At 42.7% G+C, this 72,089-nt stretch overlaps 1 protein-coding gene and 1 long non-coding RNA gene across 2 annotated transcripts; one reads left to right on the forward strand and one right to left on the reverse strand.

The window, feature by feature from the left end:
- Window positions 1–9,893: 9,893 nt before the first annotated feature.
- LOC114107946 (uncharacterized) lies at window positions 9,894–29,417 on the forward strand. Its single transcript, XR_003585387.2, has 3 exons — window positions 9,894–9,996; window positions 25,972–26,062; window positions 28,835–29,417. It is a non-coding gene; the product is annotated as an uncharacterized lncRNA (long non-coding RNA).
- On the reverse strand, window positions 19,074–47,099 carry Diras2 (DIRAS family GTPase 2). Its single transcript, XM_027955439.3, has 2 exons — window positions 47,038–47,099; window positions 19,074–20,460 (listed from the first exon to the last, which is right to left on the reverse strand). Exon 2 carries the CDS (start codon window positions 20,422–20,424, stop codon window positions 19,825–19,827), a length of 600 nt encoding a protein of 199 aa, XP_027811240.1. The 5' UTR covers window positions 20,425–20,460; window positions 47,038–47,099; the 3' UTR covers window positions 19,074–19,824.
- Window positions 47,100–72,089: the final 24,990 nt, after the last annotated feature.

The following is a 72,089-nucleotide window of genomic DNA, read 5'->3' on the forward strand; positions in this document are numbered from 1 at the left end:
CTCTTCTTTCCCTCTTTTCTGTTTCTTTTCTAGAATCTTAGTGTATCCATGGACTCTTCTTGTACCAAATGAGACTCACCAACTCTCCACTACAGATCGTGTGTAGATTGAAATCGTTTAAATGACCTATTCTGGGAATATTTGTCTTAGGTCCCATTTTTAAATCCAGTGGACGGAGGGTCTTTTCTGCCACCCTTCAGGACATTCCATGTGGAATCTAACTCCATCAACCAGAACCAACATAATAAGCAAGACAAAATGTTCTCTGAATTATAGACGTAAGTCACAGACCTGTCTTTCCAAGGCTAATAATTTTATACTCTTCAATAAGGCTGTGAAACACAAAGAGATATTTTTGCAGTTGTATTATTTTCCACGCTGTGAAAATACCATCGTACCCAAGTAAGACTTCCCTTTTCAGACAGGGAAAAAGGACTATTGTTTGGAGAAAATGCACATAAGCTAAAAACGAATTTATTGATGGTAGAATCTGCGATCAGTTAACAATTAGCCAGTATTTGGTTATCTATTGCTGCATAACCAAGAACTACAAAATCAAGAAGATCAAAACAACATGTATCATCTCACAGTTTCTGTGGATCAGGAACTCAGCCATGATTCAGCTTTGGGTCAAGGTTGTTCACAAAGCTCTGATTGAGGTCGCCTCAAGTTCGGCTTCTGTGCTGACCGTCAGGGTTGTGGGTTGGATTATTTCTCACAGGCTGTTGGACTGAGGGCCTACATTGCTCACCTACTCTTGGGGTGAGACGGCCCTCAGTTCCTTACATTTGTGTCTCCATAGAGCAGTCACACGTGGCAGCCTGGGTGCATCAGGATGAGCAAGTAAAGAGCCGTAGAGAGAGTATGAGCAAGATGGAATTGGAATCTTCTGTAACTCTTCTCAGAGGTGACACACATCACTTTTCCCATACTGTGTGCAAGTCACTGGGTCCAAGTCTCACTCACAGGGAAAGGAATACGTAAGGTGCAAATACCAGGAGGTTGAGATCATCGGGAGCCATTTTAGAAGCTGCCAGCTATTGCTTAGCAGAAAGGAAAAAATGCACATTAAGAGGAAATGAAATTCTCAAATTGAATGTCTTAGTCTGTTTGTGCTGCTATAACAAAATGCCTGAGACTTGGTAACTTATAATGAATAGAAATGTATTGGCTCACAGTTCTGGAGACTGGGAGGTCCACCTGAGTTTAGCATCTGGTAAGGGCTATCTGGTCATATAATCACATGAGGAAAGACAGAAAGGCAAGAGAGAGCTAAATCTGAGCTTTTAAAATAGCACAGACCTTGCCTATGAGGGTGGATCCTCCAGGGTTGAATCACCTCTTCAGTGTCTATACTTCTTATTTTTATGCTGGCAATAAAATTTCAACATGAGTTTGGACAGGGAAAAAAATGTTCAAATCATAGCCTTATGAGTAAACACTCCTGTGAGCTCTTTCCGTCAATATCTTCCTTCCATACCATCATTATCTTCAGACTTGAGAGCAATCATGGCAAAATCAACATTTCCTGCTTTTTGTATTGCTACTGGGTGCTAACATTAAAGTGTTTTTTTTTTAAAGTCATTCAATAACCAAAAGCAGTCGTAGAGCCAAATAAAGCATCTTAGTAATATAGCACAAATTAATAACATATGATTGATAAAAATACTAGCTGGCCAAAGATCTCTTCTTTGGTCCTGAGCTTGGTGTACTTCGCGCAATGAGCACTGTTCAGCACTTACCTAAAATGGGTCTCGACAGGATGTGAGCGTCAAATGTAAGAAGTCTTATGGCCACACATTTGGTCATCAGTGACGAGCAGAGTTCACCGGTGGCCATCAGAGAGCCCTAGGAGCAGGGTGCTGAGCAGCACTGTATCTCTCCAGAACAGGCATATCCTGTCTCCTCTGAGGGCGAATGTCATGCTCCAAAACGGTCATGCAACTGTAGTCGATGTCATCGGTGATTCATGCAAAAGATTGTCTCAATTCTTCTCACACTTTCTATTTCTGATGCCCACGAATTTTTTCTTTTTTATTCTAAGCAGGAAGTCCCCACTGTGATGTGCTTTCACTCAAAGTTTTTTACAAAGCCACAAAAAACAGCCTCATAAAAACAGCCAAGTAAAAGCACAGATGGGCAAGGGCTGAGAGGACTCTGAAGCTCAGTCGCCCTGCTTGACGCAGCACCGGTTCCTGACAGATGCGCGTGTGTAATCCCGGCAGGGCAGCAGAACACCACAGTGCCCTGTCCCTCTCGGACCTTGGCTGCCTACAGAGGCCCAGGCCTGCCCCCTACTAATGAAGGATGCAAGGAGTTGCTTGCTACTCATAAAAGCAACCGCTTACCTGTTCTGGTCCTCAGACACTTTCAGGTCAAAGCTATTTTCTTGTCCTTATGCTAAACACATATAGCACAAAGACATTTCCCACTTTTGAGCTAAACAATACTGAAACCAGGCAAAAGCCATTAGTAAAATAGCTTCTCAAGACCAACACCTTAGACCGTCAGTGCTTTCTTTAGGACCCTGACCTCACTATACACACCCACCTAGGTCATTGGCAGAGCCTGCCCTCAGCCCCCACCAGTTCTGCTTTTGAAATGCTACCTTTAATCCACCCATCCCGGTTCCTAAGACCCTGTAGGTCCCTTCTTTCTGACCCTGTCACCATTTTGGTGGCTTACCCCTGTGCTACAATGCAGTTCACAAAGTCAGCCTTGCTTGGTCAACAGGAATGGTATTAGTGATCTCTTTTGGGGGAACTGACAGATGACGCTTGGGGTCTGTGAACCTACAGCAAAGCCCTACCATTAACATGACATTACAAAAACGTGGTGGGGCACTTTGGTTTAATTAATTAGTATGCTAAAATGATCTTGAAATTGGTCAGCCATATGACCTTAGAAATATATTCCCTAGGTCTTTCAAGGCCTTTCTGAGATTGACTTTTATCACGTAGCACCATTTCTTTAAGGTGCATCCCATTTACCGTGTGGAATGATCACCTGTCCCTTTTTACTGCTGAGTCATATTCCATGAGATGAGGGCGCGATGGTTCGAATAACCAGTAGCCCACTGAAGAACATTCGGGTGAGTTTTAGTTTGGAGCTGTAACGGTTATTTTGTATGTTTATGGACAAGTTTCTTCATGAAAATAACTTCATTTGTCTGGGATAAGTGCCAAAAAGTGCAATTTCTAGGTCTAGGTCTTTCGAATCTAAAACATGTTCCTTATTTAATTGCTGACGTCAAGTCTTCATGGAGTAATTTCTTTGTGAAGCCATTGAAAGTCCGATAGATGTCAATGAAAGGATGTATTTGGTTGGCGCCCATGCAGGAAGCATGGGGTCTCCAACTCTGTCCACCATCTCTCCTGAAGGGTCTTTCCCTCCTTTTTAACGGGGTCTCTGCCGTATCAGGGAGGTAGGAAAGATTACAAAGAGAAAAAAGACTTTTCTCCTTCCACAACAGGGATGGTTCAGAAATGAGGCTGAGAGGCCACCAGTCCCAGACCAACTTGGCACAAATAAGACCCCATGTTGCTGAGGCCAACCATGTTTCCCTCTGTAGGTGGCCACCCACCTGGGGAAGGCCCCATTACTTCACGGATCCTGGGTCCAAGGACAAGTCCAACCTGGCGGGGGTTCTTCTTGGGAAGTGAAGGAGAATCGCCATTGGCTCCTGTTTTTTAGATGGTTGAACACAAGACCTTAATTTAAGACACCTGTCATTTTGATATAGGGGTTGTTTGGGAATTCTTGTTCCTGGATGTGTGTTTGGGAATTCTTGTTCCTGGTCGTTCCCCGGGGCCACAGTCCCTCCCGAAGACTCTCTCCACCCTCTGATCATGGGATCACAGACTCCCTCTTCTGGTGTTTCCGTCATAACACACACATCATGTGCTGTGAACCTCGAGGGTCCTCCACCAAACCCAGTGTCCAGTGGCATAGAGGTCCGTGGGTTCCCCATCTCTCACCTAGAGCCAGATCATTTGGTCCACATTCCTTATTATTTACTATTAACTGTGAAATACAAAGCATGAGCCAGTTACAGTGCCGCACATCATACACACCTGTAATCCCAGCCTCTTTGAATGACAGAGGCAGGAGGACTGCAGGTTCAAAGCCAGCCTCAGCAACTTGGTGAGGCCCTAGTTGACTTAGTGACACCCTGTCTCAAAATAAAAAAATAAAATAAAAAAACAAGGAAAAAAGCTCACTACTACTCCTCCTCCTCCTCCTCCTCCTCCTCCTCCTCCTCCTCCTCCTCCTCCTCCCCCCTTCTTCCTTCTTCCTGAGTGGGGTATGTTTCTCTTGAACATCAGAATCGAGATTCTTCAGCTCTTTGGACTCTGGTTTTATACCCATAGACCCACGGAGAGACTAAATAGTTCAATCAGGACATACTGAAGGTTGTATTTTTGGTCACCCTGATCCCAAGGTGACTCTTTTCAACCTCTGTGACAGGGATTGGACCCAGCAGCACTAAACCATTGACCCACATCCTGAGGTTTCTTTTTAATATTTTATTTTGAGGCTGGCTTTGAACTCGTGATCCTCCTGCCTCAGCCTCCCTAACTGCTGGGATTACAGGTGTGCATCACTGCACCCAGCTTGAGTCAATTTCTTAATCAATCTCTTTCTCTCTCTCCCTGTCTGTCTGTCTATCTATCTATCTATCTCAGAATCCAGTGGTTCTGTTCTCGGGAGAAAGCTGACTCACTGACTTCACAAGTGCTGTGTAGTTTTTGCAGCCTGCTGGTCCCTCGCTCCAGCTAGAATGCTGGATTTATGAACTATTTTTAGCACATTCCTTCCTCACTATCTTTCTCCCTCTGGGAATATGTTAGACCTATATTTCTTGACTCCTTTGAGCTTGAGGGAACACCGATGACTAATTCTAGCCAACGTGTTGTAGGCAGAAATAATGTGTCCCTTTCGTTCCAGAGGGAAATAGCTATATTAATGTCCTTACTCCTGCTGGACAGAGAACCCTAACTTGGGCACAGAGGACTAGTAGCAGGATGGGAAATAAAATTTTGCTGTTTTAGGTTACTTAGATCCGGGTGCTATTTGTTATCACCACATAATATAGCCGATCCTCACTAATACAAGTGAGAAGTGTGCTTCTGCAGAACAATTTTCTGCCTTATTTCCAGGATTATTTCTGATGCTAAGCCAAGAGCTGACTTGGTTCAATGAACAGAGGAGTAGCCAGAAGAGGAAATTCATCCAAGAGCAACTCTACACCACAGGTAAACGAGATGAATGTGGACAATCAATGTCTTATGGCCAGGGGTACTCAGGGATGCAGTAAGTGTCCCTTAGCCAGGGGCCTGTTTCTTTATGGTGGGTGAGAGAAGGTCCTATCAGAATCAGTGCAGTAAATATGCAATTTTTCCAAAACACAAGCAAATACAAGTGATTTCAAAATACCCCCGTAACATTTCTTTGTCTTTCCTCTCTTACTTTTTAGCAGAAACCCTCAGCACATACAGGATGCTGGGATGATGTGTGACAATAAGTTTCTCAGGAAATTTGAGTTGAGAGATTCTGGGGTCAGATTATATGGCAAAATAATAAGAATGTACTAAGAGACCTTTCAATTCATTGCTACCTGATGTAACAAGGTCAGGTACTCAGGTGAGCTATGCTCTCCTAAACTGTCCTTAGACTTGGCTCTAGAGAAGAGAGAATCAGATTTTTTCCTTTCTCCTTTCCTTTATTTGAATGCTCTGCAAATACTTTCTACTCAGTAAAGGTGATCAACCAATGCTCAAGGCCAAACACAGGGTCACAGCCCGATTGAGCTGTTCTGTTACCTTAATAGCATGAGAGACATTTTTATGCTACCGAAAGGACTCACCTCCCACTCTCACCTGCCCTTTGCTGATTATAGGGTGTCCCTGAGATTCTTAAACCAACGCAGGCAAAAGTTGTGTTTCTAAGTTTCCAGGAACTTTGGAAGTTTCTTATTTCAGGTGGCACCTAAAAGTAAAATTTGGTGGGAATGTAGAGGGGAAACAGAGGAGTTAAGCATTATGGGGAACAACGGGAAGGTCACCTGACATGGATGACATCTTGCCTTGAAGCTGCCCTTGTATCTATGTTACCACTGGTACCAAAATCAACTTTATTTCTCATTAGGGGAGAAAGAAATGGAGGCCAAGTGGCATCCGCTGTACTGTGAAATAATGAGAGAGATGGAATGACAGATTGAGCCGGCGCATAGCATCATCTTCCACAGACACCACACAATTGCAGACTCTGAGCCATCAGGGTTGCATTCAACTGAGAGCAGCTATAGAGGAAAAAAAAATACCTGCTTCCCATTAAACTTATTATGCTAATTTGATATTAATGGATAGCGCAATGGCTTTTTTAAAATTACTGTGGAATTTGGCTTTTAAGTTGCAGAAAAGTCATGAGCTTACGAAGTCAAGCAAGCTCTGTACGAGTATACAGTAGGCAACATTAAATTGTAAACAGGACCAAACTCCAATCAGTGTTCCCAGTCTCTTTCTTTTCAAAGTTATGCATTCATTGCTTGTGGTAGAGAAGTACTGTTTGGAGGGAGTTGTGGAGTTTTGGGTAACTGCTATGGGTAAGAGAAGAAGGGGGTAGAGTTCAGAAGTAAAGCCCCTTTTGTGCGTAGGGGTGGGGCTTCTTGAAGAATTGATGGGACCATTTAAACAGCTAGCAACGGGGCAGTGTAAGAGGTGAGACATCTTCTATGATGCCATCTTCTTTAGTTGCCCCAGCTCTTCAGTTTTATTTGGTAAGTAATTAAAAGACAGTTATCCTTTGGTATCTGTGGGCTCCAGGACCCCGGCAGGCACCAAGCTCCATGGATATTCCAGTCTCTTCTATGAAATGGTACGGTATTTGCTTGTAACCTACACCTGCCCCTATACTTTAAATCATCTCTGGATAATTTATACCTAATACAACACAAATGCTAGGTAAATGGTTCTTATACTGTATTCTTAAGGGAATCATGATGAAAAATAGTCTGTTCATGTTGGGTACAGATGTAATTTTTTTTTTTAACAAGTTTGATCCCGAAATGCAGAGCCTGTGGGTATGGAGAATGCACATTTTGCATCAGGACAATGTGGATAACAAAGAGACCACGCCCATGTCCCCTTTTTCCTGTCCTTCCAGAATACTGGTTCATTGAGGACAGCAGTGTTTCCAGTTCTGTAAGAGCTGTTCCCACTTCTCTGCATTTGCTGTAGAGGGGATGTCCTGTCTCGTGGAGCCAGGGAGTGAAACATAAATGCAAGTTCTTAGGCAGGGCATCTAGAAGGCTTCTGTAAAGGACTAATGGAGCTGGGATGCTCTTTCTCCCCCTGCTGCGGCTCAGCTGCCAGTGCTACAGCAACCATCTTTGCAAGTAACCAAGGTGGAAAAGTCCAGAGAAATCCCCCAAATCCCTGGCATGTTTCCCAAAGACTTCCTAATAACCCCTGTGGGAGACCAACCTAACACGTGACTGAGTCACACTCCCCGGCTGGGTGCTGAGGCGCTCAGTCGCAGAAATGTGGCAGAGCTTTCCCCACCCTTCTGGGTTCGAGGGTCCATGTCTCAGGCATGGGTGTGTCTTGGTACAGCCCATGGGTGAAGCTATGCTCACCTGTTCCTTTGTATAGGATAGAATCTTCCATGGAAGTGCCTTGTGTGTGTCCCCTTCTCTTACTGTTCCCTTGGGTGTGGCCTACCCAGGTGGCAGTCAACCTGCTGACAGTGGACATCATGAAGATACTCAGCCCCTGAAACCTGACCCTTTGCCTCTCTTGCGCTCTCTCTCTTCCTGCGGACCCTTAAGTTCAGAGGAGCCGTCACAGCGACCCCAAAGAAAAAGGTATTTGTGTCTCTTGTGTGGTTATTTTGTGCAGCCCAGTTAGCCCAGTTTAACTGGAGCGACCCCTGAGCCTTTTAGTTGCGAGAACAGAAACCCGGCACCCCCATAGAAAACCTTGCTGAAGCCCTTGGCATGCGGGTTTCTGTCATAGGCCGATGAGCACAGGTTTCAGGAGGTGGGTGCCCAATGCCCATCACTGTCATGATGCTTCTTGGAGGGGGTCCTACCTTTCATGGAGACCCTGGCCCCCAGCAAGATGGCCAATAGCCCCAGCCAGCCTGGCAGTCCTCCTGATTTCATAAGGAGTCACGAGATCTGCCTCAGGAAGAGGGAGCAGGAGCCCACTGCAAACCCCCTCACAAAGAACTCAGAATGTAAAAAAAAAAAAAAAATCTTTAAAAGGAAGGGTAAAAATGGCTATTTTGAACTGCCTATATTTAGCAGTTCCTGAAAGCAGCTATTCTGAGTTGTGCGTGAATGAAAGCGACAGTGGATTTTGAAAGAGTGTGGAAGGAAACAGTGAAAAATGTAACCGAAAAAAGAATGTTTATAGCACAGCAATCCTAAACTCCATATTTTACTTCAATCCTCCTTAATTAGTAGAAAGCGTGGCCTTACAATTAGAAAAGAAAGAAAGAGTGGGGGTTTGCAGGCGGTAGGGTAGTAAAGGCGCTCTCCCATGTCCTGCCTGGGCCCCCGCTCTCCTTGAATGGATATAATCACTGCTACAGAACAGTGTTTACTACAAGCCAACACCGTGCCAGATCTGTTACCTATCTGCAGTCTCATTTAATCCTAGTGACATGATCATCACTCCCAGTTAAGCAGGGAAACTGGCATTGCAATCTGCTGTCAATCATAGCTCTTGATGGCTTTGACATCACTCTCTCTACCTACAGCAGAGGCCAACAGCCCTAAAGACACTACAAAGCTTTCTGTTTTAAATGTGATTGAAAAAAAAAATCTCAATTAAGAGGAGTCTTCAATTAATGGAGTGTTCCAGGTAATTTAATTTCCTGACTTCATTTGAGCTCTACCCAGAAAAACTTTTCCATTAAAATGCATCCTCTATAGAACACACTTTCTTGACTTTGTGAACCCAATTTAAGTTTGCTTTGATAATTAAGTCACTGACAGAGCCTCGGGATGGCTCTTGCAAAAATCACTTATGGTTCAGTGGCACACAGTGCTCTGTGCTGTGTCAGACTTTTAAATTTTTACCAATCTTCTACTAATTAAGGCTGCAAAGGGTACCTCTAGGCATGAGATTGTTTCTCTTGTATTCCACGTTCGTTTTCTATGTTGAAAGGGCAATATTGGGCCATCTGGGTTAAACAATATTTTATGTGTCTTTTAAATACTTCTAAGAATATTTCCAAAATGCCCATGAATATTCATCATGTGGTTACTGGCTCTCAAAATTACAGTCCTGTGTCCTTTAAAAAAAAAAAAAAAAGGATAACTTCTGGGAAGGGCTTTGCTAAATGATCTCGTCATCCTTCTTTGCACATCACCGCGCATGCTTAAACAAGCCCAAAGCCTGTAGTCCTCATATAAAGTATGCACCGTCTGTAATCACGTGCTGTACTTAATATAACTGGCTTCTCAGTAAGACTGGTTACACCAGAATCACCACAAGCAATGAGAAATGTGTTGTGCTATGATGTTATGACAGCTACCCTGTCACTGTGAAATAGGAAGTTTTCAGTTCTGTTTTACCATCTAGGGGTGCTGGGTTTATTGCATCTGTTCAGCAAAAAGTTAAAGAATAGGACCCAGAGTGTTAGGGTTTGGGTGTGAGGTGCCCCCAAAAGCTCACATGTGAGACTATGCAAGAAGGTTCAGAAGAGAAATGACTGGGTTGTGAGAGCCTGGACCCAATCAGTGGATTAATCCCCGATAGATAGGGATTAACTGAGTGGCAACTGAAGTGGGGGGTGTGGCTGCAGGGGGTGGGAATTGGGGCGTGGCTTGTAGGTATATATTTTTGTATCTGGAGAGTGGAGTCTCTCTACTTTCTGATCATCATGTGAGCTGCTTCCCTCTGCCATACTCTCTGGCCTTGAAGTTCAGCCTCACCTGGAACCCTGAGGAATGGAGCCTGCCTTCTATGAACTAAGACCTCTGAAACTGTGAGTCCTCAGATAAACTTTTCCTCCTCTGCAATTGTGCTGGGCAGGTCTTTTAATCACAGCAGCAAAAAAAAAAAAAAAAAAAAAAAAAGGCTGACTGAAACACAGAGTCAGCAAGCAAGCAGCGGGGTTTCTGCAAAAGCAACAGAGACAGACTTCTCCAAAGAGACGGGGCCCTAGAGCTGGGAATCCAGTGGGGGAGTTTGGCCTGTTCTTTTTATGGTTTCTGGAATTTCCTCCTTTCCTTATGTCCTCCATGCTTGATCAGTGTCCCCTGTGTCCGTGAGCCTGTTTTAGTTTTTCTTCTGAATTCCCCACTTTCGAGCACCGACGTGTCTGTCTGATTGGATCCCCTGCTTGTGTCCATGAGCAATTTCACCAAGCAGGAAGTTGACCTCATCAGAAGACTCTCTCCATGCTCCTTTGTTCTGGTCCCACCCCAGTATCCCCACTGGCCATTTTTCCCTGACTGCCCCAGCCCTTCTATATCTCCCTATCATAATCATGAGATAATGATCATACGTGTGGTCTGCTACTGACTAGGATGTCATTATATGGCTTGCAAATGCATAATTTCCTAATGATGAGTTTAACACCACGGTGGTGACAGATGCCTGGGGAGACCAGGGAAGAAGATTCTGGGTGACAGGAGAATGAAGGTGGATCACGATGAACCAGAAAAGGAAGGATGCAGAGAAGGACACAGAGAGAAGGAGAAATAACACTCTGCACCCACTGCGAGCAGTAGTGTGTGATGCATGTTTACAAAATACAGCTCCCAGAATGAGAGAGAAGACCCAGGTGTAGAGTCTTTTTCAAGATGGAAATATTCTGGCCAAGGCCCATTTCAAGTTACTGATTGAGAACTTGGGAAACAAATCAGTTCTTATGACCCAGTGGGAACTGGCCCCTGACCGCAAGGGACCAAGGGAGTGAGTAGAAGTGAGGATGAGCATCTCTGGGTTTGGGAATGCCTCCACCCTCCTTCACACTGGACAGCCAATAGTCTGCACACTTAAAGACCCCCTGCACGGAGGACTGGGACCCCTGGATGCACTGTGATCAAGAAAAGCATGGTCCAACTGTCCTGTGTGTGGAGGACACAGTGTATTCTAGGAACCATGGATTCTCCTGATCAGTCTCGAGGGTACTGGATTTCATTGCATGGTCAGGGTCTCTTACTGGTCCTCCATTTCTACCAATCAGAAAACTCTAACTCAGAGGAATAAGCGCCAACTGTGAACAACTGTCAGAGGTTGATTATTCTGGCGCAGTTCAGGACACTAAGATGGTGGATGGGGCTTCTCAGTGGACTCTGTTTTCATGTTTCCGGTGATGCTGGCCAAAGAGCCTGAGACTCAAAAGGGACTCAAGACATAGTCATTTATTTCATTCAAATTTATGTATTTATTTTGATGCCAGGAATTAAACCCAGGGGTTCTTAACCCTGAGCCACATCCCCAGCATTTTTTTTTATATTTTATTTAGAAACAGGGTCTCGCTGAGTTGCTTAGGGCCTCACTAAGTTGCTGAGGCTGGTTTTGAACTCCCGATCCTCCTGCCTCAGCCTTCCAAGCAGCTGGGATTACAGACATGTGCCACTGTGTGCAGCTTCGTTCAACTTTAGAAGGTGTTTCCCAGCCCCTGTGTTTATCAGCGTTTGCCTGCAATTTTGCATTATTTATGCTATGACCTTCCTTTATTTCTCCAACAAGTTTGGGAAATTGTAACATGTTGGGGAAATGATGATTGAGCCACTCCACCCTCTCATGACACATTGCCATCCTGGGCATGGGAGAGATCCACAGTCTATAAATTATGCCTTTCTATTTCCTGCATTTCAGGAGTCTTGACACCTGGGATTTTGCTAATTTGGAGGGATGCCCCTCTCAGGATTAGCCAGTTACTAGGAACAGTTAAGGACATCCCTAAAAGCACACCTTTCATATGCAAACTGAGCAGTCCAAAACCTACCCATCTCCCGTCTAGCCCACCCACCTCCTCCACCAGACTCTCCCTGCCCCCATCATCTGAGGGCCAGCTGACAGACAACAGTAGGGACAGCCCTCAAATCTCAGAGCCCACTGGAATTACCCCAAACTGTCTGCCCCGCCCTGCCTTGTTCCATCACAATAAAAGAAAAAGAGAATGTTGCTCAGTGGTAGGACGTTTGCCTATCATGTGCAAGGCTGTGGATCCCTAGCATTGCGAATAAAGAAATAAAGTTGAATTAAAATGGAAAATATTTTTTAAAAATATGTCTGTCAAACAGGAGTAAAAAAAAAAAACACTACAAGTGTTTGATAAGTTCATCCTTTACAATACTTCATTTATTTATATTGTAAAGATTTTCTTTATTCATTTCTTATTCGAATTTTAAAAGGTGAAAGTTGACAAGAAGAGAAATACCAGTCTTTGAGAATATGAACCAGAGGTGTGGAGGCCCATCTCCCAGCCCGCTCTGAGTTCCTGATGTGTATCCTAACATTGTAATGGGAGTGAAGAGGGTATTCTGTAGTACCCGACTTTGGGGCTGTTTTCTTGTTGTGCTGGAGCATGTGTGCACAGTGAGAACACACTAAGTCATGAAGAGCACTTTGAAAGGAACTTCTTAAATGCCAATGTGTATTTGTTATTAACAAGACTGCAGGGGCTGGGGATATAGCTCAATTGGAAGTGTCCTTGCCTTGCATGCACAAGGCTGTCTAGAACTTTTGCTAGAATTAAGAAGAGATTTCACTTCTACTTTATTTCTCTTTTATCTTAAAATCATTAAGAATGGTGCTGCTGGGCACAGTGGCCCATGCCTATAATCCTAGCAGGTTGGGAGGCTGAGACAGGAGGATCGCAGGAGTTCAAAGCTAGCCTCAGCTATGGCGAAGCACTAAGCAACTCAAAAAAGAGACCTTGCCTCTAAATAAAATGCAAAAAAGGGCTGGGGAAGTGGCTCGGTGGTCGAGTGCCCCTGAGTTCAATCCCCAGGACCAAAAAAAAAAAAGAATGGTGCCTACAGATGTTCAGTGGGAAAATGTTGGTTTCCTTTTTTCTTATTGTATTGTTTAATTATACATGACAAGAGAATCCATTTGGACGTAATTATACCAGCATGGAATACACATTATTCTTTTTCTGACATCAGTACCTCTCCATCTCCTTCCCTTTTCTCACCCTCTGCTTCCTTCCCTCTATTGATCTTTCTGCCATTTACCCAGAGGTATTTTTTATGTTCATTTCTTGTGGATGCCCATGAGGGTGAGATTCACTCTGGGGTCTTCATATATGAACATAGGAAAGTCACAACAGATTCATTCCACTGTCTTTCCTTTTCTTGTTCCTCCTCCCTTCCCTTCATTCCCCTTTATCTAAGGCACTGAACTTCTATTCTCCACACAAACACCCTTTGTGGGTTAGCTTCTATCTAACAGAAAACAGTCCACCTTTGGTTTTTTGGGATTGGTTTATTTCACTTAGTGTGATAGTCTCCAGATCCATCCATTTATGGCTGAGTAATAGTACACTGTGACCTAAACTAACCCCTTCCATGTTGCTTGCGGCAAAGAGACTAAGGAGTTATAAAGGGAAACCAATAATGAACGCAGTCTTATGATAACTAGGGTACTCTGGCAATGGAAGTGGTACTAAAATGTCAGACAGATGCCTGCCTCTTTGGGTCCATGAAGACTTGGGATAGATCAGGATGGATAAAAACCTCTTTTACTTAAGAAAAAGTCAATGAAGATGGAAAGTAAGTGAGAATAATCCAGAAATGGGAAAATATAAAGGCATGAGCGTTCATGGCCCAGTGTGAGGAAGCACATTGGCTGGGCAGAGCTAGTACCTTGAGTCAAAGGAACCGTGCAAACATAGTCCCCAGCTGCAAGGTAGCACTGCAGCTGGGTCTTCTGTATTCCCAGGAGCCAAAGGAACTTGAGTCCCGGCCAAGAATGGTGCACGCGCCATACTGAGACTAGGTCAGGGTGAGGGTTGGACACTCTAGACAGCTGTGACAGCTCCGATCCAAGACAAATAACATCACCTCACACCTGGCACTGATGTAATTCCTCCCAGGTAGCACAGGTGGGTGCCAACTCTATGCCTGAGTTACAATTTTCTCTCAGTGACATTGGGAGATACTGTAATAGAAGAGACCAACAGCCTCACACAGATACCACCAATGTGCTACCTGGAAAATATTCACTGAGAGGGAACTTGGTTTGCAAGCAACCCCTCCCTCACACTACCCCGGGAGGTTTAGGGAGTTGGCCAGCATTTGCAATTAACTTTGGCTAATAGCAGCTGTTCTTAAACTTGATTCCATAATTACCTGGGGCCTTTTAAATACCCTGAGAGGATGCCACATTTCTGAGCTGCTAAATCATAATTTCTGGAGAGAGATTTGAGAATCAGGAGTCAGCCAAACTTCTCCAGGTGATTTCAAAGTGCAGCAAAATTGGAAAACAAGTAGATTATAGCCTTGCTCCTAGAGAGAGGTCTATGCCCAGCAAAAATAAACTCAGTATTTATACTAAAGAGTTTAAAGGCATCACACTAAAGCAATCCAAGCATACCCCTGTTTAGAGTAACACAATTCCCAATAGCTGAACTATAGGACCAGCCTAGGGGTCCATCAACAGATGTATGGTTGAAGAAAAGGTGGTAAGATACACCATGGAGTTTTATTCAGCCATAAAGAAAAATAAAATTATATCATTTGCAGGGAAATAGATGAACTTGAGAAGATAAAGTGAAATAAGCCAAACCAGAAGGTCAAGGGGTTTACATTGTCTCTCTCATGTGGAAGCTAGGGCGGAATCCTTGGAAATCTGGGAATGGAACCACCATTTGACCCAGCTATCCCTCTCTGTGGTCTATACCCAGAGGACTTAAAAACAGCACACTACAGGGACACAGCCACATCAATGGTTATAGCAGCACAATTCACAATAGCTAAACTGTGGAGCCAACCTAGATGCCCTTCAGTGGATGAATGGATAAAAAAAAAAAAATGTGGCCTATATACACAACCAGATTTTACTCAGCAATAAAAGAGAATAAAATCATGTTATTTACAGGTAAATGGATGGCACTGGAGAAGATAATGCTAAGTGAAGTTAGCCAATCCCCCCAAAAAACAAATGCTGAATGTTTTCTCTGATATAAGGAGGCTGACTCATAGGAGGGTAGGGAAGGGAAACATGGGAGGAACAGATGAATTCTAGATGGGGTAAAGGGGTGGGAGGGGAAGGGAAGGGGCAGGGGGTTAGCAAGGATGGTGGAATGTGATGGACATCATCATCCAAAGTACATGTATGGAGACACGGATTGGTATCAACATACTTTATATACAAGCAGAGATATGAAAAATTGTGCTGTACACATGTAATAAGAATTGTAATGCATTCCACTGTGGTTTATTTTTTTTAAATCAATGAAAAAAAAAAAAAGAAAGATGCGTGCATGTGTGGCAGGGGGCGATCTCCCTAAAAATTCAAAGATCAGCAGAGGAAAGAAAGGGAGAAGGGAAGGGAAGAGAAAGAGAAATGATATTGGCCAAATTCTTTTGTTGTATGGAGTGTGTGTGCGATTATGTAACAACAAATTTCACCATCATGTTCAACATGATGATAATACACCAATAAGAACAGGGAAAAAATTTTCTCATTTGGGAAAAGGAAAAAAGGAAAAGGAGCAGTCTGTGGGCCTCTAGTAGAGCCTGCCAGAAATGCAGAATCCCAGGTCCCACCCCACCTGTCTCAGAGGTTTCTGAATCCCAGCCCTGAGTGCTTCATTTGCACATTAAAGTTTAATAAGTACCAGAATGTCCTTTAATGGGGCCTAATGGGACCTGCTAATTGTAATTATCTGCATAAACGGGAAACTCTGAATAATGTAGCGACACTGATGGGGGATAAGAATTGAAAGGAGACAGAGACTGGAGTAGGGAGTGGCTGGCAGAAAACAGGACAGAGAGGCTTCAAGAAATGGGAAGTTGCTGGTGGTTTCTTTACTTGCATAGATTGATTTTCACACTGCAGTGAACTTTCCAGGTAGAGTCCTGTGGGCTGCTGGTTTCATTTGTCACCACTGAAAGCTCACTATGTGACACGACACCTTCAAACGCTTTATGATCATTAAGCTCCTCTTGATTGAGTCTCACCCACCTTGCAGAAGGTACGTAGGTTTTCTATCACAAACTCATTTCATAGCCTGGAGTGGGGAAGGGTGCAGAGTTGAAAGAATAGTTTTTTTCTCCCCTCCTATTTTGAGCCAAGTGGGCCCCTCTACCCTTTCCCTTTCACTTGTCCCTGTGTGAAACATCAACTTCATTTCCACCCAGTGACAGGGATCAGCAGGACTTCCCCATTCCCAAGGTCTCCCAAGACATCCCATCATAAGCTGGCCAGCATACACATCTGCAGCCAGTGAAGACCATCACACATCCACCACACACTTACAGACAAGAGACATCAGCACCTCCCAGCCAGGGTGTCATTATCTGAAACTTTATTGTAATATGTTCCATGATTTTCAGAACATCACTGCAACTAGAAACTTGTATGCAAGGGTGATTTTTAGACCTGCAGAGTAAATAAAATATAAGAGAATGGAATTGTAACAATAGATACACCTTAATATAAATATACATATTGATATCCCACACATATAAAAGTCATGCTCTGCAAATACTTTGTCTACAGACGATCTGTGGGCTACTGAATTCCAAGATATCTTCAGGGATTTACACGTGTCCCATTCGTTATGGATATTTCCAGAGAGCTTATGTAGGTGCAACACATTACAAATTTGGGGGAGAAAAAAAGTATCACAGAGCAATTTTTTAAAATATTGAGTACATCTTTTGTTCTACAAAGAATGAGCCTTTCTTAAATATTACAAACAGTGAAACAAATATACTAGCTTACAGATATGTACAGTTTACTACTTTAATATTTCAAAAACGCAGGAAGATAAACTATATAATATATATAATTTTAGATAGAGTGAACAATTCAATATTGCTCTTGTGTTGGTCTTGCTGCATTGTATGCATGCCAATGGCTTGTCACTGGATGGAGAGGGGACCAGTGGGGACAGAAGGGAACTCATGGAGCCCCATGCGTAATCCCACAGTGCCATCTTCAAAGCAATATTTTGAGTTTTATAACTTTCTAGGACTGGGTTAAAAAACATTTGCACCCATGTGCAGTGTAGGACATATTCTCAGGAATCACCACTCCATATTTGAGGATGGGAACAAGCACATGTTGAAATCCACCTGCTCAGTGCTACTAACCCCTCAAGTCCCAAGTCAGTTGGGGAGCTCCTGAAAGACGAGGATGATATAACCATCCTCAGTTGGGTTCACAAAAAATGATGGCAGAATGGAGCCCCAGGATGAAGGCTTCCTTTCTTCCTACCCTATAAACCCTCAGGCAAAGAACAAAGGAATGGAGTGTATCCTGAGTGAGCTCAGATTGTCAAGAATTATAAGCTCCTCAAATTGATGAAGCCCCAAGCACTCAAACATGGAGAAATTGGCTATTGGCTTCCAAGGAAAGAAATCCTGACTCATTTTGGGTGGGAATTGGAAATGGGACACTTGGCAGGAAGCATTCACAATAAACGCCTTATTAACATGACAGCTGGTGGCAAAGATCATAGTTTACTGTTAGAAAGAACACACCCAACTCTGGACAATCCCCGTTCGCCATAAAGTTCTGTAACTTCTTCCATTTCCTTCACATTCGAGTGACAAACTAATAATCTCTGAGAATAGGAAAAACTATGTAGGGACATGTTGAAAAACATGTTCCAGAATATCCAACAACGAGATCTCATTGGGAATGTTATGGAATACCATGGAATGGCCTTTGGAAGGCACCTGTATGAAGAATTTAAAGAGGGCCTAGAAATGCCCCAATTATCTGAGCTCCCTGCTGGCTCCCTTTCTCGGCATGATCATTTCCCCAGGTAAAGACAAGGGAATTTTTTTCTAGAATCCCAAAGAGATGGTAAGACCTTGAAGCCAAGAGGTTCTCGAAGGCACCTCCTACACACTAAATACATCACCAGGGAGAGTCACTGGTAGAGCCCCGGGATAAGACCAGATAAGGGAATTGAATAAGAAAGGACTAAAGGAAACTAGGAAACACTGAGAGCACAAGTATGCTTTGGAGGATGAAGGTGTCTATGTGGCTGTGACAGGAAACCCTGCATAGGAAGGGTCACCAAAATAGCAGGTGCAGAAGGCAGTTTGTGTAACATCTCCAGCTGGGAAGCCCTGCCTGGGGTTGGCACTGATGCCCAACATCCAGAAGACCCTGTCTGCAAGAAGCGTGGTACTGCTGCCTGCCCAGATGGCCAAGAGGATGATCCACCAGTTGGGGCAGGCATGCATTCTGCCAACTAAAACAGGAAAACTCAGGCTTTGTGGGAATTTCTCAAGAAGCAGAGCCCAACCACCATGGCAGAATGGTTAAGCTGAGCAGGCTCTGCCCAGGTCAGAACAGCCAGCCTGTCTACAGACACCATCACCTCCCATGCCTCCTGCAGGAACCAGTGGCTGGAATTTGGTTTGAAGTATTAAGGATGCACACACAATCATTAAGAGAAGAGGACCATGGTTTCTAGGGTGGACACTGCATTGAACAGCTCTTTAAGGATGTGTGTAATAGAACATGCAAGAGTTTGCTATTGATTAAATGCATTGTCCAGGAATACAGTCCTGATTTGGATAGGTCATCAAAAACACAGTGAACAACTTCTGTTGCAAAATATTTCATGAAGGTGCAAAGTGTAGCATATACATGTTCACGTCAGTTAGAAAAATGATGTGCTTCTGGTCACTGGATGGCCTTTGTTGGCTGTTACCCAGCTGGGTACAGATCAAGTTATTAAAGAGGAAAACAAAAATCTTGGAGGGGAGGGGGAATTTTTTTATTCTAAAAATAGCTACTTTATTTGCTTGAATTTAAAATCTGAGGGGTAGAAGTTATAGCCCTCACGGGCGAAAGGAAAGAAACTTCACATTCTAAAACCCTCAAAGTATAACACAGGAACATTATTGCGATGTTTGAATAATAATGTCACAATACCTTTACTCAAAAATCGAAGAACTTCTGACACAGCAGTGTGCTATTAGTGAACTCATCCTTGTATGTGAACATAAATAATAAGTAGAGTAAGTTAACATGACACTTGCTCACTAGGTCTGTAGGAGGTGAATACATCCCTTTAGGGTAGGGTCGGGTGGGAATTAACTGAGAATGCACATCCTTTGAGGAAGGCTGTCTTACTTGATCTTTAATACAGTTAAAAATCTATGGAAGGGAGCCACCGTGGTTCACTTTGGACCAACTGGATTTCCCACGAACTCTGCCTGATCGTTCCCTCCTCCCCCCAAAGATGTCACTGACTTCTGAGCAGAGAGAAATGGCTGGTTTGGAGTTGGTGCCAGTAGCTCTGGCTCTCTCTCGTGCAGGTAGATGACATTCAGCCCTCCCAGCTCCTCCTGCTTTGAAGGGTATGGGTCTTCCTACCTCCTCACGGCAGAAGCCGCCCTCATAGATGACTGTCACCTCCCTCAGTCCCCTGGGATGCTGAGCGTGCTGGCTTTCCTGGTCACCGCCTGGCAACTCCACGGAAGGGTGGCTTGTCGTCATTATTGGTGGGGGTGTGGGATGCCTTCTTCAGGACGCTAGGGCGGGCCTCGGTCAGGTGCAATGTTCAACACGTGGGCATCGGACATGCTGCCCGGACGACGGATCACGTGGGGTGGGGAAGGGGCGAGGCCAGGGGGACAGCAGAGGCTCCTCCGGGGACAGGCGTTCACATGACCACGCACTTGCCCTTGAGCTTCTCTCGCCTCTTCTGCTGCTTGCTCTTTTTGCCGTCGATCTGGAGGCTCACGGTCCTGCGCTTCTCCAGGTTCAGCAGCTCCTGGAAGAGCTCCTTGACGTTGTGGTTGAGCTTGGCCGAGGTCTCCATGAAGGCGCACTTCCAGGAGCGCGCCAGGGCCTCGGCCTCGCCGCTCGGCACCTCGCGGCTGGGGCTCTCGTCGCACTTGTTGCCCACCAGCATGATGGGGATGCTCTCCACGTCCCCTTTGATCTCGCAGATCTGCTCGTAGATGGGTTTGAGCTCCTCCAGGGACTGGCGGCTGGTGATGGAGTACACCAGGATGAAGGCGTGCCCTTTGGAGATGGACAGGCGCTGCATGGCCGGGAACTGGTGGCTCCCGGTGGTGTCGGTGATCTGCAGGGTACAGATGCTCTTGTCGCAGCTGATCACCTGCCGGTAGGTGTCTTCCACCGTCGGGATGTAGCTCTCCCGGAAGGTGCCCTTCACAAACCGCAGGACGAGGGAGCTCTTGCCAACGCCCCCTGCCCCAAACACGGCCACCCGGTAGTCATTGCTCTGCTCAGGCATGTTGCTGGGGGGCTCCGACCGTCCACCCGGAGACACCTAGCAAAGGAACCAGGTGTGGGAGAGAGTTAATTTATAAAAGACCAACTTTGAACAGTGTGCCTTTGCTTTCTTTCTGACTCTGCTTTCACTCTCCCAGCCTAAGAAGAGATCTCACTCAGAAACATCCACGATTCTAGGTTCGATAAATCTGGCCAGTCCTCAGCTTCCCACAGGGCAGCCCAGCTGCGCAGGAGCTAACTGGAACCAGTCTCTTTCTCCTTCTTGGATCTCGACTCTGAGCAACTTTCATCACACACAGACCCTCTGCTCAGGGAGAAGATGCAGAGTCTTCAAGATAGGGAATAGGGGTGGGAGGGAAAGGGAGGGAGAAGGGGAATAGCATGGATGGTGGAAGGAGACCCTCATCATTATACAAGATACATGCATGAAGATGTGAGTTTGGTGTCAACATACCTCATGTACAATCAGAGATATGGTGAATTGTGGTATAAAGGTGTATTAAGAATTGTAATGCAAAACAATAATAATGATGATGATGATAATAATAAAGAGCTCACGTATAATGGCATAATTTGGAGTGAACATACTTTATATACAGAGTTACGAAAAATGGCGTTGTGAATGGATAATTATGATTGTGATGCACTCCACTATTGTCATATATGTAAGAAATTAAAAAAAAAAAAAGGAGATGCAGAGTCAGCCCAAGAGGGACAGAATCAAGAATAGGCAATGGGGGAGATGAGAAATTCACCAATGCCCTGAAGAAAGACACACACACACACACACACACACACACACACAGCATGTGTGATTTTTTTTTTTTTTTTAATACTGGGAGGGAGGACTGAGGAAGCTTTTAATATTTATTGAGAGTTCATGTTAACTCATGAAATCCCACCACCTCGAAGAAGCTGGTGTCACTATTTCTGATGTTCAATGTTGAAACTGGAAACACAGAAGGGCTCAGGACTACAGTGTTATTCAGCCAGTGAGGAACAAGACTGGGCCACCAACCAAGGTACTATGGATGCCAGGCCAGCCACAGGCTGTCTGTAGAAAGGGCTGGTCATGGTGTCCTGGACATTACTCAAGCATAGATTATCCCCACTATGTAGAAAGACTTAAAAATTAACCAAGAAGCTTGGATAGTCGTTTTATTCATCAAACCTAAAATGATGTGTTTTATTTTTAAGAATCACAAGGAATGGAATATCACCAGGCTCGCTGTCATTAAAATTATTAGCAGTCATTAAAACTAAGTAGAATGGAAGTTCCCTCCATTACAAACCTGAACCCTGGTCCATGGAAATTGTGCATGTGTTTTTTTCATTTATAAACCATCAAATATCTTTTATCCTGTCTCCTCTTTGGCAAGGAAGGACATAACATGCAGAAAACAGAGAAATAAGCAATCTTCACATTTTTTAAACTAAGACCGAGAGGTAAATCTGATTCGAATCCTGGAATCCATTCATTTCTGCAGACAAGCATTGTACTCATTTTCCCCTTTCTATTCCTAGAGTAATTATGGAATAATAATAAGCATTGCTGAGCAAAATCATTTTCAGAGTCCAGTAAAAATTATTAAACATAATTAACAATGGGAGGAAATGGGTTTAGGCAATGAATATATATATAATCTCCTGGCAGACAGAATGTCAGATCAAAGTCCAGACTGCAACCTCCCGTCTTCTGCTTTCAACACACACATCTGCCTACAAATTAGCTCCATCAAATCCTCAGTTGTTCTTGTGCATACTTTGGAATCCTAGACCTACAAAGAAACTGCAGAAGCATCTATGATAAAAGAAGAAATAGAAAAATGTCAGGAAGTTCATTAAAAAGAAAAACTAAAAGAGAGCCTGCTGAAGAGTTTGATGTATTCAATGCTCATGAAATAATCAAGATCAACCCAAGAGTGTAGGGTTGGGACAAATTAAATAAATTGTCATATAAGTTAAATCTAAAAAAAAAAAAAAGTAGTGGCATTTGGAATCTGATTGGAAGGTCCTCTCTGCATTCTCTAAGTGAGGCTTGGAATCTGGTTTTCTCACTCAGACTTGTTTAGTATTATGGTTATTTAACTCCAGAACTGAGTCCAAGAATCTAGCTGGAAGAAAACCTGTCCTAACAAGCCCCAAATCCCAATATCACCCAAAGATCTCTAGGTCCACGGGATTTGCTTTTTTTATGAGTTTGCTGAATATGTGAGCATTTCTCTTTGGTGCTAAGGCATCTCCATAATAAAACTAGCAACCAAAATAGAGATAGCAACTACCAAACATAAAAAGAATCATGGTGACTGTTTTTCATTTGTCCAGATAAATATCAATTGAGCTTTGGCTACAGGCCAGGCTCTGGATGAAGGAACAGGAGACAACTGTGCAGAAGTGAGACCTACGCAGTGTCTACTCATAGAGTTCAGAATCAAGTGGAGCAGACGGAATAAAAAATATAACTTCACAAATATTTAAAAATGTACATCACAGGCTGGGGGTATAGCTCAGTTGGTAGAGTGCTTGCCTTGCATGCATAAAGCCCTGGGTTCAATCCCGAGCACCACAATCCTGAGTGAGATATATATATATATATCTCACTACTAGTTCTGCAAAAGAGAGATCTAAAAGAACCACCTGATCAGACCTGGGATATCAGGAATAATGTCCCTGGTGGGACTAATGTTTAATGTGCATTTGTGAGGGAGATCTGGGGCAATAACTCTGCAATGACCTCTCTCTCAAACAAGTCTTATTCCAGCTGTAAATAATATTCCCTCACCTTAGAACTATTCATTTATTTCACAAGCTTTATGCAATACCTTCTACACACTATGCAACCTCAATGCTCACCTTCTAGCAGTAGATAGAAGAAAACCTCAAGAATGGAAACATTACACCCCATGTGGAGGATGCTATCATGAAATTACAAACAAGGACTCAAGAAGAATTTAGTGGGGCATCGAATTCTGCCTGGAGCCCAGGAGGCAACTCACCAGATGGCTGGGGAATGAGAAGCATGTCCGTCAGAAGAAAGGATTTTATGGAAAGGAACAAATACAGGAAATAACACTAACATTCATCCCAGGGCAGGAAGTTGGTGTAAACTGGCATCTGGGAGTCAGTCTGAAGGAGCCAGCGTTATTACCCAAAGGGCAGACACGGGAAGGAGGTTTGGAGACAAGGTAGTGGCCAGGAAGGAGCTGCAGAGGGGTCCGGCCTGCAGGGCAGAGGGGGAGACATCTGGTAGGTGACGGGGCTTTCGTTTAGAAGCTCAGCAGAGATCTACAAGCTAATGATAGATACAGGGATGTCATCCATACAAAAATAGCACTAAATCCTACAGAACTCCCCCAGGGAGAGAGTGGAAGGAGAAGAGCAAATGCCAAATCTGATTTATACTATTAAAAGAACTCGACGAGTTACTTAAACTTTCTGCATTTGAGGTGCATGAGTGATAAAGTGGAGGTGATAAGCCCCCCTTCTTCACAGGGGCTGCTGTGGAGGGAGGGTGTGCGAGACGGTACCACTAGGCACTCAGCACAAGCCCCAGCCACGGGTTGTCTGGCTTCTTTCAGGAAGGATCAAGCAGAGAAGGGTCACCAAGGAGCAAGAAGATGGAAAGGAAGGAAAATGAGCAAGAAGGCGACAAGAAGTTAAGGGAGCAGGAGGTAGGAACACCATCCAGAGGGGAATTGTAGCTACCAGCATCTTATGGAGAAAGAACACAGACCTCAAGTCAGAATCCTGACGCTCCACCTTAAAACTGTAAGGAGGAAAGAGCAAACCAAATCCAAGGAACACTTAGGTTACAGTCAGAATTAATAAAGACTAGAGAAAAAATCAACAAAACCAAAAGTTTTGTGTTGGAGACAAATGAAAGAAAAATGCTAGAGAATTTGTGCTCTGAATCCACTACAAGGCTAAAATAGTCAACACAGCGTGGTACTGGCACAGTATTGATATAGAGAGGCCTAGAATAGAATCCAGAGTCCAGAAATAATCAATTGATTTTGATAAAGCTCCCAAGGAAACTCAATGGAGAAAGAATAGCCCTTTCAACAAATGTGCTGGATGTCCGCACGCAGAAGAATGACGATGGAGCCCTCCCTCACACCATATAATGAAGTGACACCAAACGGATCAAATACCTAAGCTAAAAAACTCTCGGAAGAAAACATAGGCATAAACCTTCATGATGTTGGATTAAATAATGTTTTTTTCTTCTTTGTGCTAAACTTAAACTACCATTAATATTTCTGCCCCATAAAACTAATCAGCTTCTTACACGCTTCCCAAGTGAACTTTCCAAATATAATAGTATTAACAATAGTGATTTTTATTGAGCACACACTATGTTCCAGGAATAATGGTTCACTGTGCCATGCACGTATCTTTTAACACTAACAACAGTCCTACAGATAGACACACGAATGCTCCTTTACAAACATGAGGAAATGGGAAAAGGATGAAGTAACTTTTCCGGTGGTACTGAATCAAGCCCATAACTGTGAACGCTGAATATCATACTATGATAACAACTCTCATACTGTCTTTTTAAAAAAGTATTTTATAGATGTGACACTACATTGGTGAGCAATAAGATTAAAACCGGGCAAACTTGACTTTGGCAGAATTAAACGACACTATCCAGAGGATGGGAGAATGTTTTTTAAATCATGTATCTGAAATGGGATTAATTTCAGTACAATTTCTGTAATTCAACAACCAAGGAACCCAATTAAGAAGTGGGGGAAAAGAGTTGAATAGTCATTTCTTCAGAAAAAAATATATGAAGGCATATGGCAACATTCTCAACATCACTAGTCATTAGGAAAATGCAAAATAAACAAATTTAAAGCTTATCAAAATACGACCTCATACCCACTCAAATGGCTTCAATATACAATAACAAAAACAGACACCATCAAATGTTAGTAGGGGTGTGGAGAAACTGGAACCCTGGGGCATTGCTAGTCAAGATGCAAATGGTCATGGTTCTTTGGAAGACATTCTGTCAGTACCTTAAAAAGGTCAACATAAAATTATCATGTGACTCAGAAATCCCCCTCCTAGATACATACCCGTAAGAAATGAAAACATGGTTATGCAAGAACTTATACATGAATGCTCACAGCAATGTTATTCACAGCAGCCAAAAAGTAGAAACAATACAAATATCCATCAACTTGGTGGATAAGTGAAATAGAATATAACAAGGAAATATTACTCCAAATAAAAAAGGAACGAAGTACTGATTCAGGCTACAATGTGAATAAACCTTGAAAACATTAGTGCAAATGAAAGAAATGTTAACCAAAACACACACACATATTTGAACCCTCTTATATGAAATATGCACAACTGTAAATTTATAGTCTGCTGTGCCTTAAATCTAAGTATTCTCCAAAGATCCATGTGGGAAAGGCTTATTTCCCAGAGGGGTGCCATTGGGAGGCGGTAGAACCTGATGGGAGATCTTTGGGTCATTGGGAGTGCTTCCTCAAAGGAGACCCTGGTCTCTTTCTTTTTTTCTTTCACTCCACAGCCATGAGCTGAAATTTTGCTACTCCTGCCATGAGATGCCACCAAAGGCCCAAAGCAAAGGGGTCAATCCTGGACTGAAAACCTCTAAAACTGTGAGTCAAAATAAACCTTTTCTCATGATAAGTGAAGTATCTCAGGTATTTTTGTTATAGTGACAGAAAGCTGGCTAACACAGAAAATAGAGGTATATTTGTGGCTGCCTAGACATATAGTAGACAGGCATTGGGGAGAAATGGAAAGTGATCATTAGTGGGTACAGGGTTTCTTTGGCAGTGAAGATGTCTCAACATTACTTGTGGCAATAATGTCAAAACTGTATGAATATGCTAAAAACTACTGAGGTGTACATTTTATTTGGGAGAGTTATATTGCCATAAAGCTGTTAATTTAAAAGAGAAGCTAGAGTTGATTGCATGTAATAACAGGTCATGGATCTCTGTGTGAAAAAATAGCATATTAAAAGTAAGAGGCTTAGCTTTATTCCTAATAGGCAGATATTGGAAACATCCCAGATATTCACAATAGAAAGCATCGGCTCCATCACATCCATGCTATGAGAAATAATAACCCTGAATGAAAACCTCCACAAATACCCAAGGGCAATGTAAAAGACACCGCCTCAACAACCTGATTGAACCTGACCTTCTGGGCACTAGATGTGCTGAGCACCTCCACGCAGGTGAGAGGTAAACAGATGCCACTACTGGGCTGTTATATAAGGTCATTACCTTGATGATTGTGAATGATGTGATTCATTTAAAATGATCACAGAAACAAAATCTCAAAATTTGAAAGAAAAAAATCATAAAAAAAACTGGGGAGTCCAATAGGATTTGTTCTCCGTCTCCCACAATTTGAGGAAAATGAGGTCAGGGATCAAAAATGAAAGAAATAGGAAGCAAAGTTTTGGGTTGGAAACACAGGAGATAAAGGAAGATGAGCAAGGTTTCCTATAAATGATACAGTGGGGTCGTGAAGAGGTAAATCCTGTTGCTCAGTGTGTGGCAATGATGAAAATTGAAGAGATTGCTAGAAACTAAGTAAGAAATGTAGATTTCTCTTTTTTGAGACCTGGAGATTAAGGAAAGGGGGAAGGACAATTAATTGGTGAAGGGTCAGGTAGAGACCAGAGGAGCAGGAAAGTTCTATATAGAGTTGGTGGTGGGTAATCATGAAGCACATCCGGAAGGTAGCAGGTCACTGGGGTCCAGGGTGTGCGTGGCAGGCCTGTCCTCAAAGATAGCAGGAAGGAGAGCGTGGCGGCGGCATCCCAGGATGCTCAGTTTAAACCTTCCCAGACCCACCCAAACCACTGAGCTTACCAGTAGGGCAGGAGAAAGCCGCAGTGATCTATGTTTAATAACCACCGACAAATGGTAAACTTCAAAACAAGCAAGAAATAACAGTGCGTGCACTTGACTAACAATATGTAAGGAAAGTATAAAATGTTCTTTTGTCGAAACCCAGGCCCTTTCTTTAGACGACCCCACTCTGTCTTCTCAGAAACAACCACTGTTAAAAAGATTGAAAACCATTCTCCTTTTCTGGCATCTGACCTTATAATTTTAAATCATGCCCTCATGACTTGAATAGATCTTAATGTCCTGACTTAATGATTTGAGACCATATCTATGAAATTAACAAATTACATTCTCTCATGTCTTATTCTGTTTTCAGTGGCAATAACTGAATATCAGAGACAGGATAATTTATAAAGAATAAAAGTTAACTGGGGTCAGTAGAATAAATCTGACACAACTTTTCTATGTACACATATAAATATACCAAAGTGAATCTTACCAATTGTGTACATTCACAAGACAAGGGTCCTAGTTAAAATAAGATATATTCCATGATAATATGATTATATAAAAATAGATTCTACTGCCATGAATAATTTTAAAAAGCCAATAAAATTTAAAAAAAATTTTTTTTTAAAGTTAGCCAGGCATGACGGTGCATGCCTATAATCCCAGTGGTTTGGGAGGCTGAGGTAGGAGGATTTAGAGTTTAAAGCCAGCCTCAGCAAACTAGTGAGGCCCTAAGCAACTCAGCAAGACCCTGACTCTAAGTAAAATATATATATAAAAAAAAAAAAAAAGGCTGGGGATATGGCTCAGTGGTTAAGCAACCATGAGTTCAATCCCTAATACAAAAAGAAAAAAGAAAAGAGAGAGAGAGAGAGAGAGAGAGAGAGAGAGAGAGAGAGAGAGAAAGTTAGTTAACTCAGCTTGGAGATCCAAGGGGCTGTGTCTGGGGAGGGCCTTCATGCTGGTGAGGGTTCTGCATCACCCTGAGGGAGCTCAGAGCATCATGTAGCCACACAGTAAGTGTGCTGGCTTAGGCTCTCTTCTCCTTATAAAGCCACCAATGGTATCATGGGGGCCTCAACCTCCTGACCTAATCTAACCCTAACCACCTCCCAATGTCACCTCCACATACCATTAACATACGACCTTAGGGATCAAACCTCTACCACAGGAGTTCTAGGAGATACACCCAAACTATTTTGTAGCCCATTATCTGATGTTTTGGTAGTTATGCTATATTTTAAAGTATACACCAATAATTAAGTTTTGAGAGCCAATACTGCAATTTATTCTAAATTTCATATTTATTTATGGTACTAGGGATCGAATCCAGGATCACTTAACCACTGAACCGCATCCCCCAACCCATTTTTATTTTTCATTTTGAGACAGGGTCTGGCTAAGCTGCTTAGGGCCTCCTTGAATTGCTGAGGCTGCCTTTTGAAAGTGCAGTCCTCCTGCCTCAGCCTCCCTGAGTGACTGGGAGTACAGGTGTGTGCCACTGTGCCCAGCTGTTCCAAAGTATAAAATCAGCCTCCTGTGCTTTGTCTGCAGGTTGTTTCTGAATCCTGTCGACAGTAGCATTCATAGAATCTTAGAAAATATTCTCCACTACCAAAGTGGACAGCAGATTCGAGCCCTCAGGAGAGAAAAGGTCAACTTCTTCCATCAAGCTTTCATAATTGAAGGGCAATTTTCTGTCTGTAACACTTTATTTCACACTTTTTATGGATCATCTTTTCCCTAAATAACTCTCTGTTGGCAACTTTGAAAATCTCAATTTGCCTGCTTCCTTGAATCCATTGAATGTTTCGGTATAAACATTACTGACAGATTATTGTAGACGTTCTATGATTTGAGTATGATTTCAGTGTCCCTCAAGGCTTCACATACTGAAATTCAAACCCTAATCGGAGTCACTAAGAGAGTAGAAACCTAATCTGATTACAGTGTTGTTTTTTTTCTATTTTTAAGAAATTGGTTAGTATTAGATAAAGTCATTAAGGTGGAACCCCAGGAGACAGACTTGAACACACACCCGATCACCCGCTCCCTGTCTCTTGCCATGTTCTGCCCTGTGCCACCTTAGGACACTGACCAGATACAGCCCCCCTCGACCATGCTCCTCAAGAACCATGAGCCGAAATAAACTTCTTTTTTCTTGATAAAGTAGTCTGCCTCAGGCATTACACTATTGTAATGAATAATGAGCTAATACAGATGTTATTAAAATATATGAGTGTAGGCCCTCTCACTGGATTGATAAAATTCAGAAATAGAGCCAAACTGAATTCAAATTCTTTCTTCTTCAGATTTTAAGGGTTATTTTATTTTTGACTTTAGCATCCAGCGTTTTGATAATGAAATCCAGAGTCAGTATGATTCTCTTTCCTTTGCAAGAAATTATGGAATTTTTTTTCCTTCTCTTTTCAAAAGAGTTAGGGTCCTCACTCATCTCACCTTGAAGTCATGACATTTAATCATGATGTATCTAGGATTGCTCTTGAACTTTGTTTTGAGGGGAGGGGGGAGAAAGGGCCAAAAACCTGGTTTTCGTCTGCATCTCAGGGAGATCTTCTTCTATCTCTCAACATGACATCATTCCCACCCCTGTTTCTTTTCTTTCTATAGCTTCTGTTAGATGATAGGTTGGTGGTTTCTATTCTTGAGTCCTCTAGAAGCTTCTCCCTTATATTTCCAGTAACCTTTCTTGTGCTTTTTTTTTTTTTTTTTTGCTTTTTCATAGAAGCACTTTCTTATCTTAGGAACTGTGACACCACACTGAATTTGAATGAGAATGCTCAGTGAAATTGGTGGCTCCTGTTCTCCTCCCGTATCTAAGATCTCTCTGGCTCTGTTTGTCCATTTGGATTCTTCTCCATCACATTGTTGGTTTCCCCAAATGCCTGTTGGTCTCTGGTTTTCATCTGGACCTAGGGAAACACCGTCATAGCTACGGAGGTGTTACAATCAATTCTCTTAGATGCACCGGTCTGCTGACCACAGCCATCCCCTTCATAGGAAAGCTGTCTGGACAACTTTAGATGCACAGATTCATTTCTCTCTTCTTAACACTTGGTTGGACTGAACTGTCTCTGCAATCCCTTACACCTCTAAAAAGCGTATGCAGACAGGGAGAGGAACAAGGAAAGGAAATACTCTACCCATCCCCACTATCAACTGATATAAAAAAGCATGTCAATTAAGAATTCAGAAATTTTTAATAATGAAAATCAGGTGAGGGACTATCCTGGACACTAAGGATTCAGATCCTAGGGAAAAATAGATCTTGATTTTCTGGGTCACAAAAGGTTCTCACTCAAACATCCTTTGGAAGAAACTTAGGTCCATGTGAATAAAATACAAGCAAGACCTCAGGTGAAACACACCCACAGTCTTTCTCTGTATTATACCCAGCATTAGACTTGTTTAAGAAAAATCAGATATAGTCATTCATCTGTATCTGTGCATTCCACACCCACAGATTAAACCAACCACAATCAAAATTATTCGGAAAAAGAAATGCTGTCGATATTGAACACGTAAAGACATTTCTTGTCAGTATTCCCTAAATGATGCTTTATAATGTTCATATTATATGAGGCATTGTAAGAAGTCTAGTGATTATTTAAAGAAGTTTAAGTTCTATGCAAAACTATTCCTTATCCCAGACTTGAGCATCTTTAAGATTTGTTCTGCTGGTGTTGGGAGGTTGTGTTTCCTGGAACCCCGTAGATATCAACGATGACTATAGTTGAAAGCAGAGAAAAATTAAAGAGCAGAAGAATTCACCCCTTTAAAAGTAAACATTTGGAAATGCCTGAAAATTTGGTGTACTTTCCTGCCCCAAACACCCCTCTGTATCCTGAGCTCAGAGGTGCATGTTTTCATGGGTATATAGATAATCCCTGATCAGCTATTACCCTGGTTGCCCATAATACTTTCTCCAGATCATAACACTGAATCATTATTAACTTGAAACAAATTCCACAGGTAGAGTTAAACTAGCTAAACTACTTAATAGTTTGAAAGCTCATTTAAACTATTAATAATGCAAAGTGAATGAGTCAGTTAAGTCAAAGAAAGGACTATTTCTGATATTACAACACGAAGCAGGATATCTTTCAAAGAAATTAAGAAATAATTTTCAACAGGGTTTAAATTCTCTAGTAAGATATACTTCTCTAGGTAAGGCATATACTTTTGTATATTTTTAGAAGCTCAGTTTAAATAAAAGTTTGTTTCATCTACTTTCTTAGCTGAACCTAAACATGAAAGATTTGTCTGATAGTGGGAGATCTCTTTCTGATAGTAAAAGATATGTAATAGTAAAAGCCAACACCTATGGTTCATCTTTCTCCAGAAATGCAAAATCCTCTCTCAGGAATCTTGTTTTATGATATTTGGAGACAGCCCATCCCCTGACCCCCAGGTACAGAAGTGGTGGACATAGCCAGGGGATCTCAGGTGCTCATTATAAGATGCATAATATTGGAAAGAATGACCAAGTGGAAAGAAACAGGTTACTTCTTGGAATAGAAGAAGTGGAATAAATGATTTTTAGGAGCTTCATTTCCAAGAGACCAATAAGCTCACAGCTTAAGATTCGCTGATGTTTGTTTGAAACAATTTCATTTAGGATGAAATTAGGTCCCTGGATGGCCAGAGACCACAGAAATTGTTCTTAGAGATATTTTTAAGACTGCCCTGAGCCTGATTATGTTGGGATGATTTCTGTTTTATTGCTTTTATTTCCATGTGGGTATGGGGAATGAAAATCATGTACATAACAAATATCATGGTCGCTCTGGTTAAGGACCAATACCAGTGCAGCATGCTAATCCCTGGAGAGAAATGAATACCAAAGAGTAAAGTCTCCCTGGGCACCAGCCTGTGCACCTGTGAGGAGGTACACAGCCTGGTCACGGTGACTGGGAGGACACTGTACCCAGCTCAGGTGCCCCCTTCACGGCCAGCAGATTGGAACACAGGGCTACCGGTGTGTGTGCTTGGGTAGGTTGATTTCTAGTGTCAGCAAAATACAAGCCTTACAAAATGGGCAACTGACTAAAAACAATTTTTTTAAAAAAACATCCTGAATAAGATATTTTAAGATATTTCTTAATACCATGTTAAGAATCCATTTCCAAATCCCAGGTTGTGAAGATTCACAACTGTTTCTTCTAAGAGTTTTACGGTTTTAGTTTCTATATGTAGGGCACTGATCCACCTTGAGTTATTCTTGTGTGAATAACTTCATTCTTAACTGTGGAAACCCAGGTTTTCATTTGTTCTCCGAGAGACAATTCTTTCCCCATTAAATGGTCTAGGACCCTTGCTAAAAATCAATCAACTGTAAATAAGAAGGTTTGCTTTCAGATTCTTAATTCTGTCCCACTGGTCTACATTTCTACATATATGCCAAAATATACTTTTTGTTTGTTTGGTTTTGTTTCTAATTGTAGCTTTGCAGTAGGTTTTTGAAATTTGGAAGTAAAAGTTCTCCAACTTTGTCCTTTTTTTTTGAGATTGTTTTAGCTATTCAAGACCCCTTGCAATTCTATATGAGTAGATAAATTCAACCTTCTTCAAATTAAAAACATTTGTGCAACAAAGAATATTATCAAAAAAGTTAAATAAGCCAGATGCAGTGGTGCATACTTGTAATCCCAGCAGCTCAGGGGGCTGAGGCAGGAGGATCATGAGTTCTAAACCTGCCTCAGCAAAAGCAAGATGCTAAGCAACTCAGTGAGACCCTGACTCTAAATAAAATATAAAATAGAGCTGAGGATGTGGCTCAGTGGTTGAGTGCCCCCGAGTTCAATCCCCAGAACTGCCACCCGCCCCACAAAAAAGTTAAAAGAGAATCTACAGGAGAAAATATCATATATCTCAAAAGGATCTAGTATCCAGAATATATAAAGGCACTTGCAAATGAATCATAGAAAGACAAACCAAATAAAACAGGTTCAAATAACTTGCATAGGCTTTTTCTAAAGAAGATACATAAATGGCCAACAAGCACATGAAAAGATATTCAACACCATTAATCATTAAGGAAATGCAAATTAAAATCATAATGAAATATGCTTCATACCCACTCAGAATGACTATTAAGAATAAAAAGAAAATCACAAATGTTAGCAAAAGTATGGGGAAATCAAAACCCTCTTGCATGGATGGTGGAACTCAAAAATGGCACAACCTCTGTGGGAAAATTTAACATATAATTACAATAGGCTCTAGCAATTCCACTTCTGGGTATAACCCAACATTACTGAAAATAGGGACTCTTAGTGAACAATGTACACAGCTGCATTGTTCACAATAGCCTGGAGGTTGACGCAGCCCAAATATCTATCGACACATGAATGGGTGAATAAAATTCAGCACATACATATTCAGCCTTGGAAAGAAATTCTGACATGTAGTTACACAATGAATGGATCCTAAAATCAATGTCAAGTGACAGAAGCCAGTCGCCATAAGACATGTACTATATGAGTCCACATATAGGAGGTAGTGATCAAATTCAGAGAGACAGAAAGTAGAATGAGGTGGCCTGGGAGTAGGGGAAGGGGGAGGGTAGTTGTTACTTATTGAATATGGAGTCTGCATTTCGGAGGATGAGGAATTCTGGATGATGGTGATGGCTGCCCAACTTTGTGAAGATACTTAATGCCACCGGACTGTGCACTTGAAAGTGGTTAAAATGGGAAATTCTCTGTGTGAACACTTTTTAGCAATGACAGAACTATGGATGACAGAGGACACTCAGTGTCAGCACAGTTGGCAGTAACAGCAAACAGTAACAGTTGGCAGATGGCTCCTCCTCTTTATCCACAGCACCCAGAAAAACAATGAAGATCTAATCGGATCTGACAAGCCCCCACCTCCACCACCAAAATCTAGTTACTAAAGAAGACCAATTAAAATGCACACTTTCATCTTGGCATGAATTTTCTGTTTTGATCGTGTGAATGATCACGTGAAGCCATTACCCGTCGAAATGATAATACAGCATATGTCTCATTGAAATATATAAATTAATTCACCTGTGTCTTTTTACTCATTTAAATTGTGATTTTGCTAGAAAACATAAAACTACTAGCTTGCTCATATTTTATGCCTCTTGGTTGCACTGTTCAAGACCATGAATACAAAGCCCTGTACGCCTTTCAACAAGGTTTAGTAACACACAACACTTAATCCGAAGTGCCACAAAATTTAAACTAACCTAGGTTTCTAAAGAATGCCCAGAATCTTCTTTTTTGATTTTTGTTATCGATAAGGAAAAACCAAAAGCCATGAACCACTGGGGGAAAAAAATATTTTCCTGCTACTGTGAAATATATAAAATAACACACCAGAATGTATTGTGACAAGCTCAAATTCATTCCTTTCTTAAAATGCTACAGGAAAATGTATAGGGAAAAAAAATACCAAAATGCTGAAGGTACAAAGAAACCAAAATAAGGGAGAGAATTGCTTGACAGTTGGGTAGAAGTACAAATGTTTTAAACGTATCTCAGCTCATCTGCTATTTACTAGAATGATTCTCTTTCAATAACCGATATTCTGGTTTATAAAACCTTCTCTCAGCACTTACTTGTGTACAGACTTCTGCAGTCTCTCTGCAGGGACTGATGGCCTCCCTCATCAGCACATCACTGCTTTCCAACCCAAAGCCGGACTCGTGGAAAACATTTGGCACATATGATTCACTGCAAAAAATACACTTGTGTGTGTGTGTGTGTGTGTGTGTGTGCGCACGCGCGCGCGCGCACGTTCGCTAACAGAGGAGAGTTGTGCCAGAAAGAGTAAATGAACTCTTTAAAGAAGCAAAATACCAGCAGCTCAGGAGGCTGAGGCAGGAGGATAGTGAATTCAAAGCCAGCCTCAGCAAAAGCAAGGCCCTAAGCAACTCAGTGAGACCCTAAATAAAATACAAAATAGGGCTGGGGATGTGGTTCAGTGATCAAGTGCCCCTGAGTTCAATCCCCAGTACCCCTCCCCCTCCAAAAAAAGAAGCAAAATAAAAACACAGTCTTTTGAGAAACTATGTGAGAATAAATATTCCCAGTATGGCAACATCAATTGAAATTTTAAAATTACACAAAGATGTCTATTAACATGATAGGCACAGAATCAAGGTGAATACTTGGCTGCATCACTCAGCAAAGTGTGTATATTGTTGCAGCAAAGAAATTGAAGCCAAAGTAGGCAGGAGCAACTAGATATCAAGCATTTGCATATTTTATTTTTGATATAAAAAAATAAGAACTTTAAGGTAGAATAGAAATAATTGCTACCCTAGGAGGTTCACTAGTTATTTTGCAGCAAAGAAATGAAAGTTGTAGAACTGATATCAAGTTCTACATTTTGCTTTTATGGAAAGAACAACTGTTCTAAAATTATTAGCATTTTCCATTTGACAGGAGGCTTTTAGTAGCATGCCACAGAGCAGATATTTTGCAAAAATAAGCATACTTCCTCCATCCTTATAATATAATGGTAACATTTTAAACATGACAGGCACAGTACCTGCTTTAGAAAATCAATCATCCTATAGAGCATTTTTGAAGAGAGATACCTGATATGATTCCACCGTTACAGTTGGCTCTATGTCCATGAGTTCTATATGCATGGAGTCAACCAATCTTGGATTAAAAATCTTTAGAAAAGGGTGAACATGGTGGTGCATGCCTATAATCCCAGGGGCTCAGGAAGCCTCAGCAAAAACAAGGTGCTAAGGAACCCGGTGAGACCCTGTCTCTAAATGAAATACAAAGTAGGGCTGGGGATGTGGCTCAGTGGTCGAGTGCCCCTGAGTTCAATCCCCAGTACCCTCCCGAAAATAAATCTTTAGAAGAAAAATTATCTGTTCTGAACAAGTTTATTTTCTTGTTATTATTTCATAGACAATATAACAACTATTACGCAGCATTTATGTTGTACTAGGTATTATAAGTAATCTAGAGATGATTTAAAGCAGAAGAGGATATGCACAGGTTATATGCAAATACTAAATTTTATATAAGGAATTTGAAAATCTGCAGATTTGCTATTTGTGGGGCATCTTGGAACAACTCCTCTCAGATACCAAGGGAGCAATTTTACATGATTTTGCCCAAAATAATTCAAATGTATTCTTAAGAAACTTTCCTATAGCACAATTAAAAGCTTGAAAATCAAACATTTTAATCATCATAAAGGTCTTCTAAATGCAAGATTTCTCAGTGGATCCACCTGGTTAAAACACATGAATGCAATATCTTTCCATTCCATTTCAAGAATATGTTGTGAGCTTCCAAGGCATTGAGAAGTCAGGGAAGGATTCCCTGAGAAGGTGATATTTCAGCAAAGATTTTAGAAAGGTGACGTGTGAGCCCTGTGGGGATCTGTGAGGTAGCTCCCCTGGCAGAGGAAACATCAAATGCAAACACAGGTGCTGTCCCAGACGCTGAGTCACGTGGTGACATTCTCCAATGGAAGCAAAGCAGATGAGGTCAGCCATGTGGTGGAGCAGGGATGAGCACGGACAGGTGGACCCTGCAGAGCTTTGAACATGAGCCAGAAGTCAGCTTTCCCTCTGAGAACGATGGGAAGGTGCGAGAGGATTTCACGCAGGGAAATGATGGATTTTGACCTCCATTGTGAAATGACAGTTTGAGGACCCAGCAGCGAGTTCTGACGTGTACCTAGACTGACTTGTGCCAGGATGGTGGCCAGAGAGGGAGCTCCACACCATCATTCATAACCAGATAGTCTTGCATCTCCATCCTGGTTACTCCTCCCTTCTCTACTGTCCAGTTGGTCAGTGGTGCCATCTGGTTTCATTACTTTAAATGTCAACCATATGCCAACAACTCCCAACCTGACACCTATGGCCATGTCCTCTTCCCTAAACTGCAGACCCTGGACCACCTTCTCTCTCCTTGACATCTCTGGGTGCTGAAGAGATATTCCAAATGTAACCTTGCAAAACTGAGCTCTTCACATCACCGCCAACCTCTTCCATGATCCACAGACTTTCCAAACTCTTCATCTCTTACCTGCAGCAGCCCCCAAGCCCTGAGCAGCTCCATCAATTCTCACCCTAGGTTTCAGAACATCCATTCATACGCTCAAATCCTCCCCCCAGCTGTCCTGTCTTCCTGGGAATAACAGCTAAAGGGTTTTGCCCACTCTCTAAACACCCCCAAATTCCCACTCTTTGGTCTCTAGCTCACTTCTTTCCAGCCACCCTTCTCTTGCCTCCTGGACACACCTAACGCACTCCTGTCTCAGGATCTTTGCACGCACTGCTCCTTCTCACTATTCCCACAGAGGTCCACAGGTCAGTGTTGGAATACCCACCTTCTCTGTGAGAATGCCCCTGACCAGCCTGTCTCCATTTCCAACCCCAACTCCACGTGTGGTTGTTTATAGTGTCTTCACTTTATTTTCTCCTGAACACAACCCCCTTTCTGACCTACCACTTGAAAATTTACCTAAAAAATAAAAATAAAAAGGGTTGTATTTCCTTCCACTATGTAAAAGCTCCACATGGGTTTCTTACCCATTCCATTGATTGCTATTGCCGTCTCCCCCCACCCCCACCCAGGCTTACCTGGCCCATAGGAAGTATGCAAAATAATTGTTCAGTGTCTGACTGAATCTCTGTTTTATTTCTAATGCACTTGCCTTGGACAAAAACTATGGGGGGTGGGGTTGATGAGATTGTCATGTGTCACTCTGGCTTTGTCTCTTCTTTGCTGTGACATCCTTCACGCACCTGTGGGAGTTAGGGATGCCTGGTGGGCGGGGAGAGAGCGCTCACCTATCACCGCAGAGTACTAGTGCAGACCCTGCTGCCATTTCCACAGTAGGACAGAGCCACCCCTGCTGATGTCCCTTCATGCCTCTGGTGGGGAAGGATTAACAAAGCCAGACCATGCCCTGGGCAGGCGCCATGGAGGGAGATGGTATGGAACCTTCCAGACACTGGAAGGAGAGGAAAGTGACCATAGTGGTCAGAGAAAGGGTAGCAACCCAAGGTGGGGCTGCAAAAGAATCCTAGCTAATGTCACATGGGGCTTCAGAGGACAGTGAGCCGCCATGGGTGGGGGTGGGTTCTGGCCACCACCCAACTTAGACATCAACGGCAACTGGATGGAGAAGAAGGATCAAGGAAAGGGAATGTTTCCATCGTATAGAGCTGAATAAGTTGGATGAGATTGTCATGTGTCACTTAACAAGGGGGATACAGTTTAGAAGCCATACTTGGGGCAGTTTCCTCATGTGAATGTCATACAGCGTGTTACACAAACCAGGATGGCAAGGGGCCCATCATGCAACTTGGCCTCTTGATAAATCCAAAGACGACGTAAACAAGGGGCATGCACGAGGGCACTGCTGGCATGACATGGGGTACTGTGTACGGCAGTTTTTCTAAGGAGTAGGACTATAATCTAAAATAATGATAAAAAAGAACAGTATAGTAAATAACTACACCAGTGACACTGTTACTGGTCATTGTTCATTGGTGGGAAACAGTGAGTGACCAGTTGACCCAACTAGAGGTATTTGGACCACACCACTGGGCAGGAAGCTGAACTGTCCTCAGGGGTAGAGAAGGAAATCCAAGAAGGAGCCTGGTGGAATGAGAGAATATTTCTGTCCACTCTGTGGTTATTATGCAGCTTTGTAATATGTGCTGCAAAATGGCAAAGCTACCAATATGTCTAGACCACTGACCAATAGCATCTTGTAGCCCTTGGTCCCCGAGTAGCCTTCCTCTGCAGCCCCCTAGGGGAGGCCCAGACATCTGGAAACTTTACAGAGATGAACAGCTCAAGGTTAGAAAGACAAAAATATCAAGTGAGGCCTAGGCTTTCCTGTTCAAAATGATAATCAGGACCCACCACGGAGAGAGAGACACTCAAAGAGCAGAGCAAGGGCGTTGGCAAGAAAAGGAACAAGGGGTTAACCAGATGGATAACGGAATCCATGTGGGTCCAACTAAAAGAGAGAGTGTAAGGGGGGAAAAATCAATATGTTCAGATTAATTTGCAAGTGTGAGCACTAGGCAGGTTAAGAGGGGCCCAGGCTAGAGGCCAGAATTCCCTGAAGATGCAGAGTACACCTATTAGACGCTGGGCTTCCTGCCAGGTCATAGAGGAGAAGGATAAATCTCAGATTCAGAAAGGAGCCACTGAAATGCTGACCAGACAGCAAACACCCAAACAGCCAAGAATCTTCCCTGAGTAGCAAAAACCTGAGTTTCAAGATAAGCGTACCTTGGAAATGCCTTCTGACCTAGGGACTGGTAGCCGCACTCTACAAATGAGCAAGCAGATCCTGGATGGTTAAAGCAGCTGCCAGTCTGTGATGGAACCCTCGCTTCAGGTCAAACACGGATGGACGACGAGGAGGAGAAAGACATAGAAGCTCAGGAGAATAGAAAAACAAGGCCGGTTTGGACGGAAACAGGAAAACCATTGGAGGAATGCTACGTGTCATGCAGGGTATTTGCAGAAAAATCTTCAGTAACATATCATTACACTGAGGCACGGTAGATCCCAGAAGGGCCACATGCCACTCCAAACAAGCAGCCCTGGGTGGGTTCTAGATGCTGAGAAAGTGTTTCATACTAACCTACCCTTTTGCCACTCTCAAGTCTACCTCCTATTCATTTGAAAACTGCAATGATGATTTTAGGCAGCTTCTCATGGATAGCTGTGGATTTTTTCTGACTCCTCCAAAAAATATTTTAGATGCTTCATAAAAGGGCCACACCCAAAGCCAAACTCCAAATGATCACAGCAAATGTAGTAACACGTTTGGAGGAAAACATGAGTTATGCTAAATCATTATTTTAATGTAGCCCTAACACCAGAGGCAAAAGTGTCCTGATAAGTCTTACAAAGGCCAGACCACAGGAGACTGAGATCGAAGAAGTCGGACTGATGTTTAATATTCTTGCCAGGTAGATGACAGAGGAAGGAGAGCTTTGGCCTCCAAGGGCTCCTTCGTCTGAGCGGATGAGTATTCGAGCATTTTCTAAGGAAGGTAGGTATGTAGGTGTATGTGTGCATATTATAAAAATGACCAAGAATTCTCCTAAATAGGATGGTTTCTATTAGTACAAGTCACAATTAAGAGGTTTGGGTCACATTGGCTGTCCTGGGGTTGTAACATAAGAAGCCTTAGCCCTAAACATGGTTTGTTTCCAGAACAGAATGGCTTCCATGAAATCTGGAATTGTCCTAAAGGACAGAGATGGAACTCTCATGAAAGATCTCAGAATGTCACTGTAAGAAAGAAAATATCACAAAATGGTAGCCAATGCAAAAACCAATACTACTTCACGTTTGGAAATGTAAAAAGTTAAAAGGAAATAAAAAAGTGTTTTTCTAATGTTAACATAATGGGCTCATGGCTTCACATTAATCCAAAGTAGCAACTTAAAGTGATTTTTTTTTTCTCGATCTCCAGTAATAGTCACCGGCCATAAAACAGATAGAAAAGGGAAAGCTGAGGTCAAACAGGTCCTGTGTGAATAACAAATTGAGCGGCCACTGGAAGGGACCAGCACTGTGATCAGGCATTAACACAAAGGCGTACGGTCAAAATGACATCTATTGACAACCATTTAGTCAGAGAGAGAGAGAGAGAGAGACCCACCAATGGGAGTATCTCACCTACAGTGTTGCATGCATATAGATTTCTCCCTGAGTACATTTAGACCATATTGTGCTTTGTGTCAGCTGCACTGGGACTCCTTGAGGGACATCTTTGGCTCAACCAACAGCCTTATCACAAGTATCTCATCAAGTGTTGGAGTCTGCAGGAAGAATTCCTATGAGTGGACCTGCATTTTAAATCTAATATGGATTGCCCTTTGCACTCCAAAAATGACCACTGATTTCTCCACCACCTGTCCCTCCATAGTACATGCGTGCTGTCTGTCTCCTCACACCTGACCTGGCACACATCAAACTCTTTGATCCTTTCTCATGTGACAAGATGTCTGTTTCTCATTACTGATTTAATTGCACTTACTATGAGGACATGAAGCATCTTTCCATATGTTCAAAGTAGCCGTGTCTTTGAAACCTGCATGTTCCTGTCCCCTGCTCACTTGTCTATTATTCTGCAAGGATGATATTCATCTGACATGGTATTAAAGACTGTGGCTCACACAGTATGCTCGGCAGCCCAGCATTATTACCATCATCGGGAACCTCGTTGGACATGCTGGGCCCCACTGAATTAGACCTGCCAAATCAGAGTCTCGGGGGTTGGTATGGTTTTCCACAGTGCTGGGGATCAAACCCAGGACCTCAAGCATGCCAGGCAAGAGCTCTACCACTGAGCCTCAGCCCAGCCCCTAGTCTCTGGAACCCCTAGGGGCTGGAATCCAGCAACCCCATCAGGTGACTCCAAGGACCACAAAATTTGAGATCCATCAGACCTCATCTCAAATATGTTACAATTATCTGTACTTTTACGTTAGTTGTTATTTTCTTCCAATTTAACACATTTGCCCTTTTTTAGTATCCTAGTTTAGGATCCTCCTCAGAAAATTCTTCCCAACCCTGAGATCACTAAAGTTTCTTCCATATTTACATAATTTTTATGCATTATGTTAAATATTTCTTCAACAACCTGATTTATTTTTGCGTCTTGAAATTGTGGTACAGGTCCATTTAAACAAACATTTATAAGAATGGAAGAACAAAGAAGAGATTCACAGGGTGTCCTCTGTAAGTTAATCTCGAAAAATTAAAACAAAAAGCAACACTCGAGTGTCATGATATTCTGGGAAATTTGGGTTCTTTTCAAATCTAGGTCACTGAGTCATTTCTATCAACCAACAGTTTCAACTTTCTCTTTACTTGCAAACATTCATAAAGACCTCACTAAATGCTGGTGATATTTTACACTTTGTCTTCTCCTCCCATTCATTCTGTTTCCGATTTTAATAAATTTTTTATCTGATACAAAGATTAAAATTATTCATATTAACGGGGTAATGTGATGCTCTGCTAAATCATCTAATGTTTAGATCAGGTTATACATCCCTCTCTCCTCAATATTTATCATTTCTCTAGGGTAAAAACTTTCAAATACTTTCTGCTACTTTTTGAAACGTGCAGTTCATGAGTCTTATCATTAGTCAAGAAAACTGTGCACCGGCACACCATAGCCAAGCCTTCTTGCTCCTGTCTAACTGTAACCTCATACCTGTTGATCAACCTTTGCCCATCCCCCGCCTCTAAGTCGGCTGTAACCACCATTCATTCTCCATGAAGAACCCAGTGAAGTCCTCAGAGGCCCCAATAGGTACAGGTAAAGAGCATTCTAGAAGTCCCAAGGGATTCTTCCATTGACACCTCTAAGTCTCAGGCACTATTTTGTAGGCAGGAAGGAACGAGACAACCCATGGATCTGTGTGTGCGTACTGAGGTGGTGGGCAGATGGGGTGAGCCTAGCGAGATGAGTTCAAGTTTATTCAGAACAGCAAAATGGCACTGAGCTGGACTTGTAATGAGGGTAGGTTTTCAATGCAATAGAGAGTTGATTGAATTCCACCTGGATTTGTCCTGGATGCAGAGACTCGGAATGGGATCATTTTCCCTCTTTGCTCAGTACATAATTTAGATAAATCCCCAGACTCCAAAGTCACAGAAGTGCTCCAGTAAAACAATTGAAATCTAAGAGTGACTGAGGAAGAAAAGCTTCCCTTCCAAGAGCTCCTTCATCTGAACATTGATGAGGCCTGGATCCTTCTAGAGAACTTAGGTTTTATATGTGTGCATGTGGGTCTGTAGTACATGTGGGTGTATGTGGTGTGTAATGTGTATGTGGTGTGTGTGATGTGTAGTGTGTAGTGTTTGTGTGATAGGTAGTGTGTGTGTGGTATGTAGTGTGCATGTGGTATGTAGTGTGCATGGGGTATGTAGTGTGCATGTGTATCTATGTGTGTGTTTACTGTAGAAAGACCTATTAGAAAGTTCTTGCATTCTCTTATTTCCTCAAAAAATAAGATCACTTTCCTGACATTAATTAACTTTAGAAAAATTCTGACCAAGATTCTTTTGCACAAAATGCTGTTCTCTATTAATTTCCTATCATGATTTCTTAGACAGAGAGCCCTGTAATGGAAACAGTGTCTCCCCTCCAGCACTCATTGATCATGGAGGCTATCCAGAGAAGGGAGAAGAAATTGACATCTTTCCACGAAGGTTATTAGTTTCTGTGTTTCAAGAATGCAGTACTCATGGCTCGATCATAAACCATTACATTTCACTAGTCTTTATTCCATGGTGTCAAAATAAATAGATGCAAGCACTGAAAATACTCATGCCAGTAAGGATGTTACTAAAAGATCTGTGAAGGGGATCTAATCACAAGGTCCATGATAGCACACCAGTTTTTTATTAGCTTTACGACAGGTTTGCTGCTACTTCCCCAGTAAAAGAATTTAAATTGAAAATTGAGTGATCCCTAATGGGACTGGGGCTTGGTTGCTGAACTCTGTCACCAGAGATGGCCGGAGCTAACGGGGGGAACACGTGGTGAAAATTGGCAATGATCAGGAGCACCTGTCCCCTCTGTGTCTGTAACACAGCCCTCTAGTCTTTAGGCACAAATCTGTCCACTGGATATTTTTCATAGAATCTAAGTGTTTGACCTTGCCCTCTTGTTTTACGGGTAAAGAATTAAAATAAGAGGCTCAAGTTTGTGCAAAGGAAAGGACACAAGTCTCTCATTAGTTGAACACCATCTGTATATTTGATGGTGTTTAATTGACAATGGCCCTAACATTTTAGCTTTTCAATTGCTTTGTCAACTGGTTAACAGTCTGTAGCTGTGCTGGTCAGCAGAGCAGCCACAACCACACAGGCTATTGAGGACTTGAAGCAAGTCTGGCTAAGCCAAACTGAGACTTCCTAAGTAATGAGACTGAGCATGGAGGAAGGAAAAAAAAGATAATATCTTACAGGTATTTTGTATTGACTACATCTTTTTGTTTTTTGGTTTTTTTTAAGGGCAAAGGGGTAGGTGGACACAATATCTTTATTTCATTTTTATGTGGAATTGAGGATCAAACCCAGTACCTCATGCGTGCTAGGCAAGCTCTCCACCACTGAGCCCCAACCCCAGCCTTTGACTACATCTTTAAATGGTTATTTTTGATGTACTGGGTTAAAGGAGATATATTATTTAAATTAATTTCCCCTGATTCTTTTTACTTTTCTAATGTAACTAACAGGACTCATTCAATTATTCATGTGGCTCACACATTTTCTATTGGACAGCACTGGTTTATAGGAAAACATTTCACTGCACTGAGAAAAGGGCTACAAGAAATCTATTTCCAGAATTTGCTAGTGGCAAGAGCAAACAAGAGAATGAGAGTGTATTTGTTCTGACAGTTTTTTTAAAGACCTCTTCTTACCTGATCAATGAGGAGACTTGCAAGCTACACAATAAAAACTAAAGCATTATTTGAAAGCAGTTAAATAATTTTAAGATTATGCTCAAATATATATGCACTTGTTAATAAACTTAAGTTTTTAAAGGAACATCAACAATTTGGACAACATGAAAACCATCATCTTCTCTCTTAGAGCAGCTGTTTCCTGCAAAAAAAAAAAAAAAATCATAACCCAAACCAAGTAATGTCATGTAAATCAGTTCATGCCTGAAAGAGACATCTGTCCATAGTTAATACTCATACCAGAAAGATAGATGATCAATAGAAAGATCCATCCACCTTGTGAAGGAAAATAGACAACAATGATTATATGAATTCTAAGTTACAGGCCAACATGAGCAAAATTTTCTCTTAAAATCTCTGGCTGGCAACCTTCTCACCCGAGACAACCAAATGCTCCCCTTGGTCTCAAAGAAATTATTTGGTGCAAATGTACTGCATTCATCTTGGGGAAATGATGATTTTTTGCCTAAATCAATAGATTAATTTCTAATAGATCAATCATGGCCCCCAAATTAGAAGAATGAACAATATAGTCTTATCATAACCAGTACAATTTCTTCTTAATAACTTGTATGATTTTTCAAAGGTTTTAATTGCTCATTGAGATGGGTGTCATTTACTGCTGAAATAATATATTTCTCACGAAGCAATGAGCGATGTGTGGATGGGGAAAACAGCAGTCTCTCAGGGTGAAATGGCTTTGCTGAGATGCTGGGTCTCTAGCCAGTTGCTAAAGAGTACTCCTTGAGCTTAGTGTTCACTGTGGTTGCATCTCTTCTTAGGAAAAACTCTATTAAAAAAAGTAATGAGGAAAGATTCTGAAGGCTTCTGTATGAACCATGAACACATAACTCCCATCTGCAGGACAGTAGGGCTGAGCAGCAATTCTGTGCTTGCTTTGGTACAGAGAAAGCAAACTCCCTTCTCCTCCCCACCTCCTTCCCGGTGTTCACCAGGGAACATCACCCCCATTACCAAATTAAATGTCATCTTTTAAATAGGATGGAAAGATTTCCTGGTCCTTGTATCTTCTATTTCTCTAAGATGAACTGAAAGTCTTCCTTTAGCTCACAGGGCCGCCTGCATATCCAGAGATAGGATATACAGCATTGTGGACAATTTGCAATTTCAGGCAACAACCAGGGGGAAAAAATAGTATGATTTCCCTACAAATTCATTACATTTATTCTAATTTTATCTTTCGCTTTTCTCTCCCTCCCACTCCACCTCTTCAAATCCAAATGCCGCTAGAAACCAAGTACATTTGGACTGATTTGGAATGTAAAACGCTCCAACCTTTTATTGCTATCTAGAAAATATCCTTTAAAGTGATATTTTTAAAAGTTGGGCTTTTTTTGGAGGGTGGGGGGTGTTTTGTTTTTAATGTCAAACCAGGAAAGTTCTGATACGCTAGACTAGCTTCTCACAAGCACAGGGGGCTGTTTAAAAGATAACAGGGGTCAGTATGCAAAACAAATTCCTAAGGAAGACCAGCTGTGTCACTGCCCCTTAAGCCCTGAATTCCACCATTCAAGGATGGAGCAGATGATTCCAAAGCTTCTAGCTCAAAAAGTCTCTCAAACCTCCACAGTATGCGAATTGGAGTTTTTAAAGGAGCAAAGGGACACTGTATTCCCAAGCGGATGATGTGTGGAGATGCCCACGCTGGGAAAAGCCAGCAACACTTGCAGGGGAGCCTGGAGCTGTGGGCAGTCACCGTCATCTGAGGGGAAATCACAGTCTTACAACTAAGGACTAGATGCAGCGCCTTGCCTGTCCTCAGCTCTTACCAGTAGATACCTTGGAGCATCTTCTTTTAAAAGACACATAATCAAATATTTAGACAGGTCCCGGCCAGGGACACGAAGTGGTCCAGAATGAAAACATGCCGAATCCAAAGCCCCCCCGCCTTTTGCATTTTTCTCACTTGGGATCGCATCTTTGGATGACTTTCTGTAAATGCATTAAAATCAACTTCCAACAACAGAAACACACCTGCAACCACAGAATTTTCAAAAAAAAAAAAAAAAAAAACAAAAAACAAAAAACACGGTAACTCCTGTTTTGCAAGGAATCCCCAACAATGTGCAAGATACAGAATTTCCTTTTCCTTTTGCAGAAACGAAGCTTGCTTTCCCCACTACCCAACTTCAGTATTTAAAGACTGATTCGCCCACCCAGAGAGTGGTGATCCCGCGTCAGTGGCTAATGCCCAAGCCGCGGTAGCCCCCGAGGGTGCAGGGAAGCCTCGGGAGAAATCGGTTACCTGGGGAAGAACACAACTCCGCTCAGAGCTTCCTCGGGCTCAGCTCGCGCAGGACAGGCAGCGCCGGGTGAGCGGATGCGGCTCCTTCCGAGGCTGGAGCAGTGCGCTCCCGCCCGCAGCCGTGACGACGCTGTCAGCTGCTCTCCCGCCCTGCGCCCTGCGCGCCCTGCGCCGCTCCAGCAGCCCCGCACCTGCGCTGGCCCGAGCCTGCCGCCTCGCGCGTCACCACCCTTGCACCGTCCTCCTCCCGGCCTCCCTGCCTCCTTCGCCCTCCTCAATCTCTTGAGTCGTGCCAAGGCTGCAGCGGCAGCTGCTCCTGCGTCAATGGCGCCTGCTCGCCTCCAAAAGAGCTTGTAGGTGCCACCTACTGCATGCTCCTGGAATCGACGGCGAGGACTGGAATTTTCTGAAAATTCAATGAATTAAAATAATTTCATTGAAAGGACACCCTATTCTTTTGTTTCAGATTGCTTGCATTCCCAGCTAGAATCACTGCTAACCACATAAGACTTTCTTTCAGTTTGCACATACTAAATTAAAAACCTCCTCATTTCCGAGCCAGACGAAATACCCTGCCCCATAGCCAACCAGACAGCACAGATTAATAGACTCTAATTTAATAGGATCCTATGTCCAAAACCGCCATTGGCAATCTTGGGTTAGAATTGCTTTTTCGCTGAGGGGTTTTTACATGAACGTTTCAAGGAAATAAGCACATTTATTTTTCTGACATTGAAAAACAATTTTGTCAAAGAACCACTGATCAAAAAGGTGAATCAGCAAAAAATAAAAATAAAAAAAGATGTATGGTTAACAATTCTGTACCGGCATCTTTAAAAATGTTTGACAATAACATCGATCCATATTAAATTTAAGACTCAAGGATGAAGATTTCTTCTCCCACTTATGTTGTTCGTTCTTTTGAAATATCAAATGCACTAGGAGAATGGAGCAAAATCCACATTTTCTTGTTCTTTCAATTCGGTTTAGCTTACCTGTTCTGACACCCTTTTGACTTCCTTTGTAATTTCCAACAGCATTAGTCTTTGAAGTGCATTTCCAAAGTAAATTTCTGCCCTGCTATCCACAAAAAAAAAGGTATGTGTTTTTTTTTTTAAATCTTGCTGAAGAATTGTGCATTTTACTATTTATCATTCAAAAAAGATTTATCTTGTGCACTAGGTTAGCATAATTCTGGCCTTGGGTTTATGGCCACTGGAATATGTAAGTAAAGATACACCATTTTTTACCAAAGTCATTTAAGACTATTGTCAACACATCTACCCCTATTTTAATGATGCCTGAAAACAGGGTTGTCGTCCCCCCCCCCCCCCCGCCGCCATGTGCCCTCTCTTCAGGAAAGCCCTCCCAGGGGACGGTCTGCATATGCTGACCATTGGTCTGGACACTGCCTGCTACTGTTTCTGAGATCTGAAACAACATCCAAGCTAACAAGGCAGGATGTTGTCTTTCCATGACCACCAAAATGTAGATTATTGGGTTAAATGATAAGATGGAATTTGAAGACCAAACAGAGGAGGGTGAAAAGATTAAAGAGATGAAAATACTGAAGGCAAGAAGGCCTTCCAGCATCGAATTGGAGAACAAAGACCTGGAGCTGAAGGGAGCCCTTCTATTCTGCAAATCCCACAAGCAAAAGAATCCAGCCATTTGCCGTACAGCATCATAATTTGTTCTGAGAATGTGAAACAAGGGCCCCTAGAGACCCTTTAAACAAGAAACAGCTCACTTGAAATGATGTCCCTGGCCTCTTGGTCATTTGCTGGGAGCCCTAAACTTTCATCAGCCAGAGGAGCAGATTGTTCCCAAATTCCTCCTTTCTCTTCCCCTTAACTTATGTCCTCCTAAGAGCCTGCCCCATTTGCTTCTAGACTAGGAGCTCCTAACATCTGGCTGCACATTAGGATCAGCAGGGGAGCTGTAAATGAATTTTAAAGCCAGGATTAATTTCCAGCCCAGTCCATGACACAATTGGATCAGAACCCCTGTGGGTGGGACCCAAGCATCCAGATATAAAATCATGATTATAGGTGAGGTTGCTATGGTCTGAATTCACACACTGAAAGTCAGACCCTGGAAAATCTAATCACCAATGAAATGGTATGAAAAGCAGGAAGGCCTTTGGGAGGGTACGGATTAGTGCCCTCCTAAAAGAGGGCCCAGGGAACCGCCTCTGTCTTGCCCCACATGAGGGCACAACAGTCAGGCGCTATCTTTGAACTGGGAAATAAGCCTTCACCAAGCATGGAATCTCAGATCCTCAGCTCTTGTGTGTCCCAGCCTCTGGAACTGTGAGCAATGAATTTCTGTTGTTTATAAGCTACCCAGTCTATGGTATTTTGTTAGAGCAGCCTGGAGGAAAACAGAAGTCAAGGCCCAGAAGCATTGCACTAATGTAGAACCTTATACTCAAAGCAGAGCTGTGGGTCTGCAGCATCACCTTACCCAAACTCATTAAGACAACAGACTTTTAAACCCCACCACGGAAATGGATCTTGGAATCTGACTTTAACAACACTCTCAGGAGATTTCTAGGCCTGTGAGATGGGGAAGAGCTCCATACTAATATCTTTCAAATGTTAGCCTCAACTGAGTCACCTGGGTTGGAAGGGGGGCTAGGCCACACCTCCAGATTCTCAGATTCACTAGGCCTGGAGCACAGTGCCAGACAATGTTGCTGAGAGCAGGATCCAGGTGATGCATAACCTGGTAGCAAATAGTAACGGGATTCTCACTGCCCAAATGGAAGAAGCGTAACTGCTCCATTTTCTAAGGCAAATAAAAACTGGCTCAGCCAGTCAATCCAGTGTCACTGGTTTTGAAGCAGGCCTGTCCTTCGCAGACTTACACCTGCCCTAGGGCCTTTGGGTGGTTGTGAGAAGAGCCTCCTTCAGCCAGGTTCCCACTTTGCTCTTAGAAGCATGCCAGCTTACACTTGGCTTATGATCAGATTAAAAGAAGTCCCCTCTCTGGATGGAGGCTATCCCTCACCACACCAGACAGGGCATGCTTTGAGGGGCAGAGGGCCCTTGGTGCAAATAACTTTCTTGGGCAGGTGCAACCCACTCTAGGTGCCCTGTTTTAGGGGCAGGGGTATGGGTTGAGTCCCAGTCCCAACCCTGCCCTCTGCTAGACATCTTTGTGCATGGCACAAACTGCCCAACCCCCAACCTTACATATCATCCCCGCTTCCCCATCAGTCTATGTCAGGGATGGCGGTTCCATTTATGTCCTGGGGCCACAGAGTACCAGTCAGAACCGAATGCTGACGTCAGGGGCCCAAACTGAGGGAGAAAGTGGGAGCCCCACCCATTGGCCTCTGAGCAAGTGAACATGTAATGGATGAAAAGACACCTTGTGTTCGCCAGGGGTGTTGCTGCCTTTTTTCCACTAAGACAATGAATGGTTGTGGGGACCAGCAGTATCAGAACTGGAGAGAGTTGGCAGAAATGCACATTTCACCTCTACCCTGGACCTACTGACTTAGAAATTCTGAAGGTGGAGCTCAGCATTCTGCAATATTTTGTAAATAATTGTGATTCTAATGCACAGTACAGTTTTGAAATCCATTGCCCAAGATGTGTCTTTGTATGATTTATATTTTTGACAAATGCCATGTTAACATATTTCCTTTAAAGTTGTCAAAAAGATACCATCTTGATAGAGTTTGCTCAGGGGAGTAATTCAGGCCACCCCCAGTGGTGTTTCGGGTAGTAAAGATGTGGCAGATTCTTCCAGTATCACAATCATTGTCTATGCAGCCATCCCTTCTAAGATGCTACCATGTAAGGGTGGAGCTCAGGATTCTGCTCCCCTGGGAACACCCCATTTCCAGCAATCCAGATGTTCCCTTCCCTGGGGTGGCCCAGGTCTCTCTTTGCCTTGAACTCCAGTTCCCATATTCTGCCCCGTAAGATCATTCTGGCTTAATCCCCAGAGGATCCAGACCCTGCAAACCAAGATCTCAGCCTTCAATGGCCTTCAATGGCAAAAAGCTTTGCAGAGTTTGGAGAGAGAAAACCCAGGCCTAAAACCATAAAGCCTTCCTCCAAAAAGTAGGAAGAAAATGAAGCTTTGCTAAGACTTTTGTCCATGAATTCACTGGCCCTCAAATAAGAGCTCTCTTCGGATACAGCTTGGGAGCACCCCTGGAATTTCTCACTGTAGGTGTTTGCAATCAGGGACAGTATCTTCAGCAAAGGACAATGCCCAGGGAAGAAGTTGGTGAAAGATTCATGTAGAAGTACTCCTCCAGCTCAGTCCTGACTGATGGCCGAGGGGTGGGCGACAGCAGTCTAGATTGACATCAGTTTGTTGCAAATGAAGAACCTCAGAGCTAGGTCTCTTTGCAAAGAAGAGAAGGTTCTTTGTTATTCACTGATTTTCATCTTGATTCTGTATTTCTAATTACCCTTTGAGGCTCTCTACATACACTAACTGCTTTTAAGTCTATTGAGCTTCTCAGTTGTCTTCTTCCTCTCCTCCTTTGGTGCCTTGTGTACCCCATTAAGGAGGAGGCCCCATGTGCTAGCTATCTGTTCTTAATCTTTGCAGCTTACCCAAGCTCCACAGATGCTAAAGCTGACATCTGTTCTCTGTAATCTCAGAGTTTCTCGTTGCAGCCTTATGTAAGGTTGACCTAGTTCTCATGGTCCACTCAAAATATTAGCAAACACACTGATGATTATACACATGAAATGCAACTCTGTGTACCTACAAGGCCCTACACGCCCCTGGGTCCAGCTCAACACACCCCTCTTGTTTACTCCCCCAAGTCATCCGCTGTACCCTCTGCAATGCTTTACCTTATTCATCAAATCCCTCTGACATTTGAGCTTCCTGATGGAAGGGTCCACCAACCACTTTCCCTAATCAGAAGCTGAGATCTCCTTCACCCTAATGAATGGTCTCTTCTGGGTCATGTCCTCCCCTCCCAGCAGGAAAGTGCTACCTCTTCTTTGTCTTGCCATCATCTGCCCATCCTTGGGTCTGGTGGTCTTCTTCTCCACCGGATCCAGGGCCACCTGAACAATGCACCCAACTTCTCTTATTCCCATGGTCTCCTCGTCCCTGGTGACCCTTTGCTGCATCACACCGTCAGCCACATCACGAAGGCAGGCTGGCTTCAGGCGTCCTATTCTCCTGCCACTCCCACGTAGACACCTCTCCTTGTCAAGAGGCCAGTGTGGCTGCTTCTTTCTAAGTGTCTGTGTCTCTTCAGCGTCATCTCCTCTTCCTGTCTGTCAGATCACTTCCAACTGCATTACCCGTAACAAAAATAAAAAAAAAAAAATAAAGGTTTTCTCTCCTTTTCATTTGTTTCCCCCCAAGAATCAAAAAGACTGGAGGTTATCACCGGATCAGCCTGAGTGGTCTCCCTTCAGCCACTGATCTCCAGCCTCTTCCCCAAGCAGCCAGGAAAAGCAGAGCACAGTGACATCCCAGAATTCTCAGAATCAGGCCCACACCTTTATCTCGCTCCCACGGCTCTCCCAGTCCATCTGCTGGCCATGTCTCCTCGTTCACCTCATGTCCTCTGGCTCCCTTTCACATCTGCAGACTTACCCAGCCCTTCCCACAGGGGCTGCCGAACATGCTGCTCCTTGGCTCTGTGAGTTTACCTGGCCACCGTGGCTCCACTGAGTTCGTTCCCCTCTAGTCTAGACCTCAAAGCACCAGGTCTGCAGAGAGGCCTTCCGTGACTGTCTTGTGTCAGGTATTGCTTGCTGCTTCTGCTTGAATTGTTGTTATCCAGAAGAGATAGGTGAGGTGCAAGCTCTTAGAAACTTAAAATGTGACTTTATTTGGAAACAGGATTGTTTGGGGGTTTGTTTGGGGGTTTGTTTGGGTACCAGGCATTGAACCCAGGGGTGATTGACCACTGAGCCGCATCCCCAGACCCCCTTTTTTATTTTTTTTTTTATTTTGAGATAGGGTCTCTCTAAGTCGCTGAGGCTGGCTTTGAACTTGTAATTCTCCTGCCTCAGCCTCCCAAGCCTCTGGGTTAACAGGTGTGCGCCATTGTGCCCGATTGTGATAATATTTCTTAAAGCTCCATGGTTTGTGCTGCTTTGTTGTGGTATGGCATCCCTAGAAATCGATACATCTCCTGGGATGGACTGAGTATTTCCACCCACCCCTCAAATTCATAAGTTGAAGCCTGGATCCCCCATGTGATGGTATTTGGACAAGGGGCCTTTGGGAAGGGGATAAATAGGTCATAGGGATGGAACCCCCATGATAAGATTAGTGCCCAAGAATGAAGAGAAAGAGACAACAGAGGTCTCTCCCCCAACCATCTGAGGCCACATAGGAAGACAGCCATCTACTAACCAGGAAGAGATCTCTCACCGGAGCCTTACTTTTGGAATTCCCAGCTTCTAGGACTGTGAGAATTAAATTGCTATTGTTGAGGTCACACAGCCTACGGAATTCCAGTATCTCAACCTGGACTCTCTAAGACACCACCCATTGCCCAGTTACTAGCTTCCGCTTCCTTTGTGGTCCAGATCACAGTTAGACCTCTATTCTGTTTACCAGCCATTGCTGTTTATCTTTGTCTTCACCTGTATCCTGTAAGCTGTATGAAAGTAGGCATCATGACTGCCTCATTCACCAGCAGGTCAGGTTTTTAAAAATTAAGGGGGGTGAGTGCATGAATATCACCCTCCTACCTGCCCAACTCCTAAACCAATTAAGAATCTACTTAAAATTTTGTAAGTTTCAAAAGACATGAGCAAGTTAGCAAATGAGAAAGGCCAGGTCCTCACTTTTCTACAGAAACATTCAGCAAACAACACCTGAGTGAAATAGCTCTGTGGGAGCTCCAGAAAACAGTCGAGGATCTGAAGCAACCAAGGGAAAGGTCCATCAAGAGAAAAAAATTGCATGTTTCTGCTTATTTTTCCCCTCCGCTCCCCCATACAGTCTACAGAAAGCCAGTCAACTCTGAGCACCTCCACTGGGACAGAAGAAAAGAATGGAACTTCTTTGCAAGATTCTGCCTAGTCTAGCAGCTACCCAAAATACAGATTTCTGTCTTGACTGACAGGGATGACATAGGAATGGTGGCAAGTTTGAATAGTAAGTCAGGGGATGCTCAAAGGAGTGTTGTGTGCTTCAATACCTGGAAATTGCAGGAGAACATCAGACCCATGGGTATTGGTAGCCTGAAATTGTAGGCAAAGGACCACAGTAGTACATGTAAGGTTAGGAAAGAGGCACAAGAGAGACTCTGGGGAAATGAAGACACTTACAAGCAGTCACATATATGAGGGGATTGAGGGAAAGCACACGGACAGTCCTGAGGAAAACGCATGCCCAGAAGCACTGAAGAAGACCTTCAGCCTTCCTACCAGGCTAATTATTGAGGATATTCCCTGTACAGAGATAGTCTGCAAAAATTGAGAAAGATGGCTGGTTTTGTTTTTTATCATTGTTTTCAAATCACCAATTTTTAACAACGACAACAAAAATCAAGAAGCACACCATGAAACAGAAAAACAAACCCATTCGGTGGAACACGCTGTCTTCAGAAACAGACACTAAAGAAACATAGGCTTAGGATTTATTGTACAAAAAGTTTAACTATACGGCCTCAAGCACACTCAAAGAGTCAAAGCAAAACATGGTCACAGAACTAAAGGAAATCAAGAAAGTGGCTTGTGGACAAAATTGTGACTCCGATCAGGAGAGAGTAATTATAACCACACAGAAATTCTGGAACTAAAAAATACAATAACTAAAGTGGAAAATTTACTGGAAGGACTTCACAGAATGGAAGAGGCGGAAGAAAGATCCAACAAACCTGAAGATGGGTCACTGGTCATTTGAAGTTATAAAATCTTGGGAACATAAAGGAAAACAAATAATGAAAACTAAACAGAGCCTAAGAGACTGATGGAGCATCCCCAAGCAGAAAAATCTATGCATTTAGGAGTTACAGAAAGAAGAGAGAGAGTGTTAATCCTCTGATAGGGATTAAGTGGTGGGCAACTGTAGGCAGGCAGGGTGTGGCTGGAGGAGGGGGGTCACTGGGCACATGCCTTTGGGGTATGTACTTTGTGCCAGCTAGAGTCTCTCTCTGCTTCCTGATTGCCATATCCTGAGCTGCTTTCCTGTGCCAAGCCCTTCCACCATGATGTTCTGACACAGAGGAATGGAGTCTGCCATCTATGGATTGAGACCTCTGAAACCGTGAGCCTCAAATGAACTTTTCATGCTCTACGTGTTCTTGCCGTGTCTTTTGGTCACAGCAAAACTGACTGAAACACGGCCCTACGAGAAACCCTAAGCAATTTAGGGAGAATCCAAATAAAAAAATAAAAAGCTAGCCGGGCATGGTGGTGCACATCTGTGACCTCAGCAGTTTGGGAGGCTGAAGAAGGAGGATGGCCTCAGCAACTTAGAGAAGCCCTAAGCAACTCAGTGAAACCCTGTCTCTAAATAAAATACAAACTAAAGCTAAGGATGTGGCTCAGTGGTCAAGTGCCCCTGAGTTCAATCCCTGGTACCTGTCCCCCCAAATATTTAAAAAATAATAATAAAAATAAACAGGCTGGGGATGTGACTCAGTGGTTAAGTGCCTCCAGGTTCAATTCCTGATACCCCGGGGCGGGGGGCGCAACTAATGGTAATTCTTCAAACTGAAATGAAAGGATGGTGGACAATAATCTGAAGATGATATACAAAAATATAAAAATACCCAGTAAGATAAATACCTGAGAATACTAAATATATATAATTGTAATTTTGATTCTTAATTCCACATCTTATTTTTCATAGCATTTAAAAGACAAGGGCATGAAATTAAACTATAAATCTATATTAATAGGTATAATATGCAGTGGGTAAAACAAGTAAAGTTGTAATTGATGACATCAATAACAAAGGGAGCAAAAGAGAGTTTTCTTTGTATACAGCTGGAATTGTTATCAGTTTGAAAGAGATTAGTGTAACTTTAGGATATTAAATGTAATCCTTATGGTAAGCACAAAGAAAATATTTTCAAATTATGCACAAATGGAAATGAGAAGAAAATTAGTGGCAACTTTTGTCACTAAAAAAAAAAAAAAAACAAAAAACAACAACTAAAAAGCAGAGGCTGGGGTTGTGGCTCAGTGGCAGAGGGGCACTGAGTTTGCTCTCTGGCACACATTTAGAAAAATGAAAACAAATAACATAAAGGTATGTGTCCATCTACAACTAAATTTTAAAAAAATCAACTAAAAGCAAAAGATGGCAACAGGAAGAAAATGAATGGTGGGGGGGGAGGGGGACTATAATATAAATAGGAAAAAAATAACACAATGGTATGGGCAAGTGCTGTCTCATCAGCAATTTTACTTTTAAACTCCCCAAACCAAACAAAAATAAAACATAAATTTCCAGAATGAACAAAAACACAGCACTCAATTTATATGTTTCTTCAAAGTATTCACTTCAGGTTTAATGACAAATGAACGTTCAAAGTGAAATAAACTCCATGAAAATAGTAGCCAAGAGAGCAGGAGAGGCTTCACTATTGTAAGGAAAGTAAACTTTGGATCGAAAACTGTTACAAGAGATCAAGAAGGACATAATATGATGATAAAAGTCAATTCACAAGAAAAATATAATTTATATAAGTTTATACACACACACATATATATATGCTACCAATATCAGAGCTCCAAATATGGTCATGTGTCACCTAATCACATCCTGAGACTTGATTATTCTTCACATCCTGAACAATACAGCCTGAGAACGGCTTTGTCAGGTGATTGTGTCATTGTGAGAATGTCACAGAGTCACTCACACAAACCTACATGGTATAGGTCAATGGCTCAACATGGCCTCTTGATGCAAAATCAAGAGACCTGGGAAACAGGAGGTGTCTGAGGCTGCTGCCAGCTTCATGAGACATGCTATTTTACAGCAAACCGTTTTTATAAAAAGAGAGTAGATTGTTTTATGTAAGTATGAGAACACTTTAACAATAAAAAGTGTATTATTAATATGCAATCCAGTATTAGTCATTTATTGTCATTATCTAGTATTATGTGCTGGACATTTTGGATGTGCTAAGCTTCCATGTGGACTGGCAGCACCAGCATTGCCACAATCAGAAGCCACGCACTGTGCTACAATGTCATTAGGTGATAAGGAGGTTTTTAGCCCTGATATAATGTCATGGACCCAACATTGTACATGTGGTCCATTGTCAACTGAAAAGTTATTATGTCGTACATGACTTGACTTGTTTAAGGCTGCTTGGATGAAGTAAAAAGTGTATTAGGTCAGATTAATTTTCCTACAAAATGCTATGCATGCATTTTTCTTGAATAACCTTCTGGAGATTGTGATGAGGTATCTGTTGTAGTGACAACGTTTACAGAGATTGTGTATTTAATTCAGCATGAAGTTTTAAAAATAATTTTCCTCTAGTCAAACCTACAAAATACAAAGTCTACTCTTTTAAACGTTGCAAACATACAATTAAGTAGAATTAAATACATTCACATTGCTATGAAAACATCACTACTATCTTTCTCTAGAATCTTTTCATTATCCCAAATTGAAACCATACCCACTAAATATTTTGTGATTATGATTGGAATTGCTTCTCCAAAGTTGTCCAGGAGAGAAAAATAGAGGGCCCCCCTTTTGTTCTCTTCTGAATTACAGGGGTGTAAGGATACAGAGGGCTGCCCTGGGAGACACAGAAGGGAGGGCCCAGCCCTGGAGGATCAGGTCTCCCTTTACCTGACACCTTCTCCTTCTAAATTCAGCACTGACAGCTCTCCTCTGGACCACCCTAGAGCAAGGTACAAGGAATAAAAGCCACTGGGCGAGAAGACAAGGGAGGGAGGCACAGGGAGAGAAGACACACCATGAATGGAATTTGGAAGAATTCAGAGAACTTTTTGAGTCACATGTGTGATTGCACTTAGTCATTTTTCCATTGGTTTTATTTTTCCTGCCACTAAAAGCATGCCCGCCAACCTAAAGAAAAAAATCATAAATCTGGAAGATAAGACCATGGAACACTAACATAGAGGTAAATAAGTGTTTCTAGAAAAATTGAACAGAAAACAACAGCTATTAAAAATATAATGGAAAAAAATCCTTCTCTGAAACAATCAAAATCTCTATCTACAAAGGACACAAGAAGTTCAAGAAGTTCAAGGAAAGGTAGATCCAGAATAATTAACCTGGAACAGGCACTGTTAATGGTGAGACCCCTTTAGCTATGAAAAGCCTGATTACCTGATTTGCCTGCTCCTGCAAAGATAATACCACCTGGAATGTGAACACTCGGGGCCACAGACTGGCTCCACTTGCAGCATTTAACAAAGGAAATGGGAACACATGGTACAGGAGCTTTAGGAAAAGAAAAATCAAACCCAGAATATTATCCCCACATTACATGCCCTAAACCCCCACAAAGGAAATAACACAAATCAAACTTTTATGCAAGAAAGACTCAAATACTAGCTAACATGGATCCTTCTTGAAGGGGGCTGGGAGAAAAAGAGGAACTTCAAAGAACTAGGGTATAAAGAGGAAAACTGTGGTTCATACTGGGCACCAGAGATGGAGATAAAGAGTATGGGAACTGATATTACATAATAACATAAAAAGATGATAAAATAGCTCAAGTTACATAAAAATTCATAAATTAAGTAAAATGCAGGCATGGTGGGGAGAAACAAATGGTACAATTCTTGGAATTATTCATAATCTTTTTGTTTTTGTTTGTGGAATTGAATTCAGGGGCACTCGACCACTGAGCCACATCCCCAGCCCTATTTTGTATTTTATTTAGAGACAGGGTCTCACTGAGTTGCTTAGGACCTAGCTAAGTTACTGAGGCGGGCTTTGACCTTGCCATCCTCCTGCCTCAGCCTCCTGAACTGCTGGGATTACAGGCGTGTGCCACCGCACCCAGTTTATTCTTAATCTTAATAGAGTCAGAAACCATTGCCAGATGTCTTGAGTTACAACTCAAGAAATTGAGGCTTGTGTTGATTTTGTAAAGAGAACCACTAATCAAGAGAAGTTAAAAGTACAGGTGACTTCCACATGTTCAGAAAGGACTTGGACATGGTCAAGCACGCTTATAAAACAAACAAACAGCAAAAAATATAAAAACAGACGATTTCCAACAAAAATCATAAATGGTAGAAGTTAAACGAAACATACTTGTTATTTCAATAAGTGTAAATAGGCTTAATGACCCATAAACTCTGATGATCAACTCATTCCCTTTCTCAAATTGCTCAAGCAAACCGGTCATTTGCTGTCGACAACCCCAGGGTGAAGGCCACTAGGGTCAGTCGAGACGCACAGGGTCCAGAGATGCACGAGAGTGCAGGTGTGTGTTCAGGAGGCCACGCAAGGTGGTGGTCCAGGCAAGACAGATGGGAAAGGAGGATAAACCTCTCGGGGAATCTTTGTGCACCAAACACAGAGCATCACACTGATGCCACACACAAACGTCAAGGTACAGACGCTAGAGTCCCCTGTCTCAGATCACAGGAGAGCTGGACTGGAGTAGCTGGACCAGGTTGGAGGAAATCCAGGAGGTGGGCGCAACAGGACTTGGGGTGGTACTGAGGTCAGAAGAACACTTCTCGCTCTTTTCCTGGGCTCTTATTTCTTCATGGAGGACGGCTGCCCATCTCACAGCTGCCAGCCCCTTCTGGTAGACTCCAGAGGGATTATTTGTCATAGGTTCTCTGAGAAACCTTGATTCTACACCTTTGGATCTCCCCCTACCCCAGCCATGCAATCCTGAGGGCTCACATGGGGTCCCAGTGTACCCGGTCCACCTGCCTCATCCAGACCTGAGCATCATGGATGCAAGGGCTGCCCATCTAAGCCACAGGTTTGAGTCAGCTTTTCCCGACATTGAGCTAATGGCTTATATGACCAGGGGTGTATGAGAACTGGATCCAAGATGCTGTGAGATCAACAGAGAGGCTGAAAGAGACAGGATTTGCACAGAGTGCAATGATTAAGGACTTACTGACAGAAGTATGGTCATCTTGGGTGGCAGCAAAAGTAGCGAATCCCTATTATTTGGGCAGAGGAAGGGGTCCTATAAAAAGATCAGGCCAAAAAATGACTTCATCTGAGCCAGAATGTACTGGTTTGTCTCAACAATCAGAGTCAGGCACATTCTTGGTGCTGACAGTACAAGGGTCCATAAGCCACTCCAATGGCTTGTCTATAGGATGCTGGGAAACTGTAGGCAAAACTGACTAGGGCTACTCAGGGACAGTCATGGTGGTTGCAACTCAAGATGGCTGCAGTCAGGTCAAGCTGAATCCATACACCATCTAACCCCATCCTTTAAGACATCTTAATCCAGTCGTTGAGCTAAGGACTTACTCTCTGATCCCCATGTGTTTCATTTGGTCCCCAAATCAGGAGGTGAAACAGGTGCTTTCTGCAGCTTTTCTTAAGGCTCTAGGAGAAAGTTATGGTCACCAACGATCTTCCGGCTTGGTGGACAGCTGGAAGTCACAGAAGAGACTCAACCCAGCAGGAGGCAAAGGGTTGGGCCTCTCCTTCTGATCTGCAAAGCCAAGAGTCCTGGGGGCCAAGGCACTAAGCACTCAGGGTCCCCAGTACATCTCTTTTAGAGTAGAAGGGATCAACTGACTGGATGAGCTCAGGAGCCTGTGCCTACACCTTTTCCAGGTAAGAAGCCTGCAGCACAGCACAGGGAGCTAGCCACTGCCATTTGTGGATCTGAGCCATTAAACAACATCACCCGGGCTCTATCTAGCCTTTGGGCACATTTGCTTCTGTTTATTAAAGCCTCGATTCTAGAATAATTTGTTAAAATGTATGCACTGCAATTTCCACTCGGAGTTGGATTTTTTTTTTTTTTTTCAGAAAGGAAATGTGTTAAAGCTATGATTTTGATAAAGAAATCCTTTACGATTGCAGGCAGGCTGTGAACCCTGCTGACTGTGGGAATGAGTCTGGGTTTCTGCATGGCTGGGTGGGCAGACAGGACCTCCCCTACTGCACTGGCTCTGGGCCTCCCAAGGCCTTTGAATCCATCTAGTTCTTACTTTACCAATGAGAAAAGTGAGATCCAGGGAAGAGAAATATTTTGCCCTAAATCAAGATCATTACTGAGACAGGCTCTGGAGTCCAGGTTTGCAAGGACCTTTACACAGAAATTTCTAGTATAGAAAGGCAATTACACACACACACACACACACACACACAACTGCTAGGGCACATTAGTGATTATGTGCAAATGTTCACAGTAGATTCCTTTTGCCTCGTTTATTATTAATGGCCCATGACACCCATACCCATTTCCTTCATGATTTCTTTACAGAGAATACACACAGCAATTGTATTGCTCTACAAGCCGATAATGCCACCTTCCAGTTACATAGCAATTTCCACAGAACACGCTAAAATAAATTTAAGTAATGTCTTGTGTGTCACAAGAAAACACATCTCAGGGGGATAAGCAGCAATTATGGTAATCTTTGCTGCTGCTTTATGATCAAAGATCAGAAGCCAAAACTAGCCAATTGAAACAGAAGTGTCCATAGCTCTGGGCCCAGGCAGGGCAAAGTCTTGCTGGCAGCAAGCGTCTCGGGTATTTGAGCTGTGGGCTCCTTTTGGCATGTCTGTCCTGCCCCCACCTGCAGCCTGCTGGACCCCTTACACACATCTGCCCTGCGTCTCCTCCTTCCTGAGCCTCATCCTGTAAAATTTTGTCAACGATTTTGCATAAGTAGAGGTTTTAAAGAGCATTCCATCACCATCCTATTAATAGCCCACATTAAACACTTTTTTTTTTAAACTCTACTTTGAAAAACGGGAATCTTTGTAAAGCTAATTAGCATTCCAAATCCACATTAATGGAAATGACGGGAATGACAGAACCCGATCGCCATCTGCATGCTTTCCAGTGGCAGGGGTATGCTGTGGATCTGGTGGGTTGCTTGAGCAGAAAGAATGGAGTTGTTTAATAAACATCGTGAGCGGTACTAGGACCTGGAAACACGGCCCAGCACCGAGATTCTTTCAGATTGTTATTTTGATGTTGTGCACTTGTGAAGATGAGCCTTTGGCACTTCCTTCGGTGAATGTTCAGTTCTGAAGCATTTCTATCCTCTCTGTCTCCTTTGTTATAGGTGGCTTTGAAAGGCTTAGCTGACGTTAGCAGCATGCAAAAATCCCAGGGTTACAAGAATGCCTTCAGCCAGCATCCAGATGACAGAGTCGAGGATTTGGGAGATGAGCAGGCTGTCTCCCTCCTCTCCAGCCCCGACTGGCATCTGTGTGCCTTGCTTTTGATTCCTACACAAGTTTTGGGCGTCGGTACAAGGCATTGTGGGCAGTTAATGAAGACCCTAGAGGGAGAGCTCACAGTATTGGTGGCTGCTTCAGAAAACCCTTCATGGAAATAGCTGAGTGCAATGAAAAGAGAAATAGCTCATCTTACTAACTCCTGCTTTGCACAGAAATTGTTCTGAGTACTTCCCTCTCCCCTCCCCACAATGTCACAAAAGCTCTACAAGGAAGTTACCATTAGCAACTCATTTTACTTCTATGAAAATCAGGTACAGAGAAGTTAAGTAACTTGCCCAAAGCCACCCAGCTTCCAAGAGGTAGAGTTAACTCACTGCATGAAAACAACTCTCAGGTTACATTTGATCTTATTTTGGCAGAAATGATATTCAGAAACATCAATTTCTCTAAGCCCCTCTGCCACCCGATGAGCTATTATAGGTAGGTAGAGCTGGGTAATGTGTACAGCCAAAAGGATCTTGAGACAAAATTGAGAATACTATGGAGATTTCATGAGATTATTAAGAGACTCTGGAAGTATCCAGAAGACTCTAGAAATACAGGAATATGAGACCTACTTCTCCATTTCCATGACTATTCTTTTAGGACCACTTCCTTGAAGCAAGGGTTTCAAAAGAAACACTAGAACACTGACCTGTGTAAAGAATAAGCTATTTTTATTCATTAATTCTGTTCATTATTGGCTCTTTAAAAGAACGAATCTCCTTGACAGGGCATAAATAATGTTAAAATGCTGCTAACACTGAAAGTCTCAGGCCACCGTCCCCACTTCTGTGTCCCTAGCAAATTGAACTGCTAGGAAATAGAACCGTTTTCATTTTTGAATATGAAGATGTTAGTTGATGGAGAAGCCACATTTCAAAGGCACAGATTCCAAGATGGTGACAGCAAGTCTCTTCCAGGACTACTGGATACTTCTGTGAAGCCAGTCACACCTCAGGACCAGGACGGAAAAACCACCATCCTAATGCGGAGCACAGAGCACTTCCTGGGTTTTCCCATTACCCAACAATAAGAAAAATGCAACATGAAAAGAAAAGATTTTATGTATCATAAATGCTTCTGACTGAGAATTAAAGGAGACCAATGGTTTTAAACACTGTTGCAATGGAAACAGGCTATCAAATTCGGACTAGGCATGCAACCTGATTCAGCTTAAGAAAACAAGTTGTTTTTTTTTTTTCTGAGTTGAAAATGTTTGTCATATTAAAAACCAAGAGTTTCTGCTTCAAGTCAAACCTAAGCTGTAATTTTTACCAGCTTCTAACAGTAAAATGGACCATTTTCATACCGAAACACGGTAATTTGGTAAAAGCAACAAAATTGAATAAATCAATTTATTTATGTAATCGGACTATTTTCATAGACAATGACAATGTTAAAAAATTAAAATTAGCAGTCACCTGGGGTGAGATTATCGCTTTCTATAGCTTTAGAGAGGTATAATTGACAAATGAATATTATATATATTTAAGGCATACAACATGATATTTTAATATACATATACATTGCAAAACAATTTTCACTATTAAAATAATCAGCATCTGTCACCTAATGTCATTACCTTTTGTGTGTGTTAAGAATACTGAAAATATACCCTCAAAAATTTCAATTTTTTAATAACCATAGTCACCATGCTATACCATAAATTGCCCCTAACATATGATAATCATTTTAAGAAATTTTATGCAGGGGTAGATTTCATTCTATTAGAATTGTACACCCTCATATAATGCAAGGTCTTTCTTCAAAAAACAACAAAACTTTTCATGTCTGATTTAAAGCTGGGCATCATGTTGCACGCCTGTCATCCCAGCAGCTAAGGAGGCTGAGGCAGGAGGAACTCAAGCTCAAAGCCAGCCTCAGCAATTTAGTGAGACCCTGTCACTAAATAAAAAAAGAAAGAAAGAAAGAAAGAGGCTAGGGATGTGGCTTGGTGGTTAAGCACCCCTGGGTTCAATCTCTGATGGGGGGCGGGGAATATATATATATATATATATATATATATATTTACATATATGTGTATGTGTATATATGTATATATATGTGTATCAGTAAATTATTTTACCTGTGTGCTGTAAAATGCCTTTCTAAATCATAATTCATTTCCTTCAGTTATACAGCTATATTGTACTACCAAGAACTATGATCCAACTCACTTTAACTATTTTCATATTAAATCAATCAACTTATGGCTGCAGTTGATAGATCTCCTTCCTCTGCTCAGGGTGCCATGGCAGGGTCAGACCTATATTGTCTGAACAGAGAAGTGTTTTCTGAAGTTTTGGTCCCATGGGTCTTCCAGAATAAGTAGATGCACCCACCCATCAGCGGGCACTTTTGTGAAGACAGGAAAGTCAGTTAACATTCAGGACACCTTCACGGGCTGGGATTTCAGAGACAGAAATTAGGAAGTGTTGAGAATCCCCTGGACTCTCTAGACCCACTTCCTGAACTACAGCCCAGGGAAAACTGGGCTCCTCCTCTCAGACACCTTGTGAAATGTGATAGCAGAGGTCACTCAAATGACACGAGTGTAGACTATGTGCCAAATGGCTGTGTGTGATGTACGTTTAGTGTCTGTGTGTCATGTGTATGTAGTATGTGTTATGTGTGTTATGTGGTGTCTGTGTGACATGTGTATGTGGCATGTGTGATGTGTACTATGTGGTGTATGTGTGTGGTATATAGAGAGTGTGTGCTCTGTGTGTGTTATTTGGATGTGCACTGTGTGTGTTACATATGTGCTGTGTGTGTGGTTTGCATGTGGCCTGTGTGTATGTGGTGTGTGTATGTGGTATACGTATGGTGTGCCTGGTGTGTGATGTGTATGTGATGTATGGCAGGTTTCTGAGTGTGCTGTGTGTGTGATATGTGTTTGGCATATGTGTGTATGTGGTCTTTATGTGATGTGTGTGCTCTGTGTATATGGGGTATATGTGACATGTGTGATTTGTGTTTGCATACGTGGTGTGTGGTGTGTGTGGTATGAGCCTGTGTTCTGTGTATATGTATGATGTAGTATGTGATTGTCTGGTGTGTACATGTGTCTGTATGTGTGAGGTCTTCACAATAGGTGTATGGTAACTGTAGTTATGATATGATCGGTGTGGGTGTGATGTGTGGTGTGCTTGTGTGTGATGTGCATGTGGTGTGTATATGGTATGTGTGGTGTATAATGAGTGTAGGCATGGTGTGTGTGTATGAGTTTGGATTCTGTGGTTCATGTATGGAAAGTCTGTGGTGTGTGTTTGGGGTCTGCATTTGATGTGCAAGTGCTGGGTGTGGTGTTTATGTGAGGTGTGTGGGGTATGTGGGTGGTATATCCAACTCTGTGTGTATGTGTGTTATGAATATGACATATGTGTGGTAAACTTGTGAGTTTGAGGTGAGTGTGGAGGGCATGTATGGTGCACATTTTGTGTTGATGTGTACATGTGTGTGGTCTGTATAAGATGAGTGTGTGATATATGTATCTATGATTGTGGTGTATAGTTGTTTAAGATGTATGTGATGTGTGTGGTGTATGTGCATGGTATTATGACATATGCGTTGTGTATGTGTGTATAGTGCATGGCATGTGGTGTGTATCTGATGTGTGGCTTATATACATATGTGTGGTTTGTACGTGGAGTGTGTGGCATGTAGTGTGTGTGTGGTCTGTTTGTGACGTGTAGTCTGTGTGGGTACGTGATGTTTCTGTGGTCTGTGTGTATTTATGAAGTATGAGGGGTTTGTGTGTAAAATGTGCATGTGATGTGTGTGGAGTATGTGTATGTGTAATTGTGCAGTTTGGTTTTGTGACGTGTGTGGTGTGAATGTTATATGATATGTGTGGTGTATGTATATGATGTATATGTTCTATGCACTATGGACTATATATGGGTGTGATGTATGGTGTGTGTGTATGTGAATACTGTGTGTGGTATGTGACACATATCTGATGTTGTGTGGTTTGTATACATATATGTGGTTTGTATGTTGGGTGGGGTATATCATGTGTGTGTGGTCTGCATGTGACATATGTGTAGTCTCTGTGTGGGGATATATGTGATGTGTCTGTGGTCTATATGTATGTGTATAGTGTGTGAGAGGTGTGTGTAAATAGTGTGCATGTGATGTGTGTGAAGTGTGTGTGTATGTGTGGTTGTGTAGTATGGGTTATGTTTAGGGTTTGTATGTGATGTTGATGTGATGATATGCGATACATATCATGTGGATGTGGTGTGATGTATGTGGTATGCACACCATGGGCTCTATATGGGTGTGATGTATGGTATGTGTGTATGTGATGTGTATGACATATTGGTATGTAATGTATGTGTCACCTGTGTTGTGTGTACAGTCTGTATTGCAAGTGTGCAGTGTTTGCATAGATGTTATCTGCATGGTGTGTGTGTGTGTGATATGTGTTTGCTGTGTGTGTTTGCTGACAGTTTTATGGTATGTGTTGTGTGGTATGTGTCTTTATTGATGTGGGCCAGGTATCTGACTCTTAGTGCCTCTTTTTCCTCAATTGTAAAATGGAAATGCAGTATCTCCCTGATCTGCAGTTTTACTTTCTGAGATTTCATTTATCTGTGCTTGACGTTGACTGAAAATATTCAATGAAAAAAATCCAGAAATAAGCAATTTTTAAGTTTTAGATTGTGTGATTCATCCTGCTCCATCCTGCTTGGGACATGCATTCAGTGTATCCACACTGTATAGGCTACCTTCCTGTTAATCACATAACCACCGTTTAGGTTGTTATATCAACTTTCGTGGTTCAAGTAACCTGTTGTCAAGTAACCCTCATTTTACTTAATAATGGCCCCAAAGCTCCATCTGATGAACATGGAAACCCTTCCTTGCCTTCTGATCATGCTACCTGCAGGCTCTGCCCTTTCCCTCCCTATAGCTAGGGGCTAATCACCTGCAGTGTGGTGCCCAGGAATGAGGCCAAGCACAACCACTAACCAGCTATGTGACCTTGGGGAACATTTCTTAATCCCACTGAGCCTCACTTTGGAAATAGATAATAATCACAATCCCCAGGGATTTTGTAAGATTACATGACGTAATCCAAGAAACCTGCCCCCTGGTAAAAATTCAGTGAATGAAAGCAAATATTATTGTTCCTCAGGCTTCACTTCTTGGCACTCTGTGCAGGAAACTGCTTCCCCAGAGTTCACCAGCCCTTCCTTCATGGTCCTGGCCTTTGCAAATGCGGTTCTGACTTTCTCATCTCCTTTTATCCCTTTTAGGACCTGACAGCTAATCCTCCTTCTCTTTCAGATTTCAACTTTGCAAGATGCCTGTCGATTCTCCAATGTGAATCAGCACCGCTCCGCTAGTCCTGAGTTGCTGCCCCTCAGGTTTTGCCATTTCCCCTGTATGTTCATTATCTCAATTTCCATTTGCACATTCACTGGCTTTTAAAGAGGACATTGCACTTTTCAAAGATGCTGTGCATCTTCAGACGGCTCCACGGAGCCTCCTGCTACCTGGAGACCTCAGCACGAGCAAGCCTGGCAGCCTCTTATGCCCCTCGCCCTCCCGAGGGGAAGAAGCTATGGTGTGGGTCACAGGTGGCACAGCATGGCCCAACAGAGAGGAAAGGAAATCAAAGAAGCCACTTAAAAAGGCCAGAAATCGTGGTTCAAGACCTTGTTTAAAGAGCCAGCAGCCACTGGTCCCTAAGCAATTTTCTGAAAGACAGAGTGAACCATCAGAAGGCATCAAAACCACACCCGTTTTACTTTCAACCAAGGAAAACATCCCAGTGTTGTCTTCCACAACAGTCAGGCTGTGACCCATTCATGGAGGTCACATCCTTCTCAGAGGAAGCTTGTGGGTCACCAGGAGTGACACTCATCAGGGAAAAGCACCTGGACAAGGGGGAAAATCCTCTCCCTCGGGTGTCTCCATTGCGCTGTGTGTTTGCTTGTCTTAAACATGCAGTGGGAGATGCATGGTCTCTGCATCGACCTGGAGCTAAGCAGCATGAAGACACAATGTCGGCAACTGTATGTTCCCTTAAGGATTGAATTTTCTTGGAAGCAATATAATTTTCATTGCTACGAACTCATGAGAAAAATGCAGAGGACGACTTTGTGCATGGATCTCGCATTTACACAGAGTAAAAGCCATTTTATGTCCGAGCAATGCTGTCCAAACAGCTTTGCAATAATCCAAAGGGAGAAATGGGGTGGGGGGGGGGAACTAAGCCATCAAGGAAGACACACTGTCACAAAGATGCCAGAGTCCAAGGGTTGTAAGGCATGTGAGTGGGAGCCACATGGATACTGACTGCAGTGCTTAGATTTTCTGCTGCTGGCTGGGGTGTGGCCCACAGAGAGGAGAGAACAGACTGAGGAGGATGCTTGGCTGGGTGTCCCTGAAGGGCAGCGAGTGTGTGCACATCCTTAGGTCTCATTATTGTGACCACTAGCATATTTTTCCATCCTTAAAGTCCCTCCCTCTGTACCTAAAGCCATCCAGACAGGACAGCCTAGGATGATGTGCTCATCTGCCTTTTGACTGTAACCAACATGTGAGGCAATCAACTTATAAAGAGAAAAGGTCTATTTTGGCCCTGTTTTGAGGTTCCAGTTCATGGTCACGAAGTTCTGTTGCTTTTGAGTTTGTGGTGAGACAGTACATCATGGTGGGAGGATGTGGCAGAACACAACCACCCACCTCCTGACCAGGAATAAAAGAGAGAAACGAGGAGGTGCTGGGTCCCCACTGTCTCCACCAAGGACATGTCCCCAATGACCCAAGGACCTCCCTTTAAGCCCCACCTCCTAAAGTTGCCCCAATATCACCAGCTAGGGACCCAGCCTTTAACCCCTGAGCCTTTGGGTTAGAGTCTGTAAACAAGTCAGGATGGCGCCTGGCAAAATGCCAGAGGGAGTGGTTTGTGAAGTAACGCCAGCGAGCCATTGAGTGTGGAGATTCCTGATTGGTTGGCTGCTGTATCTAGTTTATGCTAATTAGATAAGCTGTGTGGAATGTATATATACCCCTCCTGTCCTACAATAAACGGCTCCCACTCCTGCTGTATCAATCTACACAAGTTGCTCGTCACCCCCCCCCCGCCCCCCCGGTTATTTTGCTGCAGCCGGACTGCGGCACCTTTGAGGGATATTTTAGATCTAAGCAAATCAAGATGGGGAAATAATTCTGATTGACATTAGTTGTATTAACTGCTTACTAAATCTTTTATCACCTGGTCTGCAAAAATCAGCATATGTGCCATTGAGATACAGAACTGCTTATCAACTGACAAATTTTATTAAGGTTTACTATAAGCAAAGCACAGAGATAGGCCCCAGATATGACACAAAGATAAATAGAATATGTCCCTCCTCCCCACAACCCAACAGTTAGAACCAGCTTTCCTGAATTACAGCCCCCCCAACCTCATGTGGGACCTTCAGCTTTAGTAGCTTCTCGTTAACATAATAGAACAGTTGGGTCATCCTTTTGTGAAAAGAACCCAGCACTCTCGCCAAAACATCCTTTGTCACAGAAATAGGAGTCCCGACCAAGCGTGGCAGGCTTCTCTGTGTGGCATCTGTCTACTTTCATCCATAAAGATCTCATTTACCTTTCCATTCCTTTAAATGTGATTTAAAAATATAAATATATATACCTTCCATATTTAGTTCCAGAAAAGATTCAAGCTGAGTTACATGAATATCCACAATGCAATAAAGGAAAGCAAGATTAAAGAATGAAGAATGAAGCCAGAATCATTTGGGGACAGGTACTTTTTATTACAGAATTTACATAACGGGAAATTTGTCATCTTGACTACTTTTGGTAGTCAATTCAGTGGCAATAAAGAACATTCATGTCACTGTGCAGTCATGACTACCATCCATCTCTAGAGTTTTTTTTTTTTTTTTTCATCTTACAAAAACTGAAACTGTCACCATAGACATTAATCCCCCCACCTACTCCCCCAAGCCCTTGTTCTCCTCGATTCTACTTTCCATCTCAAAATGTTGACACTCTCAGTGCCTCAGCTGAGGGGACTCACACAGGATTTGCCCCTGTGTGCCCACTTTCTTCCATTTAGCCTAGTTATCTTCAAGACCCATCCTTCTTGTAGCAGGACCATTTTGAGTGAATGTATCAGAGATACATTAATCTATCTCTTTTACATTATGCACTTTAACATCCATGTTTATACAGTGTCAGTAACTATCAAGCATGCTTCACATAATTATGAACATCATAATCCTGGCTAGTAGATGAGATCACTATAAGTTCAAATAGAATTATTAAAAATCCCTTCACAAATAACTCAACCTACTGAGTGTTTTGCTGGGTTTCTTCCCTTTTTTCCCCCTTTCCCACCTTAAATTATGTTCATTGTTTCTCAGAATCTAAAACTTTGGTGCTCCTTCTGGGTAAAGAGAGAACATCATAACTGCTGCTTTTCTGCTACTGTTGTCTCTTAAAAGATGTAAGTTATGGGAAACTATTTCTGTTTCTAAAATGCAAAACTCAACGGAAAGTTCCATTCACATTTTCTGACAGTAACGTGTTTGTCCACTGTTATTCATTGCACAAATATCGAGGAGGTGCCCTGTCTACTTTAGACGCTGGTTGGGGACTTGGAGATTCAGAAAGGGACAGAGACTCAGCCCCAACCCTTTAAAGACGGTGTGTATCACAGAGCCAAAGACCAGCAGTGAAACATCCATAGACAAATGGAACAATGGCAGGTGACCGTACGTGTTATAAAAGGAAGGGCTAATGTTGGGGGTCTGTGTGGTGGGGTGTGCCAAGACACCATCCTGAAGGTGGGTAAAGATTATGGAAGAAGCTGGAAGTGCAAAGAAAGATAGAAGTGGTCCTGAGAGATGGAAAAGCATGTGCGAATTCCATGAGCCACAAAGAAATGGTGAAGGAACTAAATGGAAATTGCGGTATCTGGATGGTCATGAGCCAGGAGGAAAGTAACACAAGGATACTGGGGAGATATGGAGAGAGGGGCCTGGAAGATCTAGGTACAAAGTTCTTTTTTTCCCCCTGAGTTTACTGTGAAACATTCAGAAGTATTTCAAACAGAAAAATATGACCTACTAAATTTTACTATAAAATGAGCATTCTGCTGCTGGGTGGGGCCTGGATTGGAGAGAGGCCAGTATGGATGGCCAGAAGCACTGAGGACTGATGATGACATGGACAGAAGTAATGAGAGGGACTGATCATACTGAAGATGGAATCCAGCAGAGGTCCTGGTGCCTGAAATCTGAGCACAGTCATACATCTTCTAGAAGTACAGATTCCTTATTCAAGCAGTAGAGATGGGTGTTAATGTCAGTTTCTTGTTTGTTTGGTTTGGTTTGGTTTTGGTATCAGGGATTGAACCTAGAAGTACTCAACTTCTGAGCCACATCTCATCCTTTTTATTTTTTATTTAGAGACAGGATCTCACTAAGTTGTTTAGGGCCTCACCAAGTTGCTGACATTGGCTCTGAACTTATGATCCTCCTGACTCAGCCTCCCGAGCTGCTGGGATTACAGGTGTGTGCCACTGTGCCTGGCTATGCCAGGTTTTTCTCTTTAGAACTGAGAGGAGGTGGTCCTTTATTGATGGGAGGAAAAAAATGGGACGTGAGATTTCAGATGCAAAACTGAAATGTTCTGTGAGAGATGTTTGACAATCGAGCTATGTGCCAAGGCCCACATGGAGGGGC

This window comes from Marmota flaviventris, chromosome 16, assembly GCF_047511675.1.
Source record: "Marmota flaviventris isolate mMarFla1 chromosome 16, mMarFla1.hap1, whole genome shotgun sequence".
In the NCBI taxonomy this organism is placed as follows: domain Eukaryota; kingdom Metazoa; phylum Chordata; class Mammalia; order Rodentia; family Sciuridae; genus Marmota; species Marmota flaviventris.

Excerpts from the sequence above, each read along its gene's own strand:
- Diras2 (XM_027955439.3), bottom strand. The coding sequence starts at position 20,424 with ATGCCTGAGCAGAGCAATGACTACCGGGTGGCCGTGTTTGGGGCAGGG.